This window comes from Quercus lobata, chromosome 2, assembly GCF_001633185.2.
Source record: "Quercus lobata isolate SW786 chromosome 2, ValleyOak3.0 Primary Assembly, whole genome shotgun sequence".
NCBI classification, from domain to species: Eukaryota; Viridiplantae; Streptophyta; class Magnoliopsida; order Fagales; family Fagaceae; genus Quercus; species Quercus lobata.
The window spans coordinates 34,578,495-34,650,335 of NC_044905.1; the positions used below are offsets into that span (position 1 = coordinate 34,578,495).

At 36.4% G+C, this 71,841-nt stretch overlaps 6 protein-coding genes and 1 pseudogene across 6 annotated transcripts; 2 read left to right on the plus strand and 5 right to left on the minus strand.

Annotated features, from left to right (window-relative positions):
- Positions 1–980: 980 nt before the first annotated feature.
- LOC115975436 (protein NRT1/ PTR FAMILY 5.10-like) lies at positions 981–4,726 on the minus strand. Its single transcript, XM_031096212.1, has 4 exons — positions 4,519–4,726; positions 4,204–4,421; positions 2,706–3,253; positions 981–1,797 (listed from the first exon to the last, which is right to left on the minus strand). Exons 1-4 carry the CDS (start codon positions 4,634–4,636, stop codon positions 981–983), a joined length of 1,701 nt encoding a protein of 566 aa, XP_030952072.1. The 5' UTR covers positions 4,637–4,726.
- Positions 4,727–8,409: 3,683 nt separating this feature from the next.
- On the plus strand, positions 8,410–10,655 carry LOC115963565. Its single transcript, XM_031082615.1, has 3 exons — positions 8,410–8,804; positions 8,943–9,939; positions 10,293–10,655. The coding sequence occupies exons 1-3, from the start codon at positions 8,410–8,412 to the stop codon at positions 10,653–10,655; spliced, it is 1,755 nt and encodes a 584-aa protein (XP_030938475.1).
- Positions 10,656–23,607: 12,952 nt separating this feature from the next.
- Positions 23,608–24,231, plus strand: LOC115963569. The gene has a single exon (XM_031082622.1). The coding sequence runs from the start codon at positions 23,608–23,610 to the stop codon at positions 24,229–24,231; it is 624 nt and encodes a 207-aa protein (XP_030938482.1).
- A 5,463-nt stretch (positions 24,232–29,694) lies between these two features.
- LOC115963576 (tropomyosin alpha-1 chain-like) lies at positions 29,695–30,537 on the minus strand. The gene is made up of 3 exons (XM_031082632.1): positions 30,354–30,537; positions 30,184–30,314; positions 29,695–30,036 (listed from the first exon to the last, which is right to left on the minus strand). Exons 1-3 carry the CDS (start codon positions 30,535–30,537, stop codon positions 29,695–29,697), a joined length of 657 nt encoding a protein of 218 aa, XP_030938492.1.
- A 7,042-nt stretch (positions 30,538–37,579) lies between these two features.
- On the minus strand, positions 37,580–40,709 carry LOC115968083 (GDSL esterase/lipase At1g29670-like; the record flags this gene model as incomplete). Its single annotated transcript, XM_031087293.1, has 5 exons — positions 37,580–37,761; positions 37,879–37,929; positions 39,139–39,391; positions 39,640–39,873; positions 40,347–40,709. Coding segments are annotated over 5 exons (1,083 nt in total), but the record flags the coding sequence as incomplete, so codon positions are not given.
- A 10,478-nt stretch (positions 40,710–51,187) lies between these two features.
- Positions 51,188–57,588, minus strand: LOC115975438 (protein NRT1/ PTR FAMILY 5.10-like). The gene is made up of 4 exons (XM_031096214.1): positions 57,427–57,588; positions 57,111–57,328; positions 52,991–53,538; positions 51,188–52,039 (listed from the first exon to the last, which is right to left on the minus strand). Exons 1-4 carry the CDS (start codon positions 57,539–57,541, stop codon positions 51,223–51,225), a joined length of 1,698 nt encoding a protein of 565 aa, XP_030952074.1. The 5' UTR covers positions 57,542–57,588; the 3' UTR covers positions 51,188–51,222.
- Positions 57,589–64,269: 6,681 nt separating this feature from the next.
- On the minus strand, positions 64,270–68,496 carry LOC115963582 (annotated as a pseudogene).
- Between the last annotated feature and the right edge of the window lie 3,345 nt (positions 68,497–71,841).

Here is a 71,841-nt window from a genome sequence, read left to right on the forward strand (position 1 = left end):
ATGATATATAGTAGTCCATATTTTTTTAGTCTTGATTCAAAAAGTCCATTCTCAATAGCCTTATAAGACTACAAATTGCTCAATCTATAGGCCTAGACACATTCAAAGAGTAATGTCTAAATTATAAATTATATGACCCTTTATCATACAAATATTTTGATTCTCCTAATGTATGGTAAAGGAAGGCAAGTGTGTGTCTAGCCATTTTCTTGATTTGTGCTACATAAGTATGGAGGATGTGACTAAATTTAATGTTGAATAAAATATAAGATAAGAAGAAAAAAGAGTAAAAATAAAATATATAACAATAAACGTCAAATTATCCAAGTCATTCTATGCAATATAATAACATTATATTATTATATACTATATATCTAATACAGAAGGATAATATTTAATAATAAAAAACAATAGAAAAGATAACAACTTAAAAGAAAAAACTAAATCGCATCAACCAAAAGTACAATTCTAATTAACACAAATATTTTCTGTGTGAGAAAACTATGCATAGAATGAAAAAGAAAATGTCAAATATATAGTAATATGTTAAGAATAAGAAGAATAAAATAAAGGAAGATAAAATGGTAGAGAATGAATGATATTAAAGTAGAAATTAGTTGGGAAATAAAAGAGATAAAAATGAGGGAGAGTTTTGAAAAATTAATAATAAAAATAATGGTTAAAAAATATTTTAATTTTTAAATAATGGAGTTTTAAAGTCACCTTATTAAATGAGACAATATTTTAAAAAATATATAGGAAAAATTAGAAACAAAAAATGATAATAACGTAGCTGCTGAGGCGGCTCAATCGGAGCGCAGCAACAATAAATGTTACATTTTAGTTTTTAAAAATACATTTAGCTCCAGACGAGCCTCACATCCCACATGCTACTTACCATGTATACGAGTACACTGCAACAATATGAGAGTACACTGCACTCTTACTACTTATCACAAATAAACGTGGGATGACTGTACCTACGTTGTACTTTTCCTATTATAAATATAAGATTTTGCAAAATATACATATGCAGCCAATGCTATTGCACTGAGTCCTGCAAGTACCCAATAGAAGTAATCAAGATGTGCCCGATTAAGATTATCAGCAAACCAACTATTTTTGCTATCCCTGCCGGTCACTTCTTCAATGATAGAGACGAGAAAGCCACTTAAAAAATTCCCGACCCCAAAAATACTGAGATAGAGGGCGAGACCCACACTTCTTAATTCAATTGGGACCTGATCATAGAAGAATTCTTGTAAGCCAATCACAGTGAAAACATCAGCAATTCCCGACAGAACATATTGAGGAAGAAGCCACCATGCACTCATTGGAATAGTCACATCTGGCCTATCAACTAGCTCATATTCTTTAGCAATTTTGAGCCTTTTCATTTCAACTAGAGCTGCAACTACAATGCAAATGGCAGAGAAAAGCATCCCAATTCCGATTCTCTGTAACATCGTGATACCTGAGTGATTTCTAGTAAAAGCTCTTGCTATAGGAACAAAGATGCGATCATATAGAGGAATGACGAGAATAATGGAAAGGTTGACAAAGGACTGTAGTGAAGCAGCTGGTATCTCAAAGCCAGGAAAAATTGTTCTGTCCATGGTAGCACCTTGCTTGGTAAAGAAAGTTGAGATCTGAGCATACACAACAGCATATCCCAAGCTTGTAACCCATATTGGAACAAGCCTAAGAACAGTCTTTGCTTCTTCAATGTTACTGAAAGAACAAACCTTACCTTCTTCTTTTGAACCATCTGGGGACAACAAGGCTTTGTTAAGAAACCTGCAACATCAGAGGATTCAGATGGCCCTATAAGAGGACTTGTTATCTAATTTAATTAACTGATTCAAAGTTGTTTAGTGAGTCAACTTCTATTGCAAGAGGAAGAATTGTCCAGTACCTACGAATCACATTATGGCATTGTTAATATAAGAGAAGTTCCTTGTACTATTTTCAAATTTGTTTCCCTTTCTTTGGAAAAGCAGAAGTCATCTTGTGTCATGCTAAAAAGTTGCATCCTAAAAAGATGTAAGAGCCCTCTAATTTGGGACCAGTTTTAGGTAAGCGAATAGCCACATAACATGGATACTGAGCCTGCAATTTGTTGCTTTTGGTGGAAGCCACTTGCCATTACATGAAGACCCAATCTCAACTTAAAAAGCTTCTACTTAGTGCACCAAGCTCCCATTTTTATAATATTTGGGAGATGTGATAAATAAGCAGGCTTACCGCCCCCACCGCACCCTTTTTATTTATTTTTTTGGTATTGTGGGGTCTTATTCTAAAGGAGTGTCAAGGTCAATGACTGGTAATGAAATCTTATAGAAGAATAAAAGAGAGTCCGTTTGGAAGTAATTATTAAGTACTCTCAGAGTACGAAAAATGATATTTCTTCTTTTCACATTCATGGTAGGGTCCACTCATTAAATTTATGGCGAGATCCATCATGAATTTGAGAAGAGAGAGTACCATTTCTCTGTACTCTGAGAGAAAATATTTTCCTCCGTTTGGAAGTCTCTTGATAAATTAATTTTACTATTTCCAAGTTCTTTTGAAATTGTCAAAGACATTGTGAGTAAACCTAAATAAAAAGCATATCTAAGACTTCAAATGTCCCATAATTTGTTACTGGACCTATATTGCTACTTTTCTATTTCCCTTTCCTCTTAATTTATCTGCACTTATCTTACTTGAATTGTTCAGAGCTATGGTGTGGCAGGGTTGCATGAGTTTCCTCTTCAATAATTATTGGCGAAGGGGTAGTACGCCAATTTTTAACAGCAGCAACAAAGACTCGACCAATCCTGAGAAATGGGCTTTTCTCATCCCCTTTAACACTATATCGATAAGTCCTGGTACCGAGCAAGAAAACGCCCAATGCAGCAACCATCAGAATACAAGGAATTCCAAATCCCAGACCCCAACTAAGGTTTTCTTGTATATAGCATGTGACCAAATTTGTAACCGCAGCACCCCCACATATACCAAAATACCACCAGTTGAAGAATGAGCTTTTGGCTTTGCACTCCTCAGGATCTAGTCCATCAAACTGATCAGCTCCAAACGCCTGAACACAAGGTTTGTGTCCACCTTTCCCAACTGCGACTAGATATAGAGATAAGAAGAATAAGATTACTTGGAGCTGACAAGTAGAACGTAACATAATTTTGTTGGCGTCTATGTAATCAGGAGTGCTTAGAGAAGGAAGCATAGCCGACATGGTCAACAAGCCTAGTCCCTGTGATTCATCCCAATCCAAGTCAAAGATTATTTAATAGAAAAATATGACAGAAGCTTCTAACACAATGCTGAATAAGGCATTTCTCTCAAAGTCAAGATTACGTATAAATTAAGGTTCAGCATGTCTTTTATTTACTGGGCTAGCACAGTAAATAAATAAATAAATAAATATATTATACGGGTTAATTAGTTCTGTTAGTTCAGGTGTTAATTTGCTCTGTTTTTTCTTTTAGCACATAGCATATCAAGCAAGAACAGAATAGGATCGAGGAATAAAAAATTTTGCACCTTGCCTTTCCACAGACTTATGTACAATGTTGACTGTCTCAAGAGCATTCATACAAGGTATGAATGCTCGTTAGTCCGTCAACATTGTATATAAGATGTCATATATGGTAACTTATGCCTAGGAAAGACAGTAGAAAAATGTTAAGAATTGGACAAAGTTCAATTTGGTCTCTCAACCATTAATTTCAAAACCAATGCGATATCATCCTTGAGTCTCCCTCCCACTACCCATAAAAAAGAAAGAAAAAAAAAAAAAAAAAGTCTCCCTCCCACCTATTTATCTTTTAAAATGGAATTAATAGTTGAAATTGACTTGATTTTTGAATTTTTTTTTACATTTTTTATAATAACCTTTTCACGTGTGCCTTAGTGCCTAATTTGCCACATTAGCTAGTTTGTATAAACTTAAAAGGGAGAGAAAGAACTAAGGAACTAATCGATATTGAAAGTTGAGGAGGGACCAAATTGAACAGCTAACTACTTTAAATTTGACATGTTTTATCAACTTCTACAAATTTCTCTTTCAAGGTAAATAGGCTATAGATAAGAAAAAAAAATATCAATCAACCAGCAATTTGGAGAAGCATTTAAGTTCAAAACAGCTTTAGCCTATCTGAAGCCCATTACAAAGCTGGACCCTAGATTTATTCAGAAATGTACCAAGATGTAGATAAGAGAAGCAACGACAATAGTGCGGTAGCGACCCAGAAAAGAATCAGCCAGGAATGCTCCCAAAAGAGGAAGCAATGACGCTGTTCCGGACCAAACGTTAACGTTCTCCGCCGCAGTGGCTGTGGACTGACCCAGCGGTCCCGTCAAGTACGTTATCAAGTTCGCGCTTATCCCATAGTATGCAAACCTCTCCGCCACTTCCACACCTACATATAACAAATCTATCACAAAACGCACACACAAAGTATATGAAAAAATTAGTGGGTACTGTATTACTCATGTATGTGGTGTTAAAAGTGTTACCTATGATGAAATATGCGGACCTCCAGCCACCAGTGTTCGTTCGGAGGACTGGGCGGCCTTTGTAGTCTACGGCACCATGCACAGTGTCTGTCGACAGTGACACAAGTGGGGTGTCCATGTTATGGCCGCCTATCTTCTTTGCTTTCCTACTACTTTGGACTTTCCCAACACTTCTGAACCGTAAAAAAGAGTTTTTCCTAAAAGCAAGCAAGCAACAACCACGAAATCAACGTAAACATATTTCGTTTTCGTACATCATCAACATGTTCCTTCCTTCCACCTGTTTCTTCTCTTTTTCCTTTTTTTGTCTTTTTTTTTTTTTTTTTTGGTTAACATCGACCACTTTATGATGTGTTTTATATATGGGTTGAGTTAAAGTTACGTCATGTTGGATAATATTATTTTCATATATTCTTTATGCTTGTAAAATTTTGAGGTGATCAAAGATTAATAAGATTAATAGTTATGTCATCAGTCAACAATAATACTTATTAGAATATACAAAAAAATAATAATAGTGTTTTAAACCGGGTTTATAATATATTACATAACCAGATCAGTACAACTACAACAAAAGAACCTAACCTTTGTAATTGTAGATTGTAGTTAATGGGAATGACGAGAACACATTACCTTGACGAGGTCAACCTAGTGACGAGGTCACCCCTGACGACGAACAAGCCATCAATGACGAGGAAAAGAAAGTCATTCAATGGTGCCAGCAAATAACCTGGGCAGTTACGAAACCAGCAAAACAGACCGTTGGAGCCTAATAAAAGCCTCATAATTGGGCTGGAGGCGTTACAAAAGAGAGGCATTAACACCCCAACGGCTAGCAGTCAGGCTCACATATATAAAGTCCTCACATTGGCAGCATAAGGTACATAGATAATGAGACTCTAAGAAAATACCTATTACTTTCTAGTTTTGTGAATTGCTTTATTGTTCTAACTTTGGCATCGGAGGCGTTGTGGCAGGCACCACACCGGTGACCCCTTTTTGAAGATACCCAGGTGCTGACGGGGAGTTCCATCTGCCTACTACGACTGACGAGTTTACACCTCATCAGTTTGGCGCCGTCTGTGGGAAACGACATTCTTAAATTCATATTTGAAAACGTAGTTTCTGTCAACCCTCTACATTCAGATGGAATCCAACCCAGATTCAACAGCCTTGGCCCAGCAAGTCCAAGCCCTTACAGCCACCATTGAAGAACTCATCAAACAGAACTAGGAAATGAAGCTACAACCCCAGTAGGTTCAACAGGCTCAACAGGAAGAGAACCGGTCCAAGGGTAACCTGGAGGAAGAAGGGGATAGTCAACGGAAAGGAACCCCTCAGAGACCAACTACTCCGGACGAGCAGAACTCGGACCTCCTTCGAGAAATGAGGAAGGAAATGGATGAACTGAGAAGCGCCATTAAGGAGAAGACGGACCGAAGCGTAGACAAAATGGTAAGGGCTACGGATTCACCCTTCACCACCGCAGTACTCGAATGCCCTGTGCCGTCAAAGTTTCGCTTACTTCAACTTGAGCCATTTGACGGACTAAAAGACCCACAGGATCACCTTAATACCTTCAAGACGACTCTGGGGCTTTAACAACCACTTGACGAGATACTGTGCCGTTCCTTCCCAACGACTCTCAAAGGAGCTGCAAGAGAATGGTTTACTAAGTTGCCAAACTCGTCCATAGACAACTTCGATCAGCTAAGTAGTGCCTCCTTGCGCCACTTCATAGGGGGGCAATGCCCAAGGAGGCCAGTAGACTACGTACTCACCATAAGACAGGGAGAGAAGGAAACTCTGAGATCATATGTCAAATGATTCACCCGGGAGACTCTGGAGGTGGACGAAGCTGATGACAAGGTGCAGCTGATGACCTTCAAAACAGGGTTGAGGTCCAGAGACCTCGTGGCCTCCCTCGCAAAGAACCCCCCAAAGATGATGGCGGAGATGCTCCTGAAGGCACAGAAGTACATGAATGCAGAAGATGCTTTAGCTGCCATAAAAGATACCGAGAAGCCAGGAGACAAGGCCAAGAGGGAAGACGACCGTAGGGGGCAAAAGAGAGATCAACCAGACCGTCGGAACAATGACGGGAACATGACGAAGGATGATAAAAATCCTCGAACGGTAAGATTTACTCCTCTGGTTATGCCTGTTGACAAAATTTTCACGCAGATCAAGGACGAGCATTATCTCAAATGGCCCAGGCCATTACACTCATCCCCCAATGTCCGTGACAAGAACAAGTATTGCCGGTTCCATAGAGACTACGGCCACCACACAGAGGATTGCAGAGATCTAAAGGAGCAAATAGAGGAGTTAATACGGAAAGGGAAATTACAGAAGTATGTAAAGAAAGGAGAATATAGCAAGTTCAGGGACGACAATAAAATCCAGCATGAATCCTTCTCCCGGGATGACGACCGTCCGTCCTAGTCTCCACACAAGGTGATCGGGGAGATAAACACGATCACAGGAGGACCATTCTCAGGAGGATCATTTAGATCACTCAAAAAGGCATACCAGAGACAGGTGAACAGCGTCCACGCCATACCTCCGTCCAAGCACCGACGAACATACCAGGACATGTCTTTCAGTGAAGGAGACGCCATGGGAGTGAAGCAGCCCCACAACGATCCCCTGGTCATAATGCTGAATATAGAAAGGTTCAGTACCAAAAGAATCCTCGTTGATAATGGAAGCTCTGCAGACATCATTTACTTCCCAACCTTCTAGCAACTGAGATTAGATCCAAAAAGACTTCACGCTTTTGACTCTCCACTCGTCAGTTTCAGTGGAGACAGGGTCTACCCCAGAGGCATAGTGACGCTGACAGTGACGGCAGGGACCTACCCAATACAGTTGACCAAACAAGTAGACTTCCTGGTGGTAGATTGTCCCTCATCCTACAATGTCATCATTGGGAGGCTCACCCTCAACAAGTGGAAGGCGGCGACATCAACCTACTGTTTGAAAGTGAAATTCCCAATAAATAATGGCGTTGGTAAAGTGAAGGGTGATCAAGTCCTGGCAAGAGAATGCTATCAAGCTGTCCTAGCTGGAAAGGAGAACCACACATGGATGATTGAAGAAAAAGAGGAAGACGGGATAGAGGCCCTGGAAACAGTGGAATTGGTAGAAGGAAATGTGAACAAGACGACCAAAATAGGGACGACGTTGAGACCAGAGATGAGAACAAGACTCATAAGGTTTCTTAAAGATGAGGACATGCCGGGCATATCTCCAGAAGTCATCCAGCACAGGCTGAATGTGGACCCAGAACGGAAGCCCGTTCAGCAACGACAAAGAACCTTCGCTCCAGAACGAGATCAGGCAGTTGCAGAGGAAGTTACCAAACTCTTGACGGCTGGATTCATCCGGGAAGTGTATTATCCTGAATGACTCGTCAACGTCGTCCTGGTAAAGAAAGCAAACGGGAAATGGAGGATGTGCGTAGACTTCACCGACCTGAACAAGGCATGCCGAAAGGACAGCTTCCCTCTATCAAGAATAGACCAGCTCGTGGACTCCACAGCCGGGCACAAGTTACTGACGTTCATAGACGCCTTCTCAGGGTACAACCAGATAAAGATGGCTGAAGAAGACCAGGAGAAGACCGCCTTCATCACAAGTCAAGGACTCTACTGTTACAAGATTGGCAGGAACATGGAGGTTTTCGTGGACGATATGCTTGTCAAGAGCAAGGAAGAGCTTGCACATCTAGACGACTTGAAGGAAACTTTTGCAACCCTCAAAAAACACCAGATGAGGTTGAATCCAAGTAAGTGTGTTTTTGGGGTAGCCTCGGGGAAGTTTCTGGGATTCATGGTGTCCTAGAGAGGAATAGAAGCAAACCTAGAGAAAGTACGAGCTATCATCGACATGGCCTCACCCAAAACCGTCAAGGATGTTCAAAAACTCACAGAAAGGATAGCGGCTTTAAACAAGTTCGTCTCTAGGGCTACAGACAAATGCCTACCCTTTTTCAAGACCTTGAAGCAGGCTTTTGCCTGGACCGACGAGTGCGAAACGGCGTTCCAAGAGTTAAAGCATTACCTGAGTAGTCCACCTCTCCTAAACCCGTCCAAAGAAGGAGAAAACCTATACTTATACCTGGCAGTGTCAGCCTCGGCAGTAAGTGCAGTTTTGATTAGAGAAGAAGGCAAGAAGCAGCTCCCGGTTTACTACGTCAGCCAAGCTTTCCAAGGAGCTGAGTCCAGATACCCAAGGATCGAAAAGATTGCGTTTGCACTAATAGTAGCCTCGCGCAAGATCAGGCAATATTTCCAGTCAAATCCCATTCTTGTAATGACGGACCAACCAATTAAGAAATCAATGAACAAGCCAGAAGCAGCAGGGAGAATGGTCCAGTGGGCAATTGAACTTAGTCAATTTGACATCGAGTAACATCCAAGAACAGCGATCAAGGCGCAAGCTCTGGCGGACTTCATCGCAGAATTCACTCTCCTAGACGAAGATAGGATTACTGATGAGGTAGATAAATGGACAATACAGACTGATGGTTCGTCAGCCCAAAAGAAAGGGGGATTAGGGGTCGTTATAACCACCCCTGACGGAGAAGTGCTGAAATATGGGGTCCAACTAAAGTTCCCAGCTACCAACAATGAAGCTGAATACGAAGGAATACTGACGGGACTGGGGCTTGGGAAAGCTCTTGGTGCTAAAAACTTGTTGATCCAAAGTGATTCAAAGCTAGTGATCGGACAGATCAAGGGAGAGTACGAGGCAAAGGAAGAAAGGATGCAGAAATACCTCAAGCTGACGAGACAACTAACTCAGGAATTCGATACAGTGGAGTTCGTGCAGATCCTAAGAAGTCAGAATATGGGGGCTGACGAAGTATCAAAGCTAGCGTCATTAGAAGAAGGGGGGATTAGCACGGACCTGGCGATAGAGGTCCAGAAACACCCTAGTATCGAAGAGGTTGCAACGTTCACCATCCAGAGCACAGACACCTGCATGACGCCCATAATATCCTTCCTCCAGGACGGGCGCCTCCCTCAAAACACAGAAGAAGCTAAAAAGATCAAAAAGAGAGCAGCCAGGTTCACGATCCTGAATGACGCCTTGTACAAGAGAGGCTTCTCTATGCCTTACTTGAAGTGTGTCGACAAGGAAGAGGCCAGATACATCCTGGAAGAAGTCCACGGAGGAATTTGTGGCGACCACGCCGGCTCCAGATCCCTGGTAAACAAGGTGGTAAGAGCAGGATATTTTTGGCCAACCATGCAGGTGGACGCTGTTGAGATCGTCAAGAGGTGCGACAAATGCCAGCGATACGGGAATGTACAACGGCTTCCAGCAAAGAGAATGACGACTATCGCTTCCCCATGGCCATTCGCACAGTGGGGAATCGATATCGTCGGTCCTCTGCCCCAAGGTAAAGGTCAGGTAAAATTCCTACTTGTTGCTATTGACTATTTCACGAAATGGGTTGAAGTAGAGGCCCTAGCAACGATCACTGAGGCTCGGATCCGGAGCTTTGTGTGGAAGAATATAATCTGCAGGTTCGGGATTCCCTTGACGATCATATCAGATAATGGGAGGCAGTTCGACAGCCAAGGCTTCAGGGAATTCTATTCAAACCTTGGGATCAAGAATCAGTTCTCATCCCCAGGGCATCCTCAGGCAAACAGGTAGATGGAAGTGACGAACCGGACGCTGCTCAAGATTATCAAGACCAGACTGGATGATGCGAAAGGTGCCTGGCCAGAAGAACTACCAAATGTCCTGTGGGCCTACAGAACCACCGCCAGAACCCCAACAGGAGAAACCCCCTTCAGGCTTACCTATGCACAGAAGCAGTAATCCCAGTCGAAGTGGGGGTCACGAGCATCAGGCGAGGAACTTTCAACAAAGGGATCAACGACGACGAACTGCGACTCAACCTGGATTATTTGGACGAAGTAAAAGACAACGCATCCAGCAAGATGACGAAGTATCAGAAAAAGATGGCCGAATACTACGATAAGAGGGTCAAACTCAGACGACTGGACATAGGAGACCTCGTCCTACGCAGGACCACCACGGCAACTAAAGACCCTACCCAGGGAAAGCTGGGTCCTACGTGGGAAGGTCCCTACCGAGTCATTCACTACTCAAGATAAGGAAGTTATCACCTGGAAACCATGGACGGACAGAGGCTCCCTCGACCATGGAACATTGAGCATTTAAAAAAGTACCACCAGTAGATGTAATAGACAAATGCAGTTACTCTTGAATTCAATAAAAATTTTATCCTTTAATGTCTTTATGCAGACAGGTCCAGTCAATTGTAAGTCAAACTAACGTAACAAGAGTCCGCCTTGACGGATGTAAGTTACCGACGACAACGCCAACAAGTATAAGATAAACTAAAGTAACAAGATTCCGCTTTGACGGATGTAAGTTACTAACGACCCTCATAACGGGTACAAAATATGTGAAAGCTAAGTGATAAGATTCCGCCAAGACGGATGTAAATCACTGACGAATCTCGAAGTGACGAGATTCCTTAACCGAATGTAAGTCACCAAAATAAAAATAGCTAAGTGATAAGATTCCGCCAAGACGGATGTAAATCACTGACGAAGCCCGAAGTGACGAGATTCCTTAATCGGATGTAAGTCACCAAAATAAAAATGGCTAAGTGATAAGATTCTGCCGAGACGGATGTGAATCACTGACGAAGCCCTAAGTGACGAGATTCCTTAACCGGATGTAAGTCACCAAAAAAAAAAAAGAAAAAAAAAAAGAGGCCAAGTGATAAGATTCCGCCAAGACGGATGTAAATCACTGACGAAGGCCCAAAAAACGTGCTGGAGATGTAGACATAATCCTAAAGCCTACGCGAATGGCAAAGTCCCACTCGACGAACTAAGGATACTGACAAACCTACAAGAAAAAGAACAAGGAGAAAAAGAAGAAGGATAGAAACCCTCATCAAGGATAAAGAATGACGAGCAAATCACAGGTTAAGAAATTTGCGCTAAGTACCAGCTAAGTACAAGGTATGCTAAGAAGTTTATGCTAAATCACAAACATGTGCATAGTCATAGACAGTAGCATAGTCACAAAAGCAGGTAAGCATTAAATCATAAAAAAGCCCAAAAACATAGGGCAATTATCCTTGTTCTTCCTACAGACCCATAAAATGGAGGGCCAAAAGACATTGTTCTGAAAGTAGAAATAAGAAAAAAAAATATATATATACATCTCCAAAAAGGGCCCAAAACACAACGGGCAAATATAAAAGATAAACTCTCCTAAGTATCAGGTTCGGGTGTCTGGAGCGTCAGTAACGGGATCGTCAGCAGTAGGAACGTTCTCAGCAATAGGGGCGTCATCAGCAGGGGCATCACCTTCAGGTACAGAAGACTGGGCAGCCTCGTCAGTAACCATCTCTTGATCTACCACTTCTAAGTCCAAATTCGGCAGATCAACCCCTGTAGGGTGCTTGACGAGGTACCTGCGAAGGAGCTCGAAGCCCTTGAAGTACCAGTTGAAGAGTACTATGGAATACTCCTCAGTTTGCTGAAAGGCCTCGACGGACCTAGCAGCGATTGTCTTTAACTTCTCCTTTGCTGCCTGAAGCTGGTCTTCCTTCTCCAGATTCAGCTGACGCTCGACCCTAAGATCGGAATTTAGAGCCTTGACTTTCTCCTTCAAGGTGGCAGCCTCGTCCATAGACTCTATGAGGTCCTTTCTCAGAGTCGAGTTCTCCTTTTCCAGAGCCTCTATCCTAGACGTCAAAGAAGCCACCTTAGCCTCTTGAGTGAGACACACAGAAGTAAGGTGAAGGCTCTCCCCCAACACCTGACGAAGCAAGATAAGTGCGTCAGTAAAAAAAAAAAAAAAGAAAAAAAAAAAAGGAAATTGATGTTAGAAGAAACCAAGGAAAATGCATGAACAGCCTTACCTGCACAATCTTATGGACGTGCTGACTCGCAACCACATGATAGGCACTCCAGAAAAGACCTTAAGGTCCTCAACTCTCACCACATTATGTGCCCGCTCCACAGCCACACCTTCGTCATCAAAGACGGACGAGCCAGCTCTCTCCTTCTCTTTGTCTTTGGCTGACAGTCTCGGCCTCTTTGATGACGGGGTAGGGATCTCCTCAACTGAAGTAGCCGGCGAAGCCACCCGGGTACCCTCAACTCCCGAGACGATGGGAGTAGCATCCACAGAGGGGACGACAGAAGGACCCTTCCTCGTCACACGAACTACTTTCTTGCCAATACTGGCCAAGGGTTCGTCCTTCTTGGCCCTCATCTTGGCATACATATCCTTATTGAACTTGGTCGTCATCTCTAAAAAAGAAAAAAAAAAAAAAAGACTAAGAAATCCAAAGTACGCAAGTGAAGGTCAGTATTGACGAGGTAAACACTTACTCTTCTTCTCCTCGATGCTAATGCTGCACAAAACGTAGGGAGATGGATTCGGGCCTAAGCAGTAGAAAGCAAGTGTCCGTGGGTCAAGGAGATCGTCCCAACTCTCAATCGACTTAGCGTATTTGATTGCCTTCTAAACACGACCCTGGTATTTGCTCTTCAACTTGGGGCTTTTTTTAACTGCAAAAGAAAGTGAACAAGTGGTTAGTGACGACCAAACATGCAAGACAAAAATAAACAGACGAGAAGAAACATGGACGCACCTAAGTTTGGGGTTCCCCACTGACGAAGTAACCTTGGGATATCACCCCAAGCCTCACTAGAAGGGGTCTCAAAGTCATCCCCGGACACGAAAATGAAACGTGACTTCCAGTACCTGAATGACGAGGCTAAACCCTTAATGATTCTAGTCCTCCTCGTCCAAGGGACTAGTTCATAGTACCCATACTCTTTTGATTCCTTTAAACGGTAGATATGGACAAGCTCACTCACTTTGATCATATCTTTGTTGGCAGCCAGCCAAATCTCCATACAATTGATGACTATCCTCCAGGAGTTAGGCATGAGTTGCCCGGGGGCAATGCCAAAATGATCTAGGAGCTCCATCACCAAAGGATGGACGGGTAGCCTAAGTCCAGAAGTGAAAGCAGCCTCGTAGAAGCACACTTCACCTGGAAAGAAGTGGCAGGCCCGATCCTCAGGACCAGGCCGACGAACACGGACCCGTACAAGGAACTGGAACCTGTCCTTAAACCTAGCCACTGTGTCAGCATCTAGTCCACACTCCTCGTTGAGAGCGTAAAAAGCCCTAACCTAACGAGGGGTGGAAACGGCTGTATCACCCTCGACCGGGCCGCTGCTAGACGACAGCCCAGTGTCTAATTCACTGGATCTCACCTCCGACATCCTCCTCGTACCTCTCTCAAACCAAGCCAATGACCGGCTTAAAATTGGAGATAGCTCCCCTAAAACCACACTCAACCCACTACCTTCAAAAAGATACTCCCCAATCAAAGGAAAAAAGTCCCCGGAAACACCCAAAGCCGCCCCTAAGCGAGCAAAAAAGAAAGAAACTGAGGGGCAAGCTACCCAAACCTCAGAAGAACTAACCATGAAAAGGGATACCCAATCCTAAATGTCCAAATATCAAACACAAAAACAACAAAAGTACAAGAAAAAAAAAAAATCAGGGATTTGTAAAGGGACCTTGAAGAAAAAAGTTGAGAAATCGAAGAAGTAGCGTACCTTGGAAAACGGAACAGTTGAGACCGGAGAAATTCGTCACTGGAGCAAGGTCAAAGTCACCAGAGCAGAATCGGAATGATGGCAGAAACAAGCAAAAGAGACAAACACTCGGAGTAGGAGAAGAAAGAAAAACCAGAATGAAGGAAAAAGAAAAGTCTTTAAAACCAAAAACCCAAGGAAACTGAAAAGTAGCGGGAAACCCAAGGGTCATGCCATCAATACCCTCAATTAGCATATGCCACGTGACCGCGTTCCATACTGCACCGCCATCACACATTAAATTCGAAACGAAACCCCAAGCGTCACAAACAACTCAAGAAAAGAAACTTTTCACCTTCTGTGGCCCTCATGACACGTCACTGACGACCACAGAACCTGGGGGGCAACTGATGGGAATGACGAGAACACATTACCTTGACGAGGTCACCCCTGACGACGAACAAGCCATCACCGACGAGGAAAAGAAAGTCATTCAATGGTGCCAGCAAATAACCTGGGCAGTTACGAAACCAGCAAAACAGACCGTTGGAGCCTAATAAAAACCCCATAATTGGGCTGGAGGCGTTACAAAAAAGAGGCATTAACACCCCAACGGCTAGCAGTCAGGCTCACATATATAAAGTCCTCACATTGGCTGCATAAGGTACATAGATACTGAGACTCTAAGAAAATACTTATTACTTTCTAGTCCTGTGAATTGCTTTATTGTTCTAACTTTGGCATTGAAGGCGTTGTGGCAGGCACCACACCGGTGACCCCCTTTTTGAAGATACCCAGGTGCTGACGGGGAGTTCCATCTGCCTACTACGACTGACGAGTTTACACCTCATCAGTAGTTATAAACAGTGAACATTAGACACACACAACTAATATGAGATAAACATCCCTATTTTTTTTTAAGTAAATAGTAATACTTATTAAAACACACATAAAATAATAATAATGTTTTTAGATGGTATAACATTACTTAAAGTTACACCAAGTGTAACTTGAACTCAATTCTTTATATATATATTAAGGGTAAATTGCAAATTAGCTCCTAAAGTTTGGGGGTGATTGAATTTTACCCCTTGAAATTTCAATTTAATTTTTTTATGAGATTTATCGAGTTTTGTTTTGTTTTGTTTTTGATTTTTTTTTTTGTTTTTTGTTTTTGTTTTTGAGTATATGAGTTAAAACTAAACTCTATCCATTGGACATTTGGACTGCCGTATCAGCCAATTTGATGATAAACTTTTGGACTGCCGTTACTATCCCCAGGAAAAAAAAAATATATTAAATTAAAGTCACAAATATCAAATATGTCATTCTTAAAATAATAAATAAATATAAAAATCCATTTTTTTTATAGGAAGCTCATCAACTTTTCATTACTGTGTGTGTTTGCGCTCTGCAATTCGACATATGGGAGTCTTGAACCACAGCCAATCGAACGTACCAATCGTTAGCAATAGTGAATTATAAATCTCCAGAAATAAGAATTTTAATTTTGTGTAGTACTTTAAATTATACGATAAAATTTTTTTTTTTTTTGGCGACTGTGCTGGTTGTTTCATGTTTGTAATGGGATGATAATTGATAAGCTCTCTGCGTGGGCAGAATGATATTTGCGGGTTTTCAGTATATAATACAAGGCTTGGCAGGTGCTTGCGAAATGTTCTCTTAGAACATCAAGGCATAGGCAAGATCAGTACAAGAGGTATAAGAGTTTTTAACATTATATGCAACACCATGCAACCAGCGTGCTGATGTATTAGCCAAATTGGGCTCTAGACTTAAGATTCTACATTTGGGCTTTTGCTTTTGCCTAAGTTGCATGGATACCAACACCAATACGGGTAAGGGGTACGGCAATTTTTGAAAAATAAATAAGGGTACGACACGTCTGGGGTATGGCAATTTTAGAAAAATAAATAAGGGTACAACACGTCTGGGGTACGGCAATTTTAGAAAAAATAAGGGTACGACACGTCTAGGGTATGACAATTAATTAATATTAGGGAAAAAAAATTTTCCCCTTTATGTTTGGAATAATTCACAATTTCCTCTTTTATCTTTGAAACCAACCAATTTCCCCTTAATGTTTGGAAAATGAGCAAATACCCTCAATTTGTTACCTTTTTTAGTTAAATCTATCAAAAAATTTTGAAGAAATTATCAAGGAAGGGAAAAAAGTTAAGGATTGTACTGTTGTTTTCATAGATTGCATTTGTAATCATTGTAAATATTAGGGAAAAAACATTTTCCCCTTTATGTTTGGAATAATTCACAATTTACTCTTTTATCTTTGAAACCCAACCAATTTCCCCTTAATGTTTGGAAAATGAGCAAATACCCTCAATTTGTTACATTTTTTAGTTAAATCTATCAAAAAATTTTGAAGAAATTATAAAGGAAGGGAAAAAAGTTAAGGATTGCACTGTTGTTTTCATAGACTGCATTTGTAATCATTGTAATATTATTGGATTTAACTAAAAAATAATGAATTAGAGGTATTTGCTAATTTCCCAAACATAAAGAGGAAAATTGGTTGGTTTTGAAGACAAGGGGAGGAATTGTCAACTATCCCAAACATAGAGGAGTGAATATACTTTTTCCCCATTAATATATATAAGAAACTACTTGATTTAAGGATAGACATCATACCTAACCCATTTATGATCTGATATAAAACTCACACTTCGTTAGGGGTGTTCACCAAACTGCATAAACCGCACAAACCGCAAAAACCGCACCAAAACTGCCTGCAAAATGGCATAACCGCACCGCACCGCAAGTAATAGTACACCGCACTGCACCACACCGCATGGTGCAGTGCGGTTTGCGGTTTTATAATAAGAAAACCGCACAAACCGCACCGCACCACACCCTCTCTATATATTAATATATTTATTTATTTTTAATATTAAATATATTATTAATAGTTTAATAACCCTAGTTTTCAAAAATAAAAAAAGTTTAATAACCCTAGCAAGTGTTGACTAGAAAAGCCAACCCAAAATAAAGAAAAACTAGCTCAATAATTTAAAACTTGGCCCAAAAAAAGGGAAAAAATATTTTTGGGCTGAGTAAGAAAAGCCCAAAATTTGAAAAATATACCGATTTCAAACCGCATCTTATACATAGTATCGCACATGTGATCGCAAAAATGAGGTGCGGTGCGGTTATGGTTTTGGCTAAACTCTAAACTGCATCACACTGCACCGCACCGCACATGTGACCGCAAAAACAAGGTGCGGTGCAATTATGATTTTAACTAAACCTCATCGCAAAATGCAAAAAATGGCCCAAAACCGCACCGCACCGCACCGCACCACGAACACCCATACACTTCGCCACCACAATTCCCTTTCTATTCTTTGATGTTTTCTTCTCAAGAGTGAAACCTCTCTTTCTCTCTCAGTCTTTCTCACTTAGGGTTTGTTTGGTTGGGAGGATAGAAAATAAAGAGGGAGTAGAAAAGTGGGTGGATAGAAATGATTTTTTTTTCCCTTCGTGTTTTTGGTCGAGGGAATGGAAAAGTGGAGAGATAAAAAACGCTTTTATTTGATTGAGTAGAAAAGTGTGAGAATAGAAAATATAATCTGTATAAATTTACTCTCATGCTCCTAGTACATAAAAAACAATTTTTTTTAATAGTTTACAGAAATTTATTTATTTTTAATTACTACAAATTAACACAACTATTAAAATATCTAGCAAATTCTAACTTTTATCTCAAAAAAAAAAATAGCAAATAATAATAATAATAATAATAATAATAATAATAATAATAATAAGAAGTTGCATCTGATATAAAAAATATAAAGAAAAAAGGATAAAAAGTTTACCTCGGAAAAGGGAAAAAAAAAAAAAAAACTTGTGCACTATTATACCTGAATAAAAAAAAAAGTAGGAAAAAAAGAAAGACAGTAACGTAGCAGGTAGCAACAGTAACATTAAATTAATAAATAAGGAAAAGGTAGATGAGTAATTTCACATCAAACCCACTCCCTCTGCACTTTTCTCTCTAGTCTTCTTCCCAAATTGGGGAGAAAACTTTTTTCTTTTAAATGATGGGCTTGGGAGAAAACTCCCCCACCTCCATTTTCTCTTCCTCCAAGCAAACACCCTTGTCTCCCATTTTCTCTCCCCCTCTATCATTTCAACCCAACCAAATACACTCTTAGACTTTCTATTTTAGACATGTTATGAAAGAATTTTATGAATAACGGCCTTTTTTAGGCCAAGTAGATTACTGTTCAGTTGGCAAGAGTTTTGATTCTTGAGAATTGAAGAGTCTTGTGAATTTAAACTCCTAGCTATTTCAATTCCTTAGAAATTACACTTATACATTCAATTGGTCATGAGAATTTAGTTTTAAAATTAAAGTGAAATTACATTTAGTTGTATACCCCGTGTTTTGATCATGCTTGATCTAATTGAATTTTTTAAGAATTGATTTCACTAAATTAATAGATTTTCTATTTAATTACCTTCAAATTGGCAGAGCAACATGTGAGCGTGAGGGGGCCATGTTCCCTTCCCCTAAAAAGGTCTTGTAAAATTTGGTTAATTATTGTTGCACACGTGACACGTTTTATAATACACTTTCATATATATACACATCTTGTAATGATCTCAATTTATAATTATGAAATCCTGTTCTTATGTGTATGTACACATTGTGTAATAATCATTGCTAATATATATGAACCTATTATTGTATGCATGCAGTGGTACAATTATAGGTTCATATAACTTAAAAAAAAAAAAAAAGTCATTGCTTGATCTTTTGGAGTGCTGGCAAAGCCGTTTTCAGCAACACCGACTATCTTAGGTGTAGAAAGCCACACCTCTTTGTGTCAAGTGGATTTTGTGGTATGAATGAAATAGGACGATCTTTGATGGGTGGAGTGTCTTACCTTTGTAATTAAAGAGCTCATATTGAGATCCTTGTACAACTAGATGTGTGGCTCAAGGGGGCATTCATTCGATGTCCTTTCTTGATTTCTTATTTTCTCTCTCTTTGTGATTTGTTTTCCTTGATTTGGGACTGTTCACATTCTTTGTGCCCGTCCCTTTTCCTTTTATAATGATATTTTTACTTAATAAAAAAATGTTTCTCCATCTTTTTTTAATCTCGTCTTCCTTTACTAAAAATTATTTGGTCCTTATATTTGATACACTAGGCACAATTCAATCCAGTTTTCATTTCCATATTTTAGCAAGTTTATAAATAGGCTTCTCTCCAACCTTTGTCACCAACTTGCAATATAGTTCATTGGAATTCTTGCCTGTGACAGTGGGTGTGGGATGTGAAAGCTCAAAAATGTGTGAAAACACAAGAGCTGTTTAGACCCCCAATTAAAAATTACGGCTAGATTGCTTTTACTCTAACTTATCTAAGTACGGAAAACGAGAGTAAATGAAGTGCAATCAACCGATACTATTTTAGTGCATAAACATGAACAACAAATAATAAAAGTAAAGCACAGGAGTAAGGGAAGAGAGATGCAACTATAAGATAACACCGAGATGTGTTATCGAAGAGGAAATCGAAGAACTCGGCGAAAAACCTCTCTGCTGCCCTCCAAGTGGTAAATCGATCCACTAGACAATAAATTGGGATACACGAATAGTAAGAGACCCTCCAAGCCTAATCTACCCAATGTACCTAAGCCCTTCAAGCTTCTACTCCAACAAGGCTTCTCAAAAACGTGTCTTGTTTAGCTTTTCGGATCCTGCAATACGCCCGATTGTATCCACCAAGCCTCACCAGCTTCTTTTGGCAAATCCCCAAAAATTCCCAAGTTCCAAAACACTCTCTACACTCTGAATAGGTGTGGGTTGTGTTTGGATACAAATCTCCTCTCAAGGTATGACAATGGGAGAGGGAAGGTGAAGAGGCTAGAATGATTTCTCACTAAGGATAAGTAGCTCTCTCTCTAAAAGATGGGTGTTTGTATTGTAGAAAACCTATCTAGGGTTTTTCTCTCCAAATGACCTCTTTACAATTTTTGTGGGTAATGAGGGTATATATAGTATGGGTGAAGGATAAGAAAGTCACTTTTAAAATCCTCTAGGCAGAATGTTTCAAGACTACCTCGCAGAAAGGCTTTACCCGTGAGACACTCGCAAAACTGATAGCCTGACATGACTTTTCAACTTCCAGTTATGTGCTTCTCACGTGGCTACTTCGTAGGTAATTAGCTTTTCGCGAAATCCACATGATCTTCAATTAAGCTTGAGTCTTCACCAACTTAATACTAAACCCAATACAGTAAAATCCCACAAAAATACAAGGAACAAAATTAAAGCAATTACAACACTTTTTGTCATGGAATAAAGCCAACATAAAATATAGTTGTAAATCACAACTTTATAGGGTGCCTCCAAGATGTTTTCCTGCATTCATATGGAAGTTTCATCTGTTAGAACTGTTATCCTCTCTTTGAATTATTTCCTTGATAATCTTCTGAATTTTGGGTTTGTTACATTTTCTGTAAATCATGCATGACCTGAAATTTAACCTTTTGATATTGTTGTTCGGAGTGGCCTGAATTATAGGCACAAGTGATCAAATACTGTTGTAAACTTTATTGATTCCGTTTTTCGGCATGTAGTTATTTGATGGTGTAATTTTTATTGTATTTTGCGCACACATTCTATGTGATGAAGTATTTCCTTGAATTCAATAAAATTTTATTACTTAAAAATAATTGAAATCATGCATCCAGACTCCCACTCTTGTAATTGTGTTTAATTTTATACATATGATATATTACTGAAAGATTTATGTTAGTATTTTTTTTTTCTGCTTGTTATATCTTCTGCTTTGCTAATTAAAGTGGCCCAAAGGATTATATCCATCAAATGGGAAGAACTACTCGATCAGCTGTTGCAATCTTTCTAGTGAATCAATGTGAGGTGGAATGGTTTCTAAAGATAGAGAATATTTTTGGTAGGAAACATGTGCCATTTTTGCGCCGAGGCATTGTCAAGGGAGTGTCTCCAAAACTAAAAGATTTTATTTATTATTTTTTTTTTTCAGGTAAGAAATTTCCAGGAGTTTCCTTGTCAACATGAGCAAGTCCTGCTATTCGTGGAGCGCATCATAGATGCCAACAATAACATCTCTAGTGGTAATGATTTATTTTTAATTTGTTGAATTGTGAATGATGAAGATTAACTTGTGCCAATAATTGGGTTGGGATACACATGCCCCATTCCATGCCTTGTGGTTAGCTATCAATCTCTGATTTATTTGAGTAGTCCATTGTCATTTACTCTACACAAACAAAGACAGAATGATGATGCCTTATATGGTCATACTAGCAGAATGTACCAAATATTAAAAAAGAAAATGAAATAGAGAAAGAAATATTAGCAGAGACAGTATGATAATGGCCTTCTCTGTTGCATTATGCAAATATTCTTTAAATACCACAGCCATTAGATCTTAGTATGTGTAGATGATTTTTTTTTTTTTTTTAAATCTTTATTATATTTTATTTTAGGTAAGGTATTTTTTGTTGATTGTAAATATTTCTTCAAAAAAAAAAAAAAAAATCTATATGAAAATACAGTGGAGAAGAAAGCTTGAAGGAGCTAGTCTCTTCTTCAAGGTTCTCTTATTTTGACACTGTTGGGAAGAATTCCAATGATTCTCAATCCTATCATCCTAGTTGGCATTAGGATAACTCTTTCCACTGTGATTAAGTTCTGTAAAATCCAAATAAAAGCAATTTATATGTGGTTTGAGTGTTATATGATTGTCATGACCATTGCTAATAAATTTCTAATAACTTTAATGGTTTTTTTGACTATTTGGGTCTTTTTGTTGTTGTTGTTGTTGTTGTTGAGAAAATTGACAATTTGGGTTTGTTTTTTTGGTTTGGGGGAAGGGGGGGGGGGGGAGGGGATGGGGTTGTTTTCCATAGGATTATGTTCTTGAACCTTGATTCTCCCTTTCAATTCCCAAATCCTGATTTTCCTGCTAGGTTTAGTTATTGGAATTGGCTTCTTGACCTACTAATGATTTTTTTTTTCCAGTAAATAATTTTATTAGAACAGGAAAGAGAGAGGACACAAAAGGATGTGTAAACTCTCTTTTAAAAGAATACCAATTCATAGGTTGTTGGCTTGTTAGTTTGGGGGCTTTGGGCCAGTATAACCTATATCATATTTTATTACCAAAAAAATTGTTTAGCCTCCAAGTTTATCATTTCAACAATTAATTTGCATTTTTAGAAACACTTAGCAATCCAAGGACAAGTAAACATCGATGTAGAAGGGCGGGCTAGTGAATGGAGGAAGGTGACTAGTCATGAGAGTTCAGAAAGGTGGTCCGAGGACAAATGCCTCCTTAGCTTTGATGGTGCAAAGGTCAAAAGGGTTGACCTGCCATCAAGAGCAACATTCCGAGTAGTTCCACTATTAAGGATAAGCATCAGGAAGGAATGAGACCAAGGGAAGGTAAGAAATATCTGAGGGAAAGCTGCTACCACCACATTAAATGCTCTGTAGCTAACTCTCTAGCAGTATTAATGTGGAAGTGATACCTGAACAGTGATGTTTAGCCTTACAGCTACCTTTAAAAGTTTCAGAAAGGTGTTGATGGGACAAAGACAAGAGCCAGCCATTTGATCTACACGTGGAGTGTTGAGATAGAGCAAGGGGAGGGGGGGTAATATAAAGGAGAATAGTCTCATTACAGGGGGATTATTTGATAATTGCAAAAAGAAAAAACACTGTAGCACTAAGAACTGTAATTGTAACCAAGTCTAAAAGAAATATATATCCAAGAACTACTCTCCTCGGACACTGCTGAGGAAGAATTTCTTTGCACAACTTGTTTTTTCATTGTTTTTCCTTACTTTCTCACCTTCTTTAGTCCATTATGAGTGTTGTCCAATTCATTGAAGCCTAATTTTTAGCCCACTCTTTACAAATTCATTGAATTGGGCTCTTTAGGGCTTAATCCATCTACCTTTTGGGCTTAGGATCCAAAACCCGCATCTACAATTGGCATCATCTGTGGGAAGACTAGAGCTTTAGTGAGTTCAACATCCAACTATGGTAGGTTCAGGGTAGAATCAAGAGGAGTTTGTTGGTTCCCAACGACAAGATCATTCCTCAACCTTAAGCGAAGGAAGGACAGGGAGGTTAATGTGCATACTACGCATGCTAGTAAGAGTTAGTCTCGAGGTGAAAGTCACCTCTCTCATGAAGAGAATACTAGAAGCATGCAGCTTGAAATTGACCGTTTGTGAAGGAGGTTGGCTGTGAGCGACGGAGAAGGACTCCCTTAAATTCTGACCCTTCTTTTTTTGATGATGAAGATGATAGCTATAGGCCCAGGTCCAGGACTCCTTCCAGTGAGTCTTTTTCACACGGTGAGGACCATCATTATAAGCGGAGGAGTAAGAGTCCATCTCGTAGAGGTTTGGGCAATGATGCTATGAGCAGGGCTCTTAACCAGATTTCTAAATCACTGTTTACGCATAGAATTGAAGGAGGAAAACTTCCTTGGCGGTTCACTCAGCCAACATTCACCATGTATAATGGCAAAACAGACCTTGTAGAGCATGTTAGCCACATTAACCAGAGAATGGTTGTTCACTCCAAGAATAAGGCCTTGACGTGCAAAGTGTTCATATCCAATTTGGGGCCTGTGGGAATGAGATGGTTTGACGGTCTGAGAGGAGGTTCTATTAACTCCTTTAAGGAGCTCACTAGGGCATTTGGGGCCCGTTTTGTGACTTGTAGTAGGGTTGCTCGACCCTTGGATTCTCTGCTGTCTATAACCATGCGAGAAGGGGAGACCCTGAAAACATATTCTGACAGATACTGGGAGATGTTTAACGAGATAGATGAGAACTTTGATGACGTGGCTATAAGGACTTTCAAGGTTGGCTTGCTTGCCGAGTATGATTTGAGAAAGTCTTTGACCAAGAAACCAGTTAGGAGTGTGTGTCAGCTCATGGACCGTATCCCACAAAACTCAACCAAAGCCTTCACTGCCAATACCACCAAAAGCGGGGGCACACTACAGAATATTGCAGGACATTGTGGAGTCATTTGAAGCAATTCCTGTATTAGCCCAATAGGCAGGGTAGTCAGGCAAGGTCGATAGCTTAGAGGGATACTTCTACAAGACCACCTTTAGGTATGATTAATGTCATTCTTGCTGCTCTAGGAAGGACTAATTCTCGGCCATCTGGGATGATGTCTGTAGCTCGGCCATTTACAGAAGACTTGCCCCCTGATTTGAAGAGGATTAGAGTGGAGGTCCGACCTACTTTGAGCTTTTCTGATGAGGACAAAGTTGGAACCTCGCAGCCACATGATAATGCCCTAGTAGTTACTCTCAGGATAGGAGGGTATAATGTGAAGAGGATGCTGGTAGATCAGGGTAGCGGTGCAAAAATCATGTACCCTGACCTATTTAGGGGGTTGAAACTAAGGTCCGAGGACCTAACTTGCTATGACTCTCCTCTAATAGTGTTTGATGGGAAGATTGCCTCTTTGAATAGCCAAATTAGATTGCCTATGCAGGCAGGGTCAGCAGTCGTGGAAGTGAACTTCATTGTGGTATATGCCTATTCCCCCTATATTGCTATTGTAGCAAGACCTTGGCTTCACGTCATGGGGGCCGTGTTTTCCACCCTGTACTTGAAGGTGAAATATCCATCAAAGATCAAGTCGAGGAGTTAGTTGGGAGCCAGTCTATGGCTAGGTAGTGCTTGGTGGCCGCAATTAGACATCAGGCCAGAGGTGAGTCCTCGACTTCTGCCAAGCAGGGCTTATAGCAATCAAGGATGCTAGTGCGGTCTACGGACGTGGTGGTAAAAGAAGCAAGCTATGAGGAGTTAGAAAAGGTTATTATCGATGATGATGAGGGTAAGTTCTTCCAGGTTGGAGTTCAGTTGCCCCCTCAAGAAAAAGGAAGAGCTGAATGGATTTCTCAGGAGAAACATTGATGTGTTAGCGTGGAGTTCTTATGAGGCTCTTGGGGTGGGCTCAAATTTCATTTGCCATCATCTAAACATCAATCCATTTGTCGTCCCCAAAAAGCAACCACCTTGGCACTCATCTAAGGAGCATTTTGATGCCGTCAAGGAAGAGGTGGTCAGGCTTAAGCGGGCTAGGGCCATTAAAGAGGTGTTTTATCTTTAGTGGTTGGCCAATACAATGATGGTGAAGAAGAAGAGTGGGAAGTGGCGAGTATATGTATACTTCACAGATTTGAACAAGGCCTGCCCAAAAGACCCTTTCCCCATGCCTCAGATAGATCAATTAGTAGATGCAATTTTAGGCCATCCTTGGATGAGCTTTTTAGATGCCTTTCAAGGATATCATCGGATACCATTAGCTCTGGACGATTAGGAGAAGACTGCTTTTGTTACACCCACTGGAAAATACCACTATAAAGTGATGCCCTTGGATTAAAAAATGTAGGGACTACCTATCAGAGGATGATGACCAGAATGTTTGAATCTCAACTGGGAAAAACTATTGAGATCTACATAGAAGATATGGTGGTGAATAGTAAAGTAGAGTTCGAACATGTGAATGACCTTGGGAATATTTTTGAAATATTGAGGAAACACAAATTGTGCCTAAATGCTTCTAAGTGCATTTTTGGCTTCGGCTTGGGCAAGTTTTTGGGTTATATGGTCACTCATCGCAGAATTGAGGTTGACCCTAATCAAATTAGAGCAATTAACAATCTACAACCTTCTCGGAATCCCAAATAATTCCAGAAGTTGACAAGAATGGCTGCTGCTTTGAATCAATTCATTTCTCGGCCAGCAGACAGGTGCAGGCCCTTCTTCCAGTTATTGCATAAATGGAAGGGAATGTATCTTAGCCTTCTAGCAATTGAAGGAATATCTTTCTCGGCCACCTATTATATCCCGACTAGAGGACGACGAGGTGTTATTTGCTTACACCGCTGTAGCACCTCATGCGGTGAGCTTGGTACTAATACAGGTTGATGATGGGGTACAAAAACCGGTTTACTATGTAAGCAAATCGAGGTGCGTTATCTACCATTGGAGAAGGCCATCTTGGCTGTGGTACATGCTACCTGAAAGCTCCCTCATTACTTTCAAGCTCACACCATCGTGGTCCTAACCTAACTACCACTTCAATCGCTGCTTCGGAAATCTGATTATACAGGGAGGATTGCAAAATGGGGAATGATCCTAGGAGCCTTTGATATCAAGTATATACCTCGCATGTCCATTAAGGGCCAAGTTCTTGTAGATTTGGTGGCCAAGTTCACTAAGTCCCTAATGGAAGAGGATAAGGAAAAGTAGTGCATGGATGGGAAATCAGTTGGTGTGGTCTCCCTGCAAGAGCCTTTACCTTGGAGGATATACGTTGATGGTGTAGCAAATTAAAGAGGATCTAGAGTAGGGTTGGTCATAGTGTCTCCTGAAAAGATCATTATTGAGAAATCCCTCATGTTGGGTTTCTCAGCCATGAACAACAAGGTTGAATATAAGGTTTTATTGGTAAGGATGGCTATGGTTCAAAGAATGGGAGGAAAAACAGTGGAGGTATTTTCATATTCAAGGCTGGTTGTAGGCCAGGTAGTGGGGGAATTGGAGCCCCTAGATTTGAGAATGCAAGAGTACCTAAACCAGGTTAGGCACTTGCAATCAAGATTTGACTCTTTTTCCTTACAGCAAATCCCTAAAAGCATAAATACACATGTTGATTCCCTTGTCACTCTTGTAACCTCCTTGATGCAGAGTTTACCTCGGGTTATCCTGTTTGAGGATCTATGTAAGCTTACTGAGATGAAAAGGGAGAAGGTCTAGACATATCAAATTAGGGTAGGACCTAGTTGGATGGATCCTATTGTTCTGTTCCTTAAGGATGACATCTTGCCTGAGGAGAAGGTGGAGGCTGACAAAGTGCGAAGAAATGTTCCTCGATTTTGGCTGTCCGAGGACCAAAAGTTATACAAGCACTCTTTTTCTGGGCCATATTTGCTATGCATCAACCCTGAAGCAATGGAGCCACTCCTCGAAGAACTACATGAAGGGATTTGTGGAAACCATATAGGAGGCAAATCCTTGTCTCACAGGGCCCTTACTCAGGGATATTGGTAGCCTAATATGTAGAAAGAAGCACAAGACTATGTGAAAAAGTGTGACCAATGTCAGAGATTTGCTCCAAATATTCATCAGCTTGAGGGCGTTTTTAACCCTTTGTCTAGCCCCTGACCTTTTGCTCAGTGGGGCTTGGAAATTGTAGGACCTTTCCCCAAAGTACTAGGAAACAGGAAATGGCTTTTGATTTGCACGGATTACTTTACCAAGTGGGTTGAAGTTGAGCTAGTAGTAAACATTAAGGATGTGGATGCCAAGAGGTTTGTGTGGAAGAACATTGTCACTCGGTTCGGGATTCCTCATAGCCTCATCTCAGATAATGGACTTCAATTTGATAGCAAGACTTTCAGAAGATACTGTTGTGAATTGGGTATCAAGAATAGGTACTCCACTCCGACTTATCCACGAGGGAATTGACAAGTCGAGGTTGTCAATAAGGTTATAGTGAACTGACTTAAGAAGAGGTTGGATGATGCAAATGGCAAATGGGTGGAAGAGCTTCCACATGTTCTATGAACATATCGGATTACCTCTCGTAGGTTAACTAGGGAGACACCCTTTTCAATGACTTATAAGGCCAAGGCTGTGATTTCTTTGGAAACTGGATTCCCAACACTAAGGAAAAGCTTGTTTACTCCAAACAACAATGACAACTTACTACAAAGGAGCTTGGATTTGGTTGAAGAGTGGAGAGAAAATTTCATGGTTCAGCTAACGTACTATCAGCAGGAGCTCAAACAGGGATATGAGTTAAGCGTAATGTTAAGACTCTTAGCCCTTGGGGACTTGGTATTAAGAAAAGTTGTAGGTACTACAAAAAATCTAACATGGGGAAAGTTAGGGTCCAATTGGGAAGGGCCGTACCGTATCACATCCATGGCTGGCATAAGTGCATATTTCCTAGAAGATCTAGATGAGAATGTTGTACCACGCCCCTAGAATGTAAATAACTTGCGAAGATACTATCATTAATGAAAAGCAATTACACCATGTTTTTTCTTGTGACATTATGTTATGCTTATCATTTGTTTAAGTATTAAACAAAATCTTGGTCATACCTGGCTCCTCAGATCACATACCTTGGGTAAATTAATACTCCTTATCATTTGTTTAAGTATTAAATAGAACCTTGGTCATGTATGGCTCCTCGAATCACATACCTTGGGTAAATTGATACTTCTTCTTATTTGTTTAAGTATTAAACAGAACCTTGGTTATGCTTGACTCCTCGGACCACATACATTGGGTAAATTAATACTCCTTATCATTTGTTTTTGTTTAAGTATTAAACAGAACCTTGGTTATGCTTGACTCCTCGGACCACATACATTGGGTAAATTAATACTCCTTATCATTTGTTTATGTATTAAACAGAACCTTGGTCATGTTTGGCTCCTCGGACCACATACCTTAGGTAAATTTATACTCCTTATCATTTGTTTAAGTATTAAACAAAACCTTGGTCATGTCTGGCTGCTTGGACCACATACCTTGGGTAAATTGATACTTCTTCTTATTTGTTTAAGTATTATATAGAATCTTGGTCATGCCTGGCTTCTCGGACCACATATTTTGGGTAAATTAATACTTCTTATCATTTGTTTAAGTATTAAATAGAACCTTGGTCATGTCTGGCTCCTCGGACCACATACCTTGGGTAAATTGATACTTCTTCTTATTTCTCTAAGTATTAAACAGAACCTTGGTCGTACCTGGTTTCACGGACCACACACCTTAGGTAAATTAATACTTTCTAAGTAAGCATTCATGTGTTAAGCAGAACCTAGGTCAACTTTGGTTCCTCGGACCATATGTCTTGGGTAAGTTAGCATTATTCAGCGCCTCTCTAGGTGTTGAACTGAACCTTAGTCATATTTGGTTCCTTAGACCACCAACTATGGGTAAAATAACACCTATCTTTGTTTTGGTATGTTGTCAAGTGGATAATCAGGTAAAATTGTAAGTAAATACATGGTTCACCATTATTTAATGTTAAAAGGAAGAGCCTAAAGCATGTCTGGTAATGTAAGCAGCTTGTTTTAAGCATGGCAGGTATGTTTTTGAAGCTGAAATTACTCCTTATTACAGATTATAGACCTGGAAGATTTAGTCTGTCCTGTTATTGATGGTGAAAAGTGTAGCAACTATACCACCACTTATATGGATAATTGTTGAAATCAAGGGTGTGGGTATATCTCAAGTTGAATGAAGCTATGTCTCATTTCTATATCAATTAAGTGCAAGGTAAAGCAAATGTTATATTAGAATTTACACGAGTACTAGGAATATAAAATAAAGCTCATAATTGTCATTAAGTTGAGCCTTAGAAAAGGAAAAATGATTACAACTTTGAAAATTTAAACAGTCATTACCCAAAAAAAAAAAAAAAACCAACAAGAACAACAACAAAATGTGTCTAAGCACTACTTGATCTTCGGTGGGGGGTTTTCCTTCCCTGTGGCCTTGGTGGAATCGGCAGTTTCAGCAACAGTAGAGGCTAGACCTTTGCCCTTAGGGTCCTCTTTGGCAGGCGCGAGAAGGGAAGTAAGAACAATCTCTAGGTGTTGAGGAGTTTCTTTGCCCTTAGAAGGGTCCTTAGGTGCAGGTGAAGGCTTGGTGGTATTAGGAACCACTCCTTTGGATGTGCCTTTCTCTTTTTTAGTGGCCTTGGCTTGTTCTGCTTCCTTAGGAGGACTAGTGGAGGAAGGAGGGATCTTAGCTAGGCCGCCCTTGTCTTCATCTGCCTTTTTGGAGACAGTGGCGGCCTAGGGGCTTGAAGAGCTTGGAGGTCCAGATGCACGAATTGCTGGGGGATAGTACACATTCTTCGCTCTCCTAAGGGTAGAGGAGGCTTCAATCCCAACCTAGTTGAGGGCCTCATTCCACACTTGGCTGCAATATTTCCTACACACCCCCGAAACCTCAACCCTAAGAGCCTCTTCGGTTTCTGTTACCCCCACATTGTAGCCATCTTGCTCGGCTTGGTCCTTGGCCTTCTCGGCCTCTTCAAGCTTCTTCTTCAGGCCCGTGATAAGCTTTTTGGCTACAAACAGTTGGTCTTCGGCCTGGCAGAGTTACTTACATTGGCTCTCCACTTGCCTCTCAGCTACTTGCAAGGTAGCCTCGGCGCTTTTCTTGTCCTTGTCAGCCTCATTCAGCTTTGTGGTCAGCTTTTGAATCTTCTTCTCTACCACGTTGAAAGCATCCACAGCCGTGATGCACCTCCTTTCCTCTTCCTTCATTTGCCTATGGGAGAAGTTTACCATCTCTTTAGCCCCATATGTGACTTGAATAGCCTATCAAGGAAAGAGTAAAAAAAAAAAAAAAAAAAAAAAAAATGAAGGAAGGAGAAAAAAGGGTTGTAATTTTAAATGTAAGAAAACTGGTTGAATGACTTACCATGGCAAGGTCTCTCTTCAAGTTGAGGAACACTTTGTGCTTCCTCATTGACCTAAGGCCAACCATATCAGTAGGCAGCAGCAGAGCCTGCTCCACGGCATTGGCCACATATCTAGCCCTGCCCTGTTGGAAGTCCCTGATGGAGGCATCACTAGGAAGAGGAGCTCTGTCCAGCACTATGGAGGGGGTCCAGGCTAGGACTTTAGATTGGTGGTCACCCTCCTGTCTGTGATAGCACCCTCACTAGAGAATTTTGTTTGCATGACCCTAGCATGTTTGCCCCCTCTCTGGGGCTCAGCTTCCTTGGATGGAAGGTTTCTCCTTTCCTCCACCACCTCCTTTCCCTTTTAATCTTGTTTTCTCTTTTTGTCAGTAGGGTTAGGCTGGGAAACTTGAGTAGGAGAAAGAATGGGGAGTTTGGCTTGGACTGCCTTCTCAGGCACATTGCCTCCAGTAGGTCAAGAAGGCTTGTTCTCGTCTTGTGTTGCAACACCATGGCATTTGGAATAAAAATAGCCTTTTATGTGCGGCTTCCCTGGGCTAGGGGAAGATCACCGAAGTCACCAGTAGGAGCCTCTAGGGATTGAAGTTGGTTAAAGACCTCGAAGTCATCCTCGGAGTCAGAAACTTCAACCATTTCTTCTTTTTCTTCTTCTTTAATGTTTGGCTGGGAAGGGGTTGCCTCGTCCTTGGCTGTGTACGAGGGGAGTGGCTCCACTTGTTGCACACCTTCTAGAGCAAGGTTTGGGTTGAGAAAACTAGACACAGCTACATTGATCTGTAGTAGGCGGGGATCTTTTGCCTTGAACACATACTTAGGCGTCTGGAAGCTAGAGGACAGGAGGTCGTAGCCGAGGATGAGATAAGCGCCCTTGATTGCTCGTCTTTGTGGATGAATATCTCATCCTTGAGTATTTTCATGAGGTCTGGTTCATTGACTAGGTTGAAGTTTGGAACAACAGAGTGCTTATCTGTGAAGCCATCAGACACAAAATTATTTTCAGAAGTCAGCATAGCAAAATTACGAGTACCATTAGAAAGATTGAGTGAAGGGAATGTTAAAAATATATATATATATATATTTATATATATATATATATATATATATAAAATAAAAGAAAAAAATATTTTTAGAATCATAAACCTTGACCTAAAGTACCCCACCTAGTGTCCCTTCTTTGGTTGAACAGTGGAGCCCATCATGCCACTCCCCTAAGACGATTAGATTGCCCTTATTCATGTCTTTGTCAGAATCAAGGAGACACGATATGAGCCTAACTGCAGGGACTCTGGTTTTCAGGTAATACCCCTGCCCTGTTAGTTTATGATGGTTATAGACCCAATTAATGTCATGATGGGTGAGGTTCACACCCATCTTTTCATTAAGGACATCTATGCTACCTAAAATCCTAAACATATTGGGAGCACACTAAGTGGGAGCGAGTCTATGAGCAATCAAATAGTCCCCAGTTACTCTACCCATGGGGATTCTCATCCCTCCCTCTATAAAGGTGATCATAGGGATCACAACTTCTCCCTCTTGCTTCAGGGCATGCCACTCTCCATGTTTACAATACCTAATCGAAACCCCTGGGGGGATTTGATATTGAGCTTTAAAGCTCTCTGTACTCTTTGGAGTATCTACTAAGTATGCGAATCTACCCATTTGAAAGAAATGATGAAAGGAGTAAGAAGACAAGATGGGGGTTAGAAGGGCTGAGGAAGGAGGGACTCTAAATAAAAAGAGATAGAAGAGAAAAAGAGAAGATATAAAGAAGAGAACACTAAAGATGACTTACGAAAATGAAGAAGGGCTCCTCAGACTAGCTCTTGATATTTGAGAGTGCAAAAAGTGAAGTAGTCAAGTCTCCAAGCAATATATATATATGAAAAGGAAAAGCAAGCGGGAAAACTCCTGCTTGAGTTCCCGTAAAATCTCAAGCTGTTGGATCTGCATCGCATTGTAGAACGTGGGGGACATGGAGCCATAGAAATTAAATGAAGGCACATCCCAGATGTCGAGGTGTTAGGAGTGTGCGTTGGGCAGTTGAAAAGATACCTGCGTAGACAGAGGTGATGTGTGGTGGGAGTAGGGTAATTGTGGTAAATATCGGAATCCTCCTTTTTTTCCAAGGAGCAAAAGAGGAAAATTTTGAGGGGCTATTGTAGGGTTGACAGGCCTAGAAGTGTATGTTGGGCCGTGGGCCCTGTCCAAAAACACTTAGTAGTCTGAGGACAAGTAAACGTTGATGTAGAAGTGCGGGCTAGTGAATGGAGAAAGGCAATTGGTCATGAGAGTTTAGGAAGGTGGTCTGAGGACAAATGCTTCCTCGACTTTGACGGTGCAGAGGTCAAAAGGGTTGACCTGCCATAAAGAGCAACGTTCCGAATAGTTCCACTGTTAAGGATAAGCATCAGGAAGGAATGAGACTAGGGGAAGGTAAGAAATATCTGAGGGAAAGCTGCTACCACCGCATTAAATACTTTGTAGTTAACTCTCTGGCCATATTAATGTGGAAGTGATACCTGAATAGTGATGTTTAGCCTTACAGCTACCTCTAAAAGTTTTAGGAAGGTGCTGATGGGACAAGGACGAGAGCCAGCCATTTGATCTACCCGTGGAGGGTTGAGATAGACCAAAGGTGGGTAAATATAAAGGAGAAGAATCTCATTACAGGGGGATCATCTGATAATTGCAAAAAGAAAAAATACTGTAGCACTAAGAATTGTAATTGTAACCAAGTCTAAGAGAAATATATATCCAAGAACTACTTTCCTCGGACATTGTTGAGGAACAATTTTTTTGCACAACTTGTTTTTTCATTGTTTTTCCTTGCTTTCTCACCACCTTTAGTCCATTGTGAGCGTTGTCCAATTCATTGAAACCTAGTTTTTAGCCAACTCTCAACAAATTCATTGTATTGGGCTCTTTAGGCCTTAATCCATCTACCTTTTGGGCTTAGGATCCAAAACCGGCAACTACAAAAATATAACCAATGTGCTTTTTTATTTATTTTTAAGTCCAATGTGCTTATCTTTAAATATACAATAATTTTAGTATAAAAGATGTTGGGTACTTGGGTAAATTCAGTTTTTTTAATTTGTGAAAAAATTCTGTGAACCCATCTTTTGTGGAGTTTCATGTTTTAAAGGAGTTTTGAATTTTAGAGCCAAACCAATCCAATCTTTTTGGTGTGAATTTGGTTGGTTAAATGGACACCACTTTTGCCATTACTAAAGCTTTTCCCTGCGCATACTTTATTTGGAGTTGCCATATTTGAAAGACTATTGTCTTTTTAGTGAGCTTATTTAATAATAGTAAGTTAATTAACTAATTCTTCGTTAATCTTGGTTTATTTTTATTTTTATAGAAAATCAAAGAACTAGGGGGCGAGAAGGGGAAGAAGGAAGGAGGACACGATGATGATTGATGAGGAGGCTATGGACAAATACTTGGGACTCAAAATTGAATATAGCAGCCCTGAATAGCGACTTTGTTAGAGTTTTAAGTGTTTAATATCATTAGATTTCTTTTTATAGTTGCGCGAGGGATTTTTATGTCTATCAAACGGCTGTTAATTATCAAAAAAAATTAATTTGTTTAGAGTTTAGATAGTTGTTTCTATTACTTTTTCAATTTTATTTTTGAGGGAAATTTTAGGGAAGGAGAAAGTTTTGAGTTTTTCTTTTAATTATTTTTTATTTGAGAACAAATTTTATGAGGACTTTTTGGTTCTATAAAATTTTAATTATAGGGGAAAAAGGTCATTGAAGAAGATATGTTAGGGATAGAACATACCACATTTCATACCTTAAATGCAATTCCATTGCAATAAGTTCAAGAAGTATTATAAAAAAATATCTCGTCTTCTAAATGATTTTTTGATGAAAAATCACTAGTCTTGCAATCTTGTGCAACCGTTGTTAAACAATCCCTGAAGCTAATGTGGAAGTGGTAGAGGGCACAAGTTTAACGAAAAAAAGAAGAAGAAGAGGGAAAGTGATTTTATGTCACCTCAATAACAACCTCAACTTGTCGAGACTGTGAACTAGATTCTTTAAAGGCTCATTAAGTCATATGTTTCAGTCTAATATGTCATCTGAGGCCTATTCGTTGGACTATAAAGAGATTATAAGTTGGGAGAAAATGGGCTTTTGCCCTATTTTTTTAAAAAAATCTAGCATTTTGCCTCCTTTTCCAAACTAATTAGGGAAATACCCCTGTTTTGAAACTCGATTTTCTAAAAATTGAGTTTTAATTTTCTAAAAATCGATTTTTAGTTTAAAACTCGAATTTTGGACAATCGAGTTATAACAAATTGAAAATTAAAAAAAAAAAATTCTGGAGCCCTATAGTAACGTTTTAAGACCTTATAGTGGTGTTTTGGAACTCGAGCTCCATGAACTCGAGTTCCATGCAAGTTTTTTTACTTTTATTTTACTTAATTTACTTTTATTTTATTTAATTTTATTTTTTTTAAGTTTGATCGCTCCATACCTATAGTGACGTTTTAAGAATCCTATAGTGGTGTTTTGAAACTCGATTTTTGGACAATCGAGTTATAACAGGGACATTTCCCTAATTAGTTTGGGAAAGAGGGTAAAATGCTAGATTTGAAAAAAAAAAAAAAAAAAGCAGAGGCCAATTTTCTCCTTATAAGTTGACCTAAAAGATGTTTTTTAGAACAGATAAAACTATGTTTGCGTGCTTAGGGATTATAACCAAGATTCTTTCAATTTCATTGTATAAGAAGTATCAAAGTAGATGTAAAGATCAATTGGTGAAGAAGGTGAAGTCATAGTGCATACCACAAACTTGTTGCTGTAAAGAAAATATTCAAGAGGTTCTTGAAGTCGATCTAAGGTTCATGTTGTACCATGGTGAGTCATCTGTGAAGCATCCAAATAATTGAAGAATTATGAGGTTTTGAAGTAATGAAAGGTTTTTACTAAGTTGTCTACAGGTCAATATATTCTAAGAAAAGGTTATTCATGAGATTGTAAAACTTCTCTTAATTACAGTGGATTGTTTTGTTGGGACCTTGGAGTGTTCTCCATCAATTTTTCACATTGTCACTATATCACTGTCTCTTTAGAGATTAATTTTGTGTGATTGGTGATGCCTTATTTTACATGTCTAAATTATTTACATGTGAATTAGAAATTGACATAATTGGATTAATTAAACAACTTGGTTAATTCACCTTTAAATCAACTAGAGTCTAAAACTTAGCAAATGCTAATGAGAGAGGATAGAGTTTGGGGAGAAATGAGAATAAAAGAAAGAGAGAAATCACCCTTTGTTTTGAAAAAATTTGCCTAGCCCAATGCAAGTGCTCTATGGAAAATTATACACCTAAACCGTTTTATGATCCAATCTAAAACACAAAATTTTGCCACCCAAATCCCATTCCATTCTCAAAACTTTCTCTTCCATTTATCTTCTTCTCAGGAGTTAAACCTCTCTCTCTCTCTCTCTCTCTCTCTCTCTCTCTCTCTCTCTCTCTCTCTCTCTCTCTCTCTCTCTCTCTCTCTCTCTATAGATTATAGCCACCAACCAGTCTTAGGCCAATCACTACTATGTACAATAAGGTAATTAGGTAAATCTCTTTTGTCTCTTAAAAAAAATGTTTGGAGTTTGAGGGCATATCTAATGTGGAAATTGTTACTTAAGAGTTTATCTTTGGCCATTGGGTGCATCTCTCTTTGTTTGGAAACCATACAAGTATAAAGATCCAGAACTAGCAACCGAGAACAAGGGAAGAGGATGAAAAACCTAAAATTACAAGCATAGTTGTCAGTATTGTATGATACACAATATGTATTGTACGATACGTATTGTATCGTGTGTAAAAAGTTATGTATCGTATCGGCGTATCGTAAGTTCTCATGAATCATACAATATAGTATGCGTATCGTATGAATTGTATTGTATCGTAAAATCATACGTATCGTAAGTTCTCATGAATCATACAATACAGTGTGTATATCGTATGAATCGTATCGTATCGTAAAATCGTATGTATCGTACGATACATAGACAAATGCTTTAAAATAAGATTTTTTTTGTTAAAATTTGTACTTTTATTTGAATCTAACAAATTGTTAAACTTGTTTTTAACACACAATTATTAGTTTACTTAATTTTGCCTACTAAAATAACATATTTATAAGTTTTTTTCCCCTCTCTCTTACAATTGGACTACACAGTACACACTTACCTTTCACTTTAATATTAAATTTTTTTAAAATTTTTATTTTTTATTTTTATCGTTATTGTTACAAGTCCAAGAAACTAGAATGCCAAAAAAAAACTATAAAAAAATTATTAAAATAAAAAGAACAATAAGAGATAGTAAATGTTAATGACGAATGACGATGAAGAAAATTTTAATAAAGAAATAAATTTGCAAAATTATAAACATGATGATAGCGTAGACTTAGATGGAGTTGACTAGGTAATTTGATGAATATGATGAAAATAAATTATTATTTTTGGGTCATTTGTAATATATTATCACTTTTGAATTTAAGTAATTTGAATATGTATGTTATGAACAAATGCTAGTTTGATTTATTTAGTTAGCTTATTAAATATTATTACATAAGTGATGAATAAATTAGTTATTAGTTAAATATATTCAAAATTTATAATGAATATACTATTTATATATGTATATTTATAATTTTTTATAAATTTTATTAAGTGTTTATGTATATTACGATACACGATACGATACAATACACGATACAAAAAAAATAAAAAATTGATTCACGATTTGATTCACGTTTTGACAACTATGATTACAGGTCACTGAAGCACAGCCTATATATTGTAGTGAACCACTATAGGTTTCTAATCCAGGAACTTGGAACCTAGACTAGCCAACACAGAAGAAGAAAAGGAGCTTAAAGTTCTGCAAGTTGTTTAACATTTATGGGATAAACCTCACTTCCAAGATTAGAAGCGTAGGCCTTAGTTGCTATTTGAATATTCACAGCTTCAGATGGATGTAAGCCATCAAAGTACACGTGAGAATTCCTGTCTGCACACACTTGCCCACCTCTTTCACATGAAACTCCAGTTCCACCTGCAATCATTTGATGCACTTATGCATTAAAGAACTTTCATTCAATGAAACTTGCAGAAAAATAGAACCTTCATAAATCAATCAGCCAAAAAGAAGAGAGCGAGAGAGAGGTAGAACCTTGCTCTGCTGACTTCACTTCACAACAAGCATTGGTTGTGTCGCTGAAGCCTGTAATCAATGAAATGGAATTAGTACAAATGCTTCCAATTGATGAGGTAAATGACATGGGTTTGAAATAGTTCTAGATAATTTGCAGTGTGATGGCTTCAAGGATCTTGCAAACCAAATGAAATTAGAGCCAAATTCATTTGAATAAAATGTAAAGTGCGATCTATGCATGCGACAAACAAGGTCATGCTTATAATGTAACGCAATGGAGACGTTACATTATAAATTTGTAAGTACACATGTACAGACGTTCCGTACACAATGGAGACATTCTTGTTAATTACAATACATGTACACAGGCTTTTTTTTTAATATTCATTTTGCCTACCTTCTCTTTATTGCTTTGTTTGATTGTATCCTCTCTCTTCTCCTCTTATTTTCGTGATTGTTATCCTTAAAAATCATGGGAGTACACCAAGACAATTGAATACAAATTTTCTACTTTATATAGTGACTAATTTTATTATAAATATTAAAATATGTTTCTAATATTATGACATATTTAACTATATAAAATGGGTCCAAATTATACTTTTTTTTTTAATGTAGATCTTTATGAGATCCACGGCTAGAAAGACACCACTATCCATATATTTCTATTTTTTTTGTAGAAAAAATAGTACAAGTTATTTTAGACCGAAGATATATATATATATATATATTTTTTTTTTTGTTCATTTCAGTCGTTTAAGTTTCAGATTTGTTCGATTAAGGCCCTTTAGTTAACTTTTGTTAAAATTTTTTGAAAAAAAAAAATCTGAAAAGTATTTTTCAATCATTAGTTGAATTTTTTTAATTTAAAAAATTGAAGTAAAATTTTAAAATTTGAAAAATTAATCACAATATAAAACAAAAGTTGATGGAAAAGCCTTAATTGAATAAACTTGAAGAAATAGAAATGAATAAAAGCAAAGTTAGAGGACTAAACTAAAATATGAAGAAACTTAGATGGTCAATTTTGTATTTGTAGCCTATATAATATTTAGAAAAATTGTAATATAGCCTAACTTAAAAAGTTATAAACATAGGAGAGTTCATGGTAAGCAGCCTAACCCTCAATTTTTATTAGAGAGGCTAATTTCTAAACTTGAACTTATGACCTATCGCTTTTTGGGAAAGGCACTTGCGATCGTACCAAGACCCGACCTCTTGTAATATAGCCTAATTTGTGAATACAATTATATTATGTAAAGAAGGAATAGTGTTTACCTTTGGAGTTTGGATTGTCAATGATATCCTTTACAATATCATATGTGTTGACAACAACAAAATTGGAACCAGGCATTCGAAGCTTTATGTCTTCCACCAGAGACTTCAAGTGAATGTTGTAGACAGCAGCCGCTACGTTCAAAGCTTGTGAGCAGGGACCGCAGTTAGGCTGGTTCAAATTAACCATTGGACTGGACCCAATTGGATATGTTGTTGTAAGAACAAATTTCCGAGCTCCCAAATTGTACAAATTCTGTATCAATGAAAAAAATTCATGGTTCATCAATTACAAAATTTACTGATAAAGTAAAATGTCCAAGATGAAACAGTCTTAATTCATTCCAAGATACAAAATTTGTTACAAGAAAATAGAGTTTGTTGATACTTTTCTTATTTAACAAACAAGAAGATTTTGTAACGAGGTCACAGCTTTAATTAACCCTATTCTGAGATATATAGAAGTCTCTAGCTTACTATATACTTGATTTAAAAAGTCTATACCTCGAGTTGCTTAGATAGAGAGGATATGAGATAGCTAGTGAAGTGTTCAAGACCAACTGTGAGGAAGGTTTTCCTCAAGAAATAGTTGAAAACGTAATCGTTCCCACCAATTCCAATGACAAATATGTAGTTGGGGAGAGATTCACTGCTTTTGCACCGCAGCTGAGCTTCTAAATCTGGCAGGGTCACCTCCTCAAAATTCTTGATTTGTTGATTCATACTAGTCGCATTGCCCTGAAATGCAATTCCATGTATGTTAGCTTCAATTAGTTATTATTTGCATTTTGTTAGTCTATCAGCTCTTTGTTTTTGGAAAAATTAACAGTGTAATCCTTGCTTCTTTCCCTTTTCTTTTATTTATTTTTCCTTAAATGAACGAGGACATTGATATATAATACTTGTAATACTTGTATTGTTTAAACAATACATAATATTTTTACAACAAATTCTAAATAATAAGTTCTTACCCGCTATTATTAGTTGATAATAAAATAATTTCAATAATAAAAAAGTGTATTTATATAAAAAGAGATGGATCTGACAAAAACACGTGAACCTTGATAATGGAGGAAGAGAAACGGACTTCAAGCTTGATGAGGAGAAAAAAACAGAAAGGGAAGGAGAGAGAGAGAGAAGTAGAGAACATTCAATGATGATAAGAATGATGATAATGATAAAAAGTAAAAAGAAGAATGGTTTTGGCTTACCGCAACTGAACCGGTATCATCTAATATACCTGCAGAACCAGAGGCATGGTTGACCCCCTCAACAATTCTACTTCCCTTGGTTGCTGGGTCCATAAATGGAGGTATTAAGGAAGGAAGCTTAAGCTGTTCACCAAGAAGGTCCACCACATTTTTCCCATTTGTGAATCTCCCAGATGAACCGTTAGGAAAATCTATTCCATAAGGCAAATAGTCAGCCTTAGACTTTGTATCCAAGAAGTTGTTGTTCCCATTGTCCACTAGAGAGCTTCCAAACACAAACATCCCTTTGATCTCACCATCTCTAAGATTCTCTGATGATGAGAACCTACAAAGAGACTTGCATCGATGGGTAAAACAAGCAAGGATAAGGAGATACAAGTTTCAATTGTGTTTTCACAGTCATGGTTGTAAATATGGCTTTGCTTTGTCTTTTCCGTGGGTATCTGTTGAGGTGACACGGTTTGGGATGGCTTATTTTGGTTGGGGATGGAATGGCCAATTTATATAGAAGAATGATGGCTTATTTTGGTTGAGGTGACACGGTTTGGGATGGCTTATTTTGGTTCTTATGTTCTAACTGACATGACATAAGAACCATACCAAATACTTCAATATAATTGATGACAAGTCAGTTTGTAAAGTTATGTAATAAAAATAGTAGTATTTCTAGCAATACTCATTTCTGAGTCATATATAAGACTAAATTATAAGTTATACCCTCTAATTATAACTTTTTATATTCAATTATTCCATTATTTTTTAGTATTTTGAATTATTTTTTTAATTGATGATACACGGCCAAAATGGGCATTTGCCTTGTTAGGGTACCTTTTCTTTTACACCTAATTTTATTTGAGTACTACCTATTTATTTTCAAATGCCACTAATAAGTTATTGGATTTTCCCAAATATTTTTTGCTCTATTATTATGTTAATCACAAATGTTTCATATCCCATTATCTAAATTGGATCATGATATAAACTATTACAAAAGTCCAAAAACTCATATTTTATCCAATTTTATTACCATTGTTTAGCTAAACCCAAAATCGGCCCTATAAACCCAATACACACATCTTATTCTATTTAAAACCCAAGAATACTTATATTTGGAAATATTTGAAAAGCCTATGATTCAAGTCCATAGCAAAACAATTTTATTAACGGAATTCAAATCCATAATGAAAGCCCATGATTTAAACCCATGACAATTTATTTATCAAAAACCCAATTCACATTAACAATATCAAAGCCTAATTCTCATTGGTAACATCAAAATCCAATTTTCATTGGCAATATTAAAACCCAATTCTCATTGGCAATATTAAAACCCAGTTCTTGTTGGTAATATTTAAAACCCAATTCTCGTTGGCAATATCAAAGCCTAATTCTCATTGGCAATATCAAAAGTCCAACATACGTTGGCACTATTAAAAGCCCATGCTAATTACTTGGCACTATTGTATCAAAAGCCCAAGGTTATTAATACTTGGCAAAATACTATATCATAATTGTTTCACTTAAAAGTCCAATAATGAACAATACTTTAGATTCTTAAACCTATTACTATAATATTACAAGCTCATGAAATTTATGAATTATCTATTCTCAAAACCCATGGCAATCTTCTTATAAAAGCCCATGGAAAGCCCCTTTCCCTCTCCCTTGTGTGTGTGTGTGTTTGTTTATTTCTCAAAAAAAAAAAAAAATTGCCCATGGAAAGTTATGATTATTTATCTAAGACCCATGACATTTATTTATTTCATATCATATTATAAACTCATGTTCACTATCTATCTTACATCACAACATTCATAATATTTATTTCCAAAATTATCCTACATGCCCATTATGATTATCTATAGAAAAACTCATGAGAATATCATATTATTTCATTATAGTGGATATTGCCTCTATTTAAAACCCATGGTAAATATTATTCTCAAGAAAATATTGGAGGTCATTATTTAAAAAGCCCCAAAGAAAATATCATTTACAAAGTAATCCTTAGCAAAAATTATGAGAAACTATACAAGTTGTTATTTAAAGCCCATGGAAATTAATACCCAAAACCTATCATAAATATTTATTAAAACTCATGGATTCATTTTATTTTTACTAACAACTAAAGCCCATGTGGAATAAAAAATCCATGGCAATATATGGTAGCTTGGTCCATTTTGTAGGGCTCACAATGAGAAAGCAAAAGGATAGGCCCAAGTGGAGAGAACCACCAAGTTAGAGGCCCACCAAAATACATAGCCCTCATGGCCAAGCCCAACATAAAATCTCAGCCAAAACAGCCCATGTGTGCAAACTAACCCCGCTAGAGAACTTCATTTAGTTCTGCCTTCCTCTGGAGGTCACCTCAAGAAGCAACCAAGCTCCCAAACCAAATTAGGAGCTAGCCACCTGTCCCACTACCAACTCTGACGTGAACAATACCAAAGGCTGAAACCTAAAGGCTAATGGGCAATAAATACCCTTATTACTAAAAATGTATGTAATTGGTTCCTGAACCAAGCTCATGAATCCTAAAGGGAAAAATTTAGGAACATGTGGTTTGGAGGGCATAAAAGGATCTCCAGTGGAACCCTCTAAAATGGACTTAAACTTTGACACATTCAAATCTCAGTTGCAGCACTAGGATTCTTTCTTAATACTTGCCTTAATCTCATTGGCTGAACACAATCTCAGCAAGCTTAGCATTTAATGCAAAATTACCTCAAATACTACCCATGTGTGACATTGCCCAAAGAAGCAAAACAGCCCCAAAAGTAAATCTCCCATTTTTAGGCAAATCCAGATTATTAATTCAGCTGCCCTGCTCCCCTGAATCAAACCTACGTTTCTTTTGGATTTTAGCTAATTAATGCTTCTCTAAACTCCATTATAAAAGCATAAGCACCTCAGCCCACAAACAGACAACTACTCCCTCTAAAACTTTCTGATTTGTTGGCCATTTTGCTTGTAATTCAACTCTCCTCAAGCCCACTACTCACTAAAGCCTTAACCTTAATATTAATTTCATCCCACTCACTCAAAATAGCTCACATTACCTTATTCATGCCTTATGCACACATACTCACCAAAATCTTAGTTTAATACTTGTTGCACTGAGCTGGGATCTCTCTCTCCCTTCATACCATGCCAAATAACTCATTTTTCATCACTCTGCAGTCACTAATATTTACTTATTGTTTTACTATGGGAGGCTATAATGTATTTAAGACTTTTTGGAATTTTTTCTTCATATTAATGTAATGATGGTTGAGAGTACTGTGGACCCTATTGAACAAAATACACAAGAATTTCCTGAAGTTAATACTTTATTAAATTTATTTAATAATTGACTATAAATTACCCTACTACTAAAGGACTGATTTGAACTTTAATGCTATAAAATGACTAATAATATAACAAACTAACAATGATAACGTGTTTATTGGGCTTTATTGTTGTCTTCTTGTCAGGGTGCAGCCTCTATCTCTTGCTTGGGTTGGCTTACACGACACCGAAAGCCTTTAGGCTTTATTACAAAAGTCCATTGTCGAGTTTCGGCTTGGCTACCCCATATTCTATTCGGGAACATCAAAATTTTACCCTCAATTAAAAAATGTAGAAAAATGCTCATATTCTAAAACTATCTAGTAAAATGCCCCTATTTTGAAATTCGATTTTTAGAAAGTTGAGTTACAATTAAAAAATCGATTTGATGAAAATTGAGTAATGTGAGAAATTTTACATGGAACTCGAGTTCCTTCAATGGAGTTTTACAAATTGAGTTTTATATTGAAACTTGATTTTTAGAAAATCGAGTTTCAAAACAGGGACATATCACTAGATAGTTTCAGAACAAGGTAATTTTGTTGGAACTTTTGGGCGAAATGGGTATTTTGCCATTTTTGCCTAGAAATTGGTGATCATCGTGCGTGTGCATTAAAAAAAAAAAAAAAAAAAAAGAGAAATAAGGGAATAAGATCCAATTATTTTGCACTAAGTTCAAAAAAAATTTGGTTTAATTAATCTTATTCCATTTACTGAACTTGTCCCTAACCATTTTTTTTTTATAACTGAACGAAGACTTGATCACTTCCTAATTCCTATAAATCATATAAAATATACAAATTGTAACCCTTCTAGGTATCAAATGTATCATGTGCAGTTCTAAATAAGTTAGATCTAATAAACCATTGTAGAAAACACCCGCACGTTGTGACATGTGTTAATGGATTGCTTCACATAATAACTTCATGCAAAATAGACATCCGTACTAATTTGATAGTACAGACACAAATAACCTAAATTGGGTATGGCTTGTGTCCAATGGAAGTTTCCAATGGACACGTGTCCGAATCCAGACGTGTCCACCTAAATTTACCACAATCTCAGGCTAGAATTATGATTTTAGACAACCTTAATTACCTCGTGTGTGTGTGTGTGTGCGCTAGCTAGTACAACTACAATCACATGGTCGACATGTTTATTATTGCACTTCATTGTTGATTGTATTATAGGCTCATCTAATGGTTGCCTGTAATTAACAAGGCCTTTAAATGAAAGGGGACAAAGCTTAAACCATTGCATTGAAGCGGATTTGGGTCTCTTGTGGAACAAAATAACGAAGTGGTGCTGGTGAAATAACCATTTGGGAATAGAATTTAAGTATTACAAAATACAAAAAAAGCTTAATAAAATAATTATTCCTATGCATATATTTTTGGTAATAATATATATATATATATATATGAATAGAACCATAATTTATATTACACAATCTGGTATATCATAATATGATAATGTAATGGAATCATATTGGATTCAAATCATATTGTTCTCGAAAACCTTGGCTGGCTATTGCAACTTCATAATGGGTCAGCTTTGATAGGACTGAAAGTGAGCATCTTTTGTATGTGTTTAATTTTCAAGAGTTTTCTTTGTTAAACAATCTGAATCTTTTTTTTTTCTTTTTCTTTTTTTTGAAAAGGATCTGAATCTAATTTAATTCTCCCTTTTTTTTTGTTATTACTTTTTTTGGTAGAGAAAACGATAATAGATTTTATTAATTAAGAAACATGATATACAATGGGAAAGAGAAAGAAGGACATATGACCCCCTTTTTCTCTTTTGCAACACTAGCATACGCTAGAGTAGCACGATTACATCATAAACAAAGAAAGAAAAGAAACAAAGAAACAAAGAAAAAAAAATTCAAAAACCAAACTACTATAAGAAAAATGAGTCTTCTCTTGAATGCCCAAAAAACCTGAAAAACTGCCAAACAACATCTTCTTGATATACATGGACATAAAAAAGAAGAGGTTTTTTTTTTTTTTTTTTTTTTTTTTTTTTTTTTTTAATGCCCGGCATGGCTGCCTTACAACCTCCATCGATCCCATAGTTGACACAACACCTTGCTCATTCTCCACAATTCTATGTTTCTTTTTTTTCATAACACCCGTAGCCTCCTTAATCAAAATTTTTTGCTAGCTTCCTTTTATGCCCTGGTTCCACATCAACAATTGAAGAATTAATAAGAATCTAAGATCTTGTGGTAAGCCTCTTCCAATTCTTCATTGTTTTCGGGCTTCCAATTGTAGACTCCTCCACGGACTCAACTTTTTTGGGGCTATACAAAGATTGACTCACACCTTTATCTTGATTGTCACTTCTTTTGGGCCGGCCCTTACCAGTATTCTTGTTTCCTTGCACGTTACCACAACCAACCTTAAAACCTATCTCTGATCCCTTAAAACCCTGTGGAGATATTTGCTCACCTTGTTTCCCCATTAAGTCACAATTGAGGATGACAATATCCTCATCCATGACTACCACCTCAATCAAATTAGAGGAAATCACGCTATCAATTGGAGTCACTTTTGAATTTGAAAAATATGAATCAATTTGATGGTGTCATTGTGGTTCATTCCCTTGATTCTTGGCCTCCACATTTATGGGTTTTGATGGTTCAATAACTGGTCCCACCATGATTATAGAGTCAGGCAGTAACGCACTTGAAGAGGATATTATTGAATCTTTATGAAATAAATGCTGTTGCGCAATTGTCGGGCTTTCCATTCCAATTTCCTAAAACTTCGCCATTTCCTTATTTGTATTCATGCTCCGTTTAGGCCTAGCTGTCATCGGCGCAATATCAGTTTGGACGTTCGGCTCTCCTTGTCGATGTGGGCTTTGCTGGTCAGTTCTTGAAGTCTCTGCTTTGCCCCAAAATCCTGCTTTCATCCATTCCCCGTATGGCCTGTCTTCGGTATCATGTGTACTCACTTTTCGACATTCCTTTAATTCATGCCCAATTCTTCCACAAGTGAAACACCACCCTACCAACTGCTCATATCGAAACACAACTCAGACTTCATCTCCCTCTGGGCTAACAACCGGTCCCCCCCCCCCTCCGTAGAGGTTTGTCCAACGGAATCTCAAATTTATATGTAGTAAAATTATAGTATTATAAAATCTTTAGCTTCACTCTTTTTGGATTGGACCACAAGCACTAAACAATTTGTCAATGGAATTGTAGGGATCTGCGTAGTTAGCGGTTACAGCCACAAGCCTAGCTCATTTATTGAGGTTTTGAAGTTACAGAGCTACTTCATCATCTTTCAAGATGAGTAAGTAGGACATTTTCTATTTTTGGCACAGCTAGGGAGTGGACCACAAATATCAATATGTTATTATTAGCAAAATCTTAAGGTAGGACATACAACACATATTTCTTTCTTCTTATCATACTGTCAATTTATCATGCTTTACGAACGTAAATCAGACACTTGAAAGTCGAAAGGTGCTTAATTTGGAACTTCTTAATGTAAAGAGTAATTAATAATGCCCCAAAAAACAAGCAAGAGGGAGACAGAGTGGCACTTTCAGGCCCCAGATAATTTCCTACAACTCGAGGTCTATAGAGAGTAGAGACAAGACAAGTGATACCCATACCCATACGTATAGGCAATGGGCAGGGAGGTAGGTTTTATAGCCAAATCATTGGCCAAAATAGGCATTTGTCCCTTTCGTCCAAAACAAGTAGTAAAATGTCTCTGTTTTGAAACTATTTAGCCATATGCTCTTGTTTTAAACTTAATTTTCTAAAAATCGAGTTTCAATGAAAAACTCAATTTTTAGAAAATCGAGTTATGGGAAAAAAACCTTATTAAAAAAAAAAAAAAAAAATTACGTGGAACTCGAGTTCCATGTAACATTTTGTAAGTAACTTGATTTTCATTAAATCGAGTTTTTCATTGAAACTCAATTTTTTTTTAAATTGAGTTTCAAAAACAGGGGCATTTTGGTAGATAGTTTCAAAATAGGAGCATTTTGCTACCTGTTTTGGGTGAAAATGGGAAATATCCTATGCAAATACCAAGTCCAACCATAAGCAAAAATTGAACCAGGTAGCGGTCCCATGACTTCCCATTTTGGCCGCACCTATCCTGTGCAAATACCAAGTCCAACCACAAGCAAAAATTAAACCAGGTAGCAGTCCCATGACTTCCCAAAGAAATAGATTGTAATTTTTGGGGGGGGGGGGGGGGGGGGGGGCGCTGAAGATGTTGGAAATCAAAGACTCTAATGCCTAGATTATATGATTTTCCAAAAAATGGCAAATCAAAATCTCAAAACCAAATTAAAAGTCTAAAAGACGAATACATGTATAAACTGAACACAACCTCTCTAACCATTCACAACAATTAGAAACACACTCATCATGTGCTGCTAATAATACATCTATAGTATTTAACTTGGTTGGAATAAAACTAAACTCCTATTTTCGCAAACTAGGCAACAGAGAGAAAACTTCTTAAACCAGTGGGCATAAGTGATGGAACTTGGATTAGAGGACCAGAGAGCTCGTACAATTTATATGAAGTTTTCAAGAAAAGCCATTTTCATTTACCCAAAAGTTTCCTAGGAGATCAAATAAGGCTTTTGGGGGGTCTTTTATGTGTTTTTCATGACTTGGTTATGAGTGTTTGTTGTTCTTTCCTGACTGAACTAAAGTTTATATATATATATGTGTTAGGTTTTGAGTTTGTAATGTTGGCAAACCATGACAAAAACTAAGTCTCATTTGTTTAGAATGGTCTACGTTGAAGTCTAAGACAAAAAAACTCAAGTTCAGGATGAAAAAAATGAGTTACAAGCTGTTTGGTTCGATTGGTACTTGATCAATTGAAAATCGCATATCAGCAAAAATCAACAAACGTAAAAAGCCCATAACTTGACCGTTTGAAGCCCAAATTGCGAACCGTTTTTTCCAGTATTTAAAGGACATTATAAACTAACCCTAGAGGGGGTTTTTTTAGAGTTTTTTAGAGAGATTAGAGTGCATCTTGTGCCTCTTTTGTAGATCTAGGGTTTTACACCCAAAAGCTTTCTCATGTCTTCTACCAGTGTTATTCCTTGAAGAATCTCAAGATCCAGTGTTGTAGAAGTTGCTGCATACAAGATCAACGTTTAAGGAGATCCAAAATCTTTGAGTGGAGTCTCAAAGTCACGAGCAGGTGAGCTTGTGTTGTTGCAAAGGCCAAGGAAAGGAGTAGACCGTGGACTCGGAGCTATCATAGGGTCGTGGTAGTAAGTTTTCTACTCGAGGTAGCAAAAGAATGTTAGTGGTCTAAATTCTATTGTACAAACTTCAATTCTTTCATAGTGGATTTGCTTTTTACCTTGAGGATAGTTAGGTTAAATCCTCCCTAGGTTTTTTACCGGTTTGGTTTTCCTGGGTTATCATATCGTTGTGTTCTTTATTTTTTGTACTTTACAATGATATGATATATTTGTGTTAACCTAGATCTGATTAATTTGACTAAGTAATCACCTGGCTAATTAACTAGGTTAATCTAGTTGTGTTTTAAGGGGTCTAAAAACAAACAATATGAATTATTCTTTTGACATTGACCTACATCAGCTTTATATATATGATAGGAATACTAAAGATTTTTTTTTTTTTGGTATTTCAATAATCCCCCATTTGTCTATTATCCAATATGAATGGCCTCTTTGGATATAATAGCAAATAGAACTTAATAGTTCAGAGTGGCCAAAATTGGCAAATACCCCTTTCATATAAACTTTCCAGCATTTTGTCTCCTTTCCCAAACTAATTAGGGAAATGCCCCTGTTTTGAAACACGATTTTCTAAAAATTGAGTTCCAAATGTAAAACTCAATTTTTGGAACTTAAAGAATTTTTTTTTTTTTGAAACTCAAGTTCCATTTAAATTTTTTCAAGGAACACAAGTTCCATGAACTTGAGTACTTCACATGGAACTCGAGTTCCATAATTTTTTTTTATTTTTATTTTTCGGTTCGCTATAACTCGATTGTCCAAAAATCGAGTTTTAAATTGAAACTCAATTTTTAGAAAATTGAGTTTCAAAACAAGGGCATTTCCCTAATTAGTTTGGAAAATGGGGCAAAATGCTGGAAAGCTTATGTGAAAGGGGCATTTGCCAATTTTCTCCAGTTCAAAGTAATTAACTATACAAAATGTTTTGTAGCATAATTTTGTCAAATACCACACTTTCTTAGCAATCGAATGTATATATATTATGATTGAATTGTCAACCTTAAGAATATGTTCTGGATTCTCTGAAAGAAGTGGATATAAATCTTTTGATATTTTTGGTTGCTCCTATCTTAATGAAGAAGTTATTAAATGTGTTCATTGATTGGTTAGATTGGAGATGTTAATTTGACAAGGAGGAAATTTTTGAACCGTGTGAACTTTATACTGTTGCAAACAGGAAAAATCTTAGGATTTTTGCTTTTGTTTTATTTATTTTATGGTTGAAAATTTTAAATAATTTTTTTTTTTTTTTTTTTGAGATAGTTACTATATACTATTAACCCCGTAACTTGAACCTTCTCCTACCTCCTAAACCCCCAAGTATTTTGTGTATAAGAAGGTGTTAATTAAGTTACAAGACTCTTAGCAAATCTTAAATACTTAAATCTTGCTACACTCAAAGAACGACATTAATTTATTGAAGTTCTATTTTGCTAATCACAATGTAATATTCATGTTATTACTGTTGTTGTCACACAGAGAATGACATTTATTTTGCTTCGTTGTTATTACTGTTGAGCATATTTTTGATGAAGTGTCTCATTTGTGAAATTTTGATTGCAATTAGTTTACCATTTTTGTTGAATAGAATGACATGACTATTTCTTTTTGATATTGTTTTAATGCAAGAGAGTTCCACTGACCCAACCAATAACATAATGAAAACTTCAAAAGAAAAATAAAAATTACAAATAAAAATTGTTAAAATCTATTATATGGGTTGGAATTTACTTGCGCATCGCGCCCTCACGCTAGTATTATATAAAATGATAATTATGAAATATATTTACAAATACATTTAGCTCTAGTCGAGCCTTACATCCCACATGCTACTTACCATGAATAATGATTATACTGCAACAATATGAGAGTACACTACACTCTTATGTATTAGCCCTCCCTTAATAGCTTACTATGGATCTGTTTGGATAGAACTTATTTTGCTGAAACTGAAAACTGAAAACTGAAAACACTGTAGCAAAATAATTTTTAAATGTGTAAATAGTGCTGTGGGACCCATATTTAATGAAAAAATTGATAAAAAATGAAATTTGTGGATCCGTAAACAGTGCACGGATGCACTGTTCACGCCAAACTGGTCAAAAGTTGCGGCTACTGTTCATGTACCGTACATGAACAGTAACCGCATTGGGGTAAAACGCGTGCTCCCAAAAAAAAAAAAAAAAAAAAAAAAAAAGGCAAAACGCAGCAACTAAAACGCAGCAATCAAAACGCGTATCCAAACTAACACTATATATTACAAATTGAAGTAAACGTGGGATGACCGTACCTATGTTGTACTTTTCCTATTATAAATATAAGATTTTGCAAAATATACATATGCAGCCAATGCTATTGCACTGAGTCCTGCAAGTACCCAATAGAAGTAATCAAGATGTGCCCGATTAAGATTATCAGCAAACCAACTATTTTTGCCATCCCTGCCGGTCACTTCTTCAATGACAGAGACGAGAAAGCTACTCAAAAAATTCCCGAACCCAAAAATACTGAGATAGAGGGCGAGGCCCACACTTCTTAATTCAATTGGGACCTGATCATAGAAGAATTCTTGTAGGCCAACCACAGTGAAAACATCAGCAATTCCTGACAGAACATATTGAGGAAGAAGCCACCATGCACTCATTGGAATAGTCACATTTGGCATATCAACTAGCTCATATTCTTTAGCAATTTTGAGCCTTTTCATTTCAACTAGAGCTGCAACTACAATGCAAATGGCAGAGAAAAGCATCCCAATTCCAATTCTCTGTAACATCGTGATACCAGAGGGATTTCTAGTAAAAGCTCTTGCTATAGGAACAAAGATGCGATCATATATAGGAATGACGAGAATAATGGACAGGTTGACAAAGAACTGCAGTGAAGCAGCTGGTATCTCAAAACCAGGAAAAATTGTTCTGTCCATAGTAGCACCTTGCTTGGTAAAGAAAGTTGAGATCTGAGCATACACAACAGCATATCCCAAGCTCGTAACCCATATTGGAACAAGCCTAAGAACAGTCTTTGCTTCTTCAATGTTACTGAAAGAACAAACCTTTCCTTCTTCTTTTGAACCATCTGGGGATAACAAGGCTTTGTTAAGAAACCTGCAACATCAGAGGATTCAGATGGCCCTATAAGAGGACTTGTTATCTAATTTAAATATTTAATTAACTGATTCAAAGTAGTTTTAGTGAGTCAACTTCTATTGCAAGTGGAAGACTTGTCGAGTACCTACGAATCACATTATGGCATTCTTAATATAAGAGAAGTTCCTTGTACTATTTTCAAATTTGTTTCCCTTTCTTTGGAAAAGCAGAAGTCCCTTTGTGTCATGCTAAAAAGTTGCATCCTAAAAAGATGTAAGAGCCCTCTAATTTGGGACCAAGTCAGGTGGTAATTGGTATGTGTAGCTTTAGGTAAGCAAATAACCACATAACATGGATACTGAGCCCGCAACTTATTGTTTTTGGTGGAAGACACTTGCCATTACATGAAAACCTGATCTCAATCTTTAAAAGCTTGCACTTAATGCACCGAGATCCCATTTTTATAATATTTGGGAGATGTGATTAATAAGCAGCCTTACTGCCCCTTCCTTTTTTTTTTTTTTTTTTGGGCAGGGTCTTATTCTTAAGGAGTGTCAAGGTCAATGGCTGTTTATAAAATCCTATAAAAGCACAAAAGAGAGTCCGTCTGGGAGTAATTATTAGGTACTCCCGGAGCATGAAAAATGATGTTCCTTCTTCTAACATTCATGGTAGGGTCCATTCATTAAATTTATGGTGAGATCCACTATGAATTTGAGAAGAGAGAGTGTCATTTCTCTGTACTCTGAGAGTACCTAAGAATTTTCCTTCGTTTGGAAGCCTCTTGATAAATTAATTTTACTATTTCCAAGTTCTTTTGAAATTGTCAAAGACATTGCGAGTATACTGAAATAAAAGCTTATCTAAGACTTCAAATGTACCATAATTAGTTACTGGACCTATATTGCTACTTTTCTATTTCCTTTTCCTCTTAATTTATCAGCATATGATGAAATGCACTTATCTTACTTGAATTGTTCAGAGCTATGGTGTGGCAGGGTTGCATGAGCTTCCTCTTCAATAATTATTGGCAAAGGGGTAGTCCGCCAATTTTTAACAGCAGCAACAAAGACTAGACCAATCCTGAGAAATGGGCTTTTCTCATCCCCTTTAACACTATATCGATAAGTCTTGGTACCGAGCAAGAAAACGCCCAATGCAGCAACCATTAGAATACAAGGAATTCCAAATCCCAGACCCCAACTAAGGTTTTCTTGTATATAGCACGTGACCAAATTTGTAATAGCAGCACCCCCACATATACCAAAATACCACCAGTTGAAGAATGAGCTTTTGGCTTTGCACTCCTCAGGATCTAGTCCATCAAACTGATCAGCTCCAAAAGCCTGAACACAAGGCTTGTGTCCACCTTGCCCAACTGCAACTAGATATAGAGATAAGAAGAATAAGATTACTTGGAGCTGACAAGTAGAACGTAACATAATTTTGTTGGCGTCTATGTAATCAGAAGTGCTTAGAAAAGGAAGCATAGCCGACACAGTCAACAAGCCTAGTCCCTGTGATTCATCCCAATCCAAGTCAAAGATTATTTAACAGAAAAATATGACAGAAGCTTCTAACACAATGCTAAATAAGGCATTTCTCTCAAAGTCAAGATTACGTATAAATTAAGGTTCAACATGTTGGGGTTTATGCCATAAAATCCAATTTATTGATATGTCATAAATAATTAAATTGTTTAATTATATGAGACTATTTATAAATGAACTAATGAGACATTATCATAGTCCTTGAGATGTATTGTATGTGATGTAGTCACAGAAGATATAAATCACAAGTTCCTTGTAAACTCAAAATATAGTTTGTAGTCGGTGATGAAATCAGGTGTTTCATCTGCGATGACTATAACACATCAACTAAGATGGTTTGTCTTGATCATGGAAGTGGAGACTTCTAGTTAATGTGTTGATGTGTCTTAAGTGTTAAGATATAATGAACTGGACCGCTGTGAAATTAATTATTCAACCAACAACTGTCACCTGAATAATTAATCTCACGACTTATAATTTCATAGACTCTCAATCCTGAGAGAATAATGAACCCGATTATGAAATGTAAGTTACTTTGATATATCTGAAGTCAAATCTAATATTTACAGTCAAAATCTCAGTATATTGGGTAACCACACGTAATGTTAAGGGAACATATATTCTCAAGATAGAATCCATAATCTCTTATATAGAGACACGAAATATCCTTTTGATATAAGTTTAATGGGAACTGGTTATTCAGGGCGCCCACTTTAGTAAGGAGTTACTAAAGCTTATATTTATTGAAATTGGATTTCAATAAACTGGGTACTCGAGGATAAAATAATTGTTTACAAAGTGACAATTCCTTATGACTTTGTTCACTATGGATATTTCATGGAGGGGTCAAATGATATCATTAGAGTCTTGAGATATAATTTATTAATAAGGTCTAGAATGCAATTATATTTATATAGTGCTATTAAATATAATTAATGGTAACTTTATACTTGTTAAGAGTTGACAGAAAAGCTCAAAGCCCATTAGAGCTAAAGTCTTATTTGTTCTCTTTGGTCCCATCTCAAGCCACAAACTAAAATCCAATTGGGTAAGCCCAAAAAGCTAACCCAATTAGATAATCAGTTTTTATTTAATAAGAGTTATTAAATAAAGTAACTACTAAGGTAGTTAGTATGTACGTATGATAAAAAAATAAAAAATAAAAATAAAACAGTTTTTCTCTACAAGGAGGAGAAGAAGAACTTAGTTTGAAAATCAACGTACAAAAGGACTGATTGAAAGACCACACTTCTTGGGCATCATGTGGAATTGAGATGTTGATTAGAGGTATTCTCAAGTCTTGTTTTGAATTTCACTGCATCAAGGTACACTTTCTATTCTTTGTTCTAGAATTCAGGGTTACATGTTATCTTTCATGAATGAAGTAGATCCGTGTTTGTTGCTTCTGTTATGTGTTTTGTATGAGATGCAAAACCAGATTTTCCAACACAACATGTGTCTTTTATTTAGTGGGCTAGCACAGTAAATAAATAAATAAATATATATATATATATATATATATATATATATTATATACGGGTTAATAATTATGTACAATGTTGACTGTCTCAAGAGCATTCATACCTAAGAGCATTCATACCTTGTATGAATGCTCATTAGACCATCAACATTGTATATAAGATGCCATATATGGGAACTTGTGCCTAGGAAAGATATTAGAAAAATGTTAAGTATTGGACGAGGTTCAATTTGGACTCTCAACCATTAATTTCAAAACCAATATGATGTCATCCTTGAGTCTCCCTCGCACTAACCATCAAAAATAAAAAAGTCTAATAGTTGAAATTGACTTGATTTTTGAATTTTTTTTTTACATGTTTTATAATAACTGTTTCATGTGTGCCCAATTTGCCATATTAGCTAGTTTTGTATAAACTTAAAAGGGAGGGAAAAACTAAGGACCTAATCGATAGTGAAAGTTGAAGGACCAAATTAAACAACTAAAAACTTTAAATTTGACATGTTTTATCAACTTCTACAAATTTCTCTTTCAAGGTAAATAGGCTATAGATGAGAAAAAAAATATCAATCAACCAGCAAATTGGAGAAGCATTTAAGTTCAAAATAGCTTTAGTCTATTTGAAGCCCATTACAAATGTATCCTTACAAAGTTAGACCCTAGATTTATTCAACTTTAATTCATGGCCATCAAATGGAAAGGATCCAAATCCATAATGAAGATGTTAATATATTTAAATGTATTTAGGCTTTGTATTAGGGGGTGAGGGGGAGTTTAACTTGATCTTTCAAGAGGGGCAAGTTTCACAAAATAAAGCACAGTCTAAAAAAGCAATAATAATTATAAACAAAAACCAAAAACGTCAAAATTTAAAAAACAATCATATATTAATATTCACGTTGGGGAGGAGCAATGAGTCAGAAACTTTCATCATGTCACACGTGCTAGGCTCACACGGCAATGAGCCAGAAACTTTCAAAAACAATCATATATTAATATTAAATTAGGCTCACTCACTTCTCCATCATATTACGTTGGGAGGGGCAATGAGTCAGAATGAGATGGAAATTTTCCAAGGCTTTGTCATGTCACACGTGCTAGGCTCACCAAACTAAAAAGCAAAAATAAAGTTGAAAGAAGTCATCTGTATATTAAACTGAAGGCAGAAGAACATGAAGAACGAAAGAAGAACTGAAGAAGCAGTGAAGAAACAAAGAGGAAGAAGGAGCTGCATCGTTTGCGAACAAGATCCGAGCAAAATCTCCTCCAAAACATCAATTTAGCGAACAAGATCTGCTACTTTCAGCTTCTAGCGAACAAGATAACCCTCTCGACGATGAAAGATTCAAAACTTTCGGCAAGTTTTCAGTGAATATTTTCAAACAAAAAGCCTAGGTCTGACCGGAAAACCCGTGCATGGTCTAAAATGTCCATTTCGTTGTCTTTTTAAGGTTCAGATACAAAGGAAAGTAGGAAACCGTGAGAAGCGGTCTGGTCACGGTTCTCAGAACTGTGAGGTCTGACCGAGGTTCACACGGGTCCCTGTTTTTTTCTCATAAAACGGTTCTTGAGACTAAAAGAATCGTAAAAATAACGGTTCGAGGTTTTTCCGGTCGAACCATACGGTCCGATCCGGGTTTCAAAACCTTGCCGTCTATAGCTATAGGGTTGGGCTGCATGTCATTCTTATCCCACATGTGTGGTTCTTACATACACGGTTTTACAAGTGTGGATTTTACATAAGAGTTGTTTCAGGAAGTGACCACGCAAATGAACCCAATACTATTACTTCTTTCTTATTAAAAAAAAAAACTTAATTGAATAAATAAAGTCCTGGGCACAAAAGAATAAATTGGCGATGTACAAGACATTTAGCACAAGCAGCTATTTAATTCCATGGTCCCAAAGTTCAAAGCAAAGAACAAGAAGCTATTTTTAGAGCTCGAAATTATTATACATTTGTTATTAGTAAGTGAAAATAATAAAGTTAGTGGGACCCAATCGAGAAAATGTTAGTGTATAAAAAAAATATGTGATTAGGAGAGAGACACAGACGTACCAAGATGTAGATAAGAGAAGCAACGACAATGGTGCGGTAGCGACCCAGAAATGAATCGGCCAGGAATGCTCCCAAAAGAGGAAGCAACGACGCTGTTCCGGACCATACGTTAACGTTCTCCGCCGCAGTGGCTGTGGACTGACCCAGCGGTCCCGTCAAGTACGTTATCAAGTTCGCGCTTATCCCATAGTATGCAAACCTCTCCGCCACTTCCACACCTATATATAACAAATCTATCACAAAACGCGCACACAAAATATATGAAATAATTAGTGGGTACTGTACTGTACTCATGTATGTAGTGTTAAAGTGTTACCTATGATGAAATATGCTGACCTCCAGCCACCAGTGTTCGATCGGAGGACTGGGCGGCCTTTGTGGTCTACGGCACCATCCACGGTGTCTGACAGTGACACAAGTGGGATGTCCATGTTATGGCCGCCTATCTTCTTTGCTTTCCTACTACTTTGGACTTTCCCAACACTTTGAACCGTAAAAAAATGTTTTTCCTAAAAGCAAGCAGGCAACAACCACGAAACCAAGGTAAACATATTTCGTTTTCGTACATCATCAACATGTTCCTTCCTTCCTTCCTTCCTTCTTCCACCTGTTTCTTCTCTTTTTCCTTTTTTTTGTCTTTTTCTTTTTGGTGCCGTTTGGATTCAGCGTTTTCCGCTGTATCCAAAGATGCGTTTTTCCTCTTTTTTTTTTTTTTTTTTTTTTTTCCTCACTTCACGCTTTCCAGGACATAAAGTACTGTAGCAGTATTGTAACAGTACTGTTTATCACTGTTCACATATTAAAAAATATTAAAAATGGGTTCCATAGTATTATTTACATATTTAAAAATTATTTTGTTACAGTGTTTTCAGTTTTCAGTTTTCAGTTTCAGCAACAATAAGCTCAATCCAACGACCTCTTTATCATGTGTTTTGATATTAAAAAAAAAAAAAAAAAAATTGAAGGAATATGCAATCAAACGAGGGAATATATTATTAGGTTTTTTCTTCCTTTACAATTTAATTTAACATAGACCATTCATATTAGCTTTACAATTTTAGTTGTACGATTTTAATTTTCTTTTTCACGCTTTTCTTCTTCTTTTTTGGCAAATTAGTATTATTATTATTGTGATGTATGAAAACTTACAAGTATTGTATTGAGTAGAACTGTAGAAGTAACAATTTAACTAAAAATATAATCATAATCATAATATAATCATAATCATAGGGGGTGTTTGAAATAGTGATATGATAACATTGATGAGGCAAGTGACATGCATGCATGGGTTTGAAATAGTGATATGATAACAATATAAAATCTAAATTTGGATATAGCAAGGAATTTATTTCATTGACTACTAATTTCTTCCAAAACATTCTGGCAGCTCAAGGATCATGCAAAATCAAATGTTAAATTTAGTTGTTTGAGGCCATACAACCGTTATACTTAAAAGAAACCTAAATTATCACCTAATCAGGGAATTTTTAGATAATCCTAACAAACTATATTATAACTCCATTAATATAAATCTATCCCAAAAACGGAATATATCTCCATTAAGTCGATAATTTCTACATTGATGACATTTTAAAAAAAAAAAAAATCTATCATATTTTCTTATATCTATCAATCATGTTTTCTTTCTCTTCTTTTTTTTTTTTTTCATTTTTTTTTTATATTAACGTGGATTCGAAATTATAATTTCATTAGGATTTAAACTCTATAATTATATCAAATGAGACTCAACATATATATATATATATATATATATATCATTTTTAATTTCAATAGGATTAAATTTTATATCAAATGGACTCTACCAACATATTCATCCTTAAAAAAATAAAAATAAAAAAATAAAAAAAAAATTATATAACCAAATTTGATTAGGAATCCATATCCCTATATTATATTATAAATAGTTTTTTTTTTTTTTTAGGGATTATTTGTTACAATTTCAACTCAGCTTTTCATTCCTATATCATTCTGCACTTTCAACATCACTCTACTATACAATCTCTTGCATTGATTTTGGTTCTTGGAGCGCCTTCAAAACAAAAGGAATGTAAAGTTTTTTTATCGGGTTTAATGTTAACATATACGAGAGATATTTTGGTAAATTAGAAAAAGTTTGATGAAACATAAAAGGAAAAAGAATAAAGAATGCACAATCTAAAAAATAAAAATAAAAATAAATAGTGACTGTATTAGTCAGTGGCTTTTGGAGATTGTTGTTTTCATTTTTGGAATTCTTTACATTCATGTGTATGTATGTATTGGGTTTAATTGAATTGGAATTATCTTTGAAATTTTGGTTTTGATTGAATAATGAAAATGACATAAGAAGTATGTTCCAATATTTGGAGAGTACTGTATATGTGTTGTTGTAGTTTAAACTTAGTATTTGAATTGTTAAATTGTTAATTCACAGTTTTATTATTCATCTATTAATCATGAATAATAATATTGCTACTTGCAACCATCATGATCATATGGTATCAATGATGTGATCATTCTGAATGCTTTCTTTTAGAGTTTAGATAGAATCTATTTTATGATTAAAAAAATTTACAATTAAAAGACTTTTGAAATTACATTTAAAAAAAAATTATTGGATACGTTGGATCTTAAATGACTTCTATTAAATTCCATCATTTACAGCATCTTTAAAAAAGAAAACTCATATAGATAGGTATTATGATATTATTTGGAATTATCATAATAGACTAACATATTACACATACTACGGATCTAACTATAACATCCTATACTATAAAATAAAAATTGGACTTATGGTTATCTTCTCTTTGCAAAAAATGGTTAAATTCTCATTAATTGTGATAATTCACTTTTAGATAAAATAGAAACTCTATTAACTAAGTTTTAAGAAATTTGAAATTCTATTTCAAAAAATTTCTAGAAGATTAGATTTTATTTTAATAATTTTATATTATAAAAGAATAAAATTTATATATTACATATAATTATTACTTCAGTTACCTTCTAAATGATGGAGGATATGAGAATGCAATTTGTAAATCTATTATCAAGATAACATAGATTAGATTCGTGATGGATAATAGATTTAATTGCAGTTGGGTATTGTGTGAAGTCATCACCATAGAATAGCTCACGTCGGGATGTGTTATGTGGAACTAATGATATAAAAAAAATTTTAAAAAAAAATTCTAAACCATTATATTGGACAAAAAATTACTTATTTTCATTCATTTTCAAGTTATACATTTTTTTTTAAGTCAAGTCATAGACCTTTAAGCAAAATAAATACTTTTAATTTTTATTTAATCATCTCATGCATTGCACAAGTTAGCGACTAGTTTAAATGAATTGTAAAGAGTTATCTATATGCATATATGTGACAAAATAGCTCATAATTATAATTTTGCACAGTGAAGACGTTCTATACACCACCTAATGTGCAATGGGATAATTTGATGTCCAATGTTCTTCCAAATGGTTAATTATTATTAATTTTTGGCTAATATAGTTTGGAGCTATTCTACACAAAATGTTTAATTATTATCATTTTTTTATCTAGGTTGTGATCGTCGTAGCCCATGAACTAGAACATCAGTGGTTTGGCAATCTTGTAAGTTGTAACAATAGAATGGTGGACTCATTTGTGGCTGAATGAAGGGTTCACAACATGGGTACGTATTTATTGCATTGGGTTGTAATTGATCCATACTGAGCTGTTTATCAAAATTTCAAGATTGGTTTATTTAAAATTATATTTTGAACATGAGCCAGGCTCAATTTTATCACCAAGCTAAAAAAACATGTTCATCCTTACTACATCATTTATTTTGTTCATTATGCTGAAGCTTGTTCACACATCTTTTGATTAAATTATTTCTTTCTCATATAAAGTCATGGTTAACTGTAAAAAATACATGCTTGCATATATTTACTTGATAGACAACTACTCTTCATTTATGGCTCTATAAAAAGATTTTTTTTTTTTTTTTTTTTTTTTTTAGAATACTAAGTTTATTAACCTTGCATTCACACATAACTTTTGACCATGAATTAGATTATTTATATGACCAATTGAATAAGTCAAAAAACCGATGATTTTATATTTCTTATGACCTTATCTATAAATTTTTTTTTTATTTAAGAAAGTTAATTTTAATATTTTATTATATATAGACAAGTCAAGCCTCAACTTTAGGTGTCAAACTATTATTACTTCTAATCTGGTCCAAACAATGACATTATTTTTTACCCATCAATAACAATTTGTCATTTAAGATTTGTTATGATAATTATTCAAAAGTTAGAAAATTTGAAGACCTAACAACTTGTTACCTATGATTTATTGTGATAATTGTTTGCCTCTTTTGTTATCTCTCCCTCCTCCTCTTCTTCTTCTTCTTCTTCTTCTTCTTCTTTAAAAAAAAATAAATAAATAAAAAATAAAATAAAATAATAATAATAATAATAATAATAATAATAATAATAATAATAATTAATTTTATCAATTGGGATGGTCTTGGAGTTGGTTGTATGTTTTGGGTGGAGTATACTTTGGTTATATTTTATATTCAATTGAATGAAATCCCTTGATTCAAAACTTGATTAAAACTATATTTTTGGCTAAACCAATTATGAAGTCAATTGTGAATCAATTTAGGTATGATTTTGGAGTTTGGTACACAAAGAATCAATTCATGTGATATAGAATTGAATTTGTTATAATGAAGTTCACAAAAAGTATTGCCTAGAAACATCTAGTTCTAGTAGTACGCACTCCAAAGTAAACTGATTCCTCACTAATATTGAAACTAAGACTTTGATTGTTATTGCATAATGATGGTACAACCGTAGGCGTAGTCCCAAAACCAAAAGGCAGTTAGCAATGGGCAAAAGTGACGAAAAAATGAAATACAGAAGAATATTATTAAAAATATATACATAGGTAATTGATCTTACAAAATCTTATTTTTGAAGATGAAATTGCGTAAGAATGATAATAGAGGAGGAGGAGAAGAAGAAGAAAGACCCAAAAAAAAAAACTTCAAAGATGATAATTGGATAAGAATGAGAATAAATTAAGGAAGAGCAAAGAATAGATTGCTTTCTTCTTTCTATATATGTCAAGCTTAAGCTTCAATCTCTTCTTCATTCACTCAACTGCTCATCTATTTAAGATTAAGAAGCTGTGTCTGTCCTTACAATGGTAAGGTAGCCTTCAAATCATTAAGAAAAAGAGACAAAAATCTGTGACTTTGAAATTGATACATAATAACAACCTTGCAATTATCCAATGGCCCTATAAGAGGACTTGTTATCTAATTTAAATAACTGATTCAAAGTTGTTTTAGTGAGTCAACTTCTATTGCAAAAAGAGGAAGACTTGTCCAGTACCTGCGAATCACATTATGGCACTCTTAATATAAGAGAAGTTCCTTGTACTATTTTCAAATTTGTTTCCCTTTCTTTGTGTAAGCAGAAGTCCCTTGAGTCATGCTAAAAAGTTGCATCCTGCAAAGATGTAAGAGCCCTCTAATTTGGGACCAATGTCAGGTTGTATATTTAGTTTTAGGTTAGTGAATAGCCACATAACATGGATGCATAGTTGTCAACTCCCAGAGTAACTATTTTTTATATGGAATTATCTTAAGTCTCAAGGTAATGCATCTGAATCATCAAGTTAATATCTAAGATACCCACATCCGATAAGTATCTGACACAGGTACATCCATGTTGAAGGAATTTTTTATTTTTTATTTCAATTTGGATTCATCTTGGACACGGAGGAGAAAAAATTTGAAAAAAAAAGGGGAGATTTTTTACAATCCAGCACAATCTATCTCTTTCTTGCTTTAGAATGTCGGAGATTTCTCATCGCTTTTCGATATGCAACTCATTGATGCTGAACTTGGCTCGTTGGCACTGCTCTGTGAGGTATGGCAATGCTCTTCCTTTACTGTATTGTCATGCAACTCTTGGACTCTCTCAGTCTCATCTCTCTCGACCTGTATTTACCCCAGGGCCCTTTTTATTGGCTGAATAATTACACCCCTAGGCCCTAACTAAATGACAACACCCTTCTTTTTTTTCTTTGAAGTATTAAAAATTCTAGGATCCCGAATTATTCCACCCCCATTTTCATATGATACTTTTTCCTTTTAAGTATGAAAAATTCTAAGACCACAACCTATTACAATTGTTTTTTCCCCCTGTGAAGATTAACAAATTAACATTAACAGTTTTATAATGTTTAACATTTGTAAAATTGATTCAATTAACAGTGTACTTACATTTTATTTTACCCTAAATCCATGCATATTATAATTTATTAATTTTCTTAAAATGTTAGGATATTTTCAATTATTTTTATAGTTCTAAATCAAAATAAATATACAATATGAATCAAACTATATAGAATACACCTAAAAATATTAATTAATTAATTAATTGTCATATCCCCAACATGTTGTATCCTAGTTTTTCAAAAAATGTCATATCCCTGTACCCCATAGTATCATGTTGTACCTGTACCTAGGCTAGGTCAATATGCATCATATGTAAGTTACAAGTATAGTGTGTTGCCCTCCTCCCAAATGATAATTCAAACAATTGGATATATATGACATAAAAAAATGTCATATCAAAGCTCTCACTTTTATGGGGTTTGTGAGAGGTGACTGGTAGACAATCTTACTTTCAATTTTTAGAGAGGTTAATTTCTGACTTGAACCCATAACTTGTTGCATTTGTTAGAAGGCACTTGTCATTACATGAAGACCCAATCTCAATCTTAAAAAGCTTGTACTTAGTGTACCAAACTCCCATTTTTATAACATTTGGAAAATGTGATTAATAAGCTGCCTTACACCACCCCCCCCCCCCCCCCCCAAATTTTATTTCTTTTGTGTTGCAGTGTCTTATTCTTAAGGAGTGTCAAGGACAATGACTAGACCTCAATGATATCCTAAAGAAGCACAAGAGACTCCGTTTGGAAGCCTCTTGAAAACTTGATAAATTAATTTTACTATTTCCAAGTTCTTTTGAAATTTTCGAAGACATTGTGAGTATACTGAAATAAAAGCTTATCTAAGACTTCAAATGTACCATACTTTGTTACTGGACATATATTGCTACGTTTCTATTTCCCTTTTCCTCTTAATTAATCAGCATATGATGAAATGCATTGTTCAGAGCTATGGTGTGGCAGGGTTGCACGAGCTTCCTCTTCAATAATTATCGCCAAAGGGGTAGTCCGCCAATTTTTAACTGCAGCAACAAAGACTCAACCAATCCTCAGAAATGGGCTTTTCTCATCCCCTTTAACACTATATCGATAAGTCCTGGTACCAAGCAAGAAAACACCCAATGCAACAACCTTCAGAATACAAGGAATTCCAAATCCCACACCCCAACTAAGGTTTTCTTGTACATAGCATGTGACCAAATTTGTTACAGCAGAACCCCCACATGTACCAAAATACCACCAGTTGAAGAATGAGCTTTTTGGCTTTGCACTCCTCATGATCTAGTCCAAACTGATCAGCTCCAAATGCCTGAACACAAGGCTTGTGTCCACCTTGACCAACTGCGACTAGATACAGAGAGAAGAAGAATAAGATTACTTGGAGCTGACGAGTAGAACATAACATAATTTTGTTGGCGTCTATGTAATCAGAAGTGCTTAGAGAAGGAAGCATAGCTGAAAAAGTCAACAAGCCTAGTCCCTGTGATTCATCCCAATCCAAGTCAAAGATTATTTAACTGAAAAATATGACAGAAAGAAGCTTAAAACACAATGCTGAATAGGGAATTTCTCTCAAAGTCAAGATAATGTATAAATTAAGGTTCAGCATGTGTCATTTATTTATAGGGCTAGCACAGTAAATAGCTTGACTTCCAAAGATAGGCTAGCTGGTTGGGGTTATAAAGGGGATTTGATGTGTGTTTCTTAAGAAGGATGTTTTGAGGTGGTGTTTATTTCTGATTCTGACTCCCCGTGAACATTTGTTTTTGAGTGATTTCTCTAAGAGTTTATGGAAGGATGCTTTGAGGTGGTGTTTATTTAATAGGCAGTTGGTTCTTGGGACAATAAGCTTGCTTGGGCTGTGAGAAAATTGAAGGGAAAGAATTTGCAGAATTGCAGGGTTGTTGTCATTTATCACATTCAGCTGGATTAGAATTGATGCACGACAAAGTTGCAAAAGGAACACTTTTTGTAAATAAACAAGAAAAATAGAAAAAACCCTAGGCTTCACCACCTAGAGTAGTCTAAACCCTAGGCTTCACCGCATAGAGTTGCTTGGAATCAGCAACATCAAGCACCAGAAGGAAAATCAGAAATCCCCAACCAAAATTTTTATTAATCTATATTAAGCCTTCCACAATAGTGGATTATGGGACCTTTAAATAGGATTCCTAAATTACACCATTGAAAAAAAAAAAAAAAAAAAACTCATAATGGGTTTATATATATATAAACAAAACAAAAAACAAACAAAAAAAAGAATCAAATCCTTCTAATACATCAATCAACATCAAGCTGTAAGGCAGGATGTTTGGGTGTAGGTTGTACTTGTGCAAGAATGTAAAGAATAAAGATTACTATACAGAATCTAATTTTGTGCAGTTTCAGGAAAGTTTCTGTTTCTGTTTTTGACACGGGTTAGTTCTGTTAGTTTGCTCTGTTTTTTCTTTTAGCAAATAGCATATCAAGCAGGAACAGAATAGGATTGAAAAATAAAAATTTTGCACCTTTGGTCTTTCCACAGACTTATGTACAATGTTGACTGTCTTAAGAGCATTCATACAATGCTCATAAGACCGTCAACATTGTATATAAGATGCCATATATGGGAACTTGTGCCAAGGAAAGATATTAGAAAAATGTAAGTATTGGAAAAAGTTCAATTGGTCTCTCAACCATTAATTTCGAAACCAGAACAATGTCATCCTTGAGTCTCCCACTGATTTATCTTTTAATGGAACTAGTAGTTGAAATTGACTTTATTTTTGAAATTTTTACGTGTTCTATAATTACCTTTTCACGTGTGCCCAATTTGCCACATTAGCTAGTTTTGTATAAATTTAAAAGGGAGAGAAAAACTAAGAACCCAATTGATATTAAAAGTTGAGGGGCTACATTAACATAATTAATAATTAAGAGGCTAAACTAAACAACTAAAAACCTGCAATTTAACATGTTTTATCAACTTTCTGTAAATTTCTCTTTCAAGGTAAATGGGCTATAGATGAGAAGAAAAAACAAACTCTCAATAAACCAATTTGGAGAAACATCTGAGTTAAAAATAGCTTTAGCCTATCCAAAGCCCATTACAAATGAAGTACCTGTTTAGATATTGATGATAAAGGCATCATTTGCGCGTTTTGGCTTTTTTTTTTTCTTTTTTTGAGAAGTGCGTTTCATGCTTTTCTAGTGAGTCCCGTGCACTGTTCACGGAACCCACAAACCTCTTTTTTCAGCAAAAATTTCGTTAAAAATGGTTCTCATGGCACTATTCAAATAATTAAAAATTATTTTGCTACAGTGTTTTCAATTTTCAACAAAATAAGCAATATCCAAACGCACCCGAAATGTATTCTTACAAAGTTAGACCCAAGATTTATTCTACTTAAATTCATAGCCTTGAAATGGAAAGGATCCAAATCCATGATGAAGATGTTAACATGTTTAAATGTATTTAGGTATTGGATTAGGGGGTGAGGAGGAGTTTAACTTGAGTCTTTCAAGAGCAGCAAGTTTCACAAATTAAAGCATAATATATAGGTATAAGGTTCATGAAGTTACCACACAAATGAACTCAACACTATTACTTATTTTTTATTTAAAAATAAAATAAAATAAAACTATTACTAAATCGGTGATGTACAAGACATTTTAGCACAAGCATAAATTTAATTCCATGCTTCCAAAGTTCAAAGCATAGCACGAGGAAGCTAAAATAGTTATACCACTCATATCAGTGGTTGTATAATAGAAAAATGACTCACGTGTGAGTGTATAATTGTGTAAATTTACATGGTTATTATACTGATACTATTCATTTTGCATTTAGTTCTTTATTTTTTTTATACGAATCCTAATATAGCATAAAAGAAGAGAATGAAGGGTGGTTGTTGTAGTGTTTTTTGAAAGGTAAGTATATAAAATAGAAAAAGTAGATTCTTATGCTAATTTTTGCAGCAAATGCTGAAGGAACTTGTGAAGCAAGCAAAGCAGACTACACATACCAAAATGTAGATAAGAGAAGCAACGACAATGGTGTGGTAGCAACTCAGAAGAGAATCAGCCAGGAATGCTCCCAAAAGAGGAAGCAACCACGCTGTTCCGAACCATACGTTAATGTTCTCCGCCGCAATGGCTGTGGACTGACCCAGCGGTCCCGTCAGATACGTTATTAGGTTCGCACTTATCCCATAGTAAGCGAACCTCTCGACCACTTCCACACCTATAATCATCACAAAACTCAATTTACTTTTACCACCAAAAAAAGAAGAGAATATAATAGTGGGTACTGTACTGAGTGTTAAAGTGTTACCTATGATGAAATAAGCAGAGCTCCAGCCACTTGTGTTGGATTGGAGGACTGGGCGGCCTTTGTAGTCAATGGCAGGGGTGGAGCTAGGAATTTTGATTTGAGGGCCGAGGTTAAATGAGTCACAATTCAAAAAAAAAAACAAAAAAAAACTCAAAATACTACGTATATGTTTTTGTGCATTAGTTTAATCAATGCAATTCTTATTAGGGCACTAGCACTAGTGATGCTAAAAAGTTATTTTTAGCACTACTACATATTAGCTTTTTAGCACCACTACATATAAAAGAGTGTTGCAATAGTGGAACTAAAGGTAAAAATTTTACCTTCATTGCTACAATGTACAGCTATATATGGTTGTGCACTGTAGCTAAGAGCTAGAAAAAAAAATCATTTTTTATTCTCCATTCGATTAAAATAATATTTTTTTTTCTATTCTTTTATTCTCCAACCGTGCAAGCTTCTAAAGACAAAACAAGATTTTTTTTTTCAAAATAACAACTATTCTCAAACAATTTTGTTAGTTAGCAAAGTTTCTAAACTATTTAGGAAACTAACAACTCGAGTTTAATAAACTCGAGTTTATTGTAGCAAATCGATTCTCTAATACTTGATTTTGGAATAAAATCTTCTTGGAACTTGACTTTTTTAGACTCGAGTTCCATCCGGTCCCTTTCTTCCTTCTTTTTTCCTTCTCCAGACCAAATCATACCCAACCTTTGCCATGGAAGTTCAGAGAGAAGAGGTTGAGATTGGACCACCCCCATTGTTGGAGCATGCACCACCACTTCACTATCACTACCTGGGTTTGTTGTTTCTTCGTTGTTTTCCATGGAAGTTTAGAAAGTGGTTGAGATCGGACCACCGCTGCGCTACTTGGGTTTGTTACGTTCATTGTTTTTCTTGCAAGTTCATTCTTTTTCTTGCATCACCATTTTCTCCAAAGGTTTGTTGCTGCTTGCTGCTGTCTTTCTAGTGTCGTGCTTTGTTTCGTTCTGGTTTGCATTGTGGGTTATGGAACTCGAGTGTAGAATACTCAATTTCCAACTAAAAATCGTTGGAAATTGACTCCTGTTCACTCGATTTCAAAGAGCAAAATCGAGTCCCTTGGACTCAATTTGTTAGATTCCTAAATAATTTCAAAACCTTACTAATGAAATTGTTTGAGGAATTTGGTTATTTAGAAAAAAAAAAAAAAATCCGACAAAACACTCAACTCCCTTAAACTCACTCTCAACTCCCTCAAATGACTCTCTCAAACTCACTCTCTCAAACTCTCACCTCTCTATCTCACCGCCACCGGCTCGACTCGATCCTCAAAGTCATCGACCCACCGAAGCTCGACGTCACTGACCCACCAGCTGACCCACTTCGTCGAACTCCCAAGCCGCCAATCCATGCCTCTAACCCATCTCGGCCTTCTTGGATGCTCTCAACTCTCTCAAACTCTCACCTCTCTGTCCCACCGCCGTCGTCATCAATCCACGCTTCCAACCCGACTCGCCTTCAAGTGAGCTATCTCTGTCTTCTTCATCTACATGCTTGAGATTTTTGGTTTGGGTAATTGGAATGATAAATTTATAATATTTGTTGAATTTAATGATAAATCATTGAGGATTGGAATGTATTAGGAATTTTCTATTTGCAGGAATTTATGTTTTTGTTTTTAAATGTTAGTTTGGGAATTTTCTGTGTGCAAGGAAGGCTACAATTTTTTTTGTTTCTATTTTTGCTTCTTGCTGATTTTCTGTTTGTTGATTCTAATTTATTACAATAAATGTCATGTTGGAAATTGTTTTGGGAATTTTCTGGTTGCAAGGAAGTTTATGTTTGTTGTTTCTAATCAAATCCTTCATGATTCATGAGCCTTCTTAATCATTATAAATTCCTTTAAAACTCTTCCTGATCACCTATGTTGTCTCTGTTTGAAGAACTTGCTAAGAACTTAGAAATTGAAGTGTATATGATGCTGATCAATAAAAAACACAAACTTAGACTATATATTCATCTAATATAATTTCATACTGTTAGGTCAATACTCAAATGAGCAAAACCTTCCAAAACCTCAAGCATTTGTATGATGAATATTTGATTGGTCAATCTTTGGAATTAATTTATGAGGAATTGATTTTTTTGATTTTGAAATTCTTACAAACAAACTTGAATCATGAATTCTAGTTTTAATGAGAAATTGTTAGTTTGGTTTTGAGATGCTCAAAAATGAATTTGTTGTTTTCTTTATCAGTGTGATTAAGCTACATGTCAAATTAAGTATTTATGCATAATCATGTTCTATTGTTATACTTCTAAGTATTTTAAGTTTCGATATAAATGTTAGTTTGGGAATTTTCTGTGTGTGGGAAAGTCATGATTGAGAGGAAAAAAATTTGAGATGCAATATATGTTAGAGGAGGAGAGAATAAAGATGAAAGATACAAGTGCCTTGACTGGAGCACAAAAAGCTTTTTATGAACAAATCCAAGAGGAAATCATGGCAAGACGAAGTTCACGTAATTAATGGGATTGACTGCATTTTGGATGTAGCTTAGGCCTTTATGTATTTTGTAATGTTAGGAAAAGGTTGGCACATTTAGGTGATACTTTGGTAGTGGCTTATGATAGGCCTTCATGTATTTTGGTAGTAACTTATGAGAGGCTTTCACGTATTTTAGTAGTGGCTTATGTCACTTGACTTTAATCTTAAATTAGATGTATGTATAAACCTTTAAATTTATTGTTCATCTTGTTTGTGTTGTGCTTGTGCGTGTGTGCTTATGGGTATAATGGTTGCTTATGGCACCAAAAGCATGGATTTGTTATGTTTCTTGAGAGTTATGGACGCATTAGAGATCGAGAAATTCATTCTCAACTCCAGTTGGACCTCATTGAACACTTATGGCAATTGCAAGGCGAGTCATAGGAACTTTTTTTTAGTCAAAAGATAAATTATATATATATATATATATATATATAATTTGGGGTTAAAACAAAATATTATTGTTACACTAGATGATTATTTGCTATCATGATGATTGAGAAATTGTTTTAGTAAAAAAAAAAAGTGTATAAGTATAATTTGGGGTTAAAAAAACCACTTGTTAACACTAGACGATTATTTGTTATCATGTGGCGGTGACAATGGAAGAGTCGGTGGCAGTGGCGGTGGCAGTGGTGGCGACGGTAGTGGCAACGGTAGTAGTTGCGGTGGTTGTGATTGTTGTTTATTGTAGTGGATATATTATTTATTGTAGTAGATATATTATTTTATTGAGATGTTTATATTATTTTATTGTGTTGAAAGGTAAAATAGATCCACTGCTGCTAGATGTTTTGTAAAGTAAATAGGTAAAATAGATAAAGTAACTATTTGTGATGCCAAATAGCTAATTTTTAGCTCAATTACTGTGAATGCTCTAAGCAGTTAACAAAACTAAATGATCAATTAAGTATCTTAAGTTCATTGTCCCTTCTAAGTTTCTCTTAGTCCTTTTAACAAACCATAACTTCAAACCATTCAAGAAGTTAAATATAAATATAACAACTACATCTATAAGAAGATATAATATTTTTAGAAAATAAAAATACAAAATCCTTATAAGGCAATATGAAATTATATATAAAAATACAAGATGGCTTTCACATTTGGCTGTTTGAGTAGAATAGAAGTCAAAAATGAAATTTTGAATAAAGCTTATCGATTGGTTTATTATAAAAAATAAATAAATAAAAAGGAGAAGAATACTCTAGTACTTCTCAAGATCTTAAAGTCATTTTTGCTAGTTCCAAATAAGCTCAGCACTCTTTTTTGAGACAAAATTATAAATTTTATGCAAAGAAAAGAAAGAATACAAAGCCAAAAGAATGGCCACAGCAAAATAGAGCAGAAAAAATAAAGCAAGAAAAATAGCAATAGGTATATTCAATAATAGAGAGCAACATTTACTAGCAAGTAGCAACAAATGCGGACAATAATATCAGCTTACAACATAGAGCAATATAATGTACAATAAAGAGCAATATTAGCTCGGACCAGATCAAGAAAAATATATTGAAGCTTGGGAATTGAAAATGTAAAATTTCTAATCAAGCCAATGGTCTGACATGTGAAGAAGTTTCAATAGTAAAGACTAATAATAAATGAGGGAAAATATTAAAAGATGAAAAGCAAGTTTGGAAGG

What these genes read in the sequence shown, in the direction of transcription:
- LOC115975436 (XM_031096212.1), bottom strand. Translation starts at nt 4,636, where the DNA reads ATGGACACCCCACTTGTGTCACTGTCGACAGACACTGTGCATGGTGCC. An exon ending in GTCCGCATATTTCATCATAG is followed by an intron (nt 4,422 to 4,518) that starts GTAACACTTTTA and finishes TGTTATATGTAG; the next exon opens with GTGTGGAAGTGGCGGAGAGG. An exon ending in CTTCTCTTATCTACATCTTG is followed by an intron (nt 3,254 to 4,203) that starts GTACATTTCTGA and finishes GATGAATCACAG; the next exon opens with GGACTAGGCTTGTTGACCAT.
- LOC115963576 (XM_031082632.1), bottom strand. Translation starts at nt 30,537, where the DNA reads ATGGTAAACTTCTCCCATAGGCAAATGAAGGAAGAGGAAAGGAGGTGC. An exon ending in GAGGCAAGTGGAGAGCCAAT is followed by an intron (nt 30,315 to 30,353) that starts GTAAGTAACTCT and finishes AACTGTTTGTAG; the next exon opens with CCAAAAAGCTTATCACGGGC. An exon ending in TTAGGGTTGAGGTTTCGGGG is followed by an intron (nt 30,037 to 30,183) that starts GTGTGTAGGAAA and finishes TCAAGCCCCTAG; the next exon opens with GCCGCCACTGTCTCCAAAAA.
- LOC115963569 (XM_031082622.1), top strand. Translation starts at nt 23,608, where the DNA reads ATGAGCAGGGCTCTTAACCAGATTTCTAAATCACTGTTTACGCATAGA.
- LOC115975438 (XM_031096214.1), bottom strand. Translation starts at nt 57,541, where the DNA reads ATGGACATCCCACTTGTGTCACTGTCAGACACCGTGGATGGTGCCGTA. An exon ending in GTCAGCATATTTCATCATAG is followed by an intron (nt 57,329 to 57,426) that starts GTAACACTTTAA and finishes TGTTATATATAG; the next exon opens with GTGTGGAAGTGGCGGAGAGG. An exon ending in CATAGCTCTGAACAATTCAA is followed by an intron (nt 52,040 to 52,990) that starts GTAAGATAAGTG and finishes CTGATGTTGCAG; the next exon opens with GTTTCTTAACAAAGCCTTGT.
- LOC115963565 (XM_031082615.1), top strand. Translation starts at nt 8,410, where the DNA reads ATGGCCTCACCCAAAACCGTCAAGGATGTTCAAAAACTCACAGAAAGG. An exon ending in GTAGCCTCGCGCAAGATCAG is followed by an intron (nt 8,805 to 8,942) that starts GCAATATTTCCA and finishes GTAACATCCAAG; the next exon opens with AACAGCGATCAAGGCGCAAG. An exon ending in TGCCCCAAGGTAAAGGTCAG is followed by an intron (nt 9,940 to 10,292) that starts GTAAAATTCCTA and finishes GTGGGCCTACAG; the next exon opens with AACCACCGCCAGAACCCCAA.